The 72089-nt window shown below is 37.8% G+C and overlaps 1 protein-coding gene across 1 annotated transcript; it reads left to right on the plus strand.

The window, feature by feature from the left end:
• The first annotated feature begins 9168 nt into the window (after positions 1–9168).
• On the plus strand, positions 9169–10103 carry LOC128561933 (taste receptor type 2 member 13-like). Its single transcript, XM_053556590.1, is given in 2 exon segments — positions 9169–10048; positions 10051–10103. Coding segments are annotated over 2 exon segments (933 nt in total).
• The last annotated feature ends 61986 nt before the right edge of the window (positions 10104–72089 follow it).

Raw genomic sequence — 72089 nt, forward strand, 5'->3', positions numbered from 1 at the left:
AATTTACTTCTTTGTTTAACTGTGAGACTAATTTTTTAATGTATGTTATCATTATCATATTTTATTATTTCAGAAATTGTTCTTTTCTGTTTTCATATATATGTTTAAATATATATCTGGTAATTAATTAAAAAAAAGAGGTTTATTTAGTTCATGATTGTACAGGCTGGGAAGATCAAGAAACGTGGAACCAGCATCAGCTTGGCTTCTAGCAAAGGCTTTTCTGCTTTGTCACACATGGTAGAAGATCAAAGGGGAAGAGAATAAGGGTGAAGACCAGCTGAGGGATGCCCTGGCTTCACAACAATCCACTCTCCTGGAAACATTCTCATGAGAATTTTGGTGCAACCTCATCACAGCAAGCACTCACTCACTATTGGGAAAGAATGGCACTAAGCCCATTTATGAAGAATCTGCCCCTTTGACCAAAACACCTCCTTCTGGGCACCACCTCACAGCACCACCATGTTGTGGATACAATTTCAACATGAGTTTTGGTAGGTACAAACTGGAACCATATCATTCTCCCCATTTGCCCCCAGAACTCATGTTTTTTTCCACATACAAAATATACCTATTCCATCGTAATGGTCCCCAAAGACTTAACTTGTTCCAGCACCAACTTAAAGGTTCAAAGTGTCATCTGAGATTCACAAGGCAAGTTCCTTCCACCTTTGAGCCTATAAAATAAAAGACAAGTTATTTACTTCCAGTATACAATGTTGAACAGATATTTGGTAGATATCCCATTCCAAAAGGGAGAAATAGGGCAAAGGAAAGGAATGACAGATCCTACACAAGTCTGAAACTCAGAAGGGCAAGCACTGAATATTAAAGTTCCAGAATAATCTTTTTTAACTCCATGTCCCACATCCTGGACACAGTGGTGTGAGGAGTGAACACCCAACTATGTGGACAGCCCACTACAGTGGCTTGTTTTGTCTCACCCATGTGGGATCTCTCAGCTGGAGCTGAGTGCCTGTGACTTTTCCAGGCTGGGCTTGCATGCTGCCAGTGGCTGTGTATCTCTAGGGTTTCAGCAGCAGCATTGCCCCTGTGCCCCTTGCCCCACTGCCATGGTGGAGAATGTCTCCATCAGCTGTGTTCCCACATTTCTTCATGGCATTGTCCTAACAGGAGATCTCTGTGATGGCTCCACCTCTTCCCAAGTCTCTGCCTGGGCCTGCAGGCTTTTCCATACATCCTTTGAAATCTCAGTGGAGGAAGCCATGCTTCCTTGTCTCTTGTGACAAGTAGGCCTACAGTATTAACACCCCAAGTGATACCAGGTCTGCCCCTCACTCCCTGCTCAGAGCAGGACATGAACTTCCATTTTCCACGCCTTAGAAACCAAATTCTCTGGGCCTAAGCAGGTCTAAAAGCCAGTCTGACCAGTCCTAAGTCACAGAACATGTCCTAAAGGAGACCACGTTTCCACACAAGGGAAGTTTTAAAATTAACTTCGGCTTTTAAGCCCCTGGTATCAAACAATGGCGACATTTTATCTCCCCCAAAATGCCCTGCCCACAGGGTGAGAAAAGTGGTATATAAACCCCTAGAAAGAGGGACCATATGGGCTACCTGCCTGGGAATCTCCCTTGGGAGTGCTGAAGGCTCTGATTTTTTTCTTCTCTTATCTATCAATAAAGCTGTTCTTTTGCTTACTTGCATGGTATGTGGATTCATTCTTCAAATCTCTGAGGGCAAAGATTTGGCAGAGGACAGATTCTGACTACATATGTCTTACCATTTGTGCTCTCTTCTTAATACATTCATCTGAAATGTTATGTATATCTGATTCTCAAAAATGTCCAAAGCAATAAAACAAATATTCATGGTTTTTATTTTTGTCTTTTGGCCCATTAATTCAGAAATGTCCTGTCAATTTTATTCTTCAATCTCCTGTTATTTCATCTTTCATTCTCCTGAGGACTGTAATGTGTTTATAATTGCATTTAAGGGTGAACCAGTGAAAACTGAGAGAAAAACTGTCCAGATTTGTATCTGAGAATACTAGACTCCATTGTTTGGGTATTCTTTTGAATATGAAAATTATCACCTGTGCTACTTATATAAGAAATAAAATATGTGTTAGTATGGAAATTGCTAGGTAAATCATTTGAATACTGTTAGTTATGATTTTATAAAGACCAATATGGCCCTATTATTCAGTAGAACTGATTTTCTAATGGCATTAGAAGAAATAGTAACAGAGAGGTATTGAAACAATATTATCAATCCCTTAATTATATGAAACCCCTAATTAAAAATGAGAAGTTATTATAAAATATTGACTTTTTCTGTTTGAAGAAAAGCTTATTATGGAGGAGGGCATTTTCATGATAGTATTAACTATGGAATTCACCATTATCTTGATTGGGGTCACCTGCCTCAGTTTTTTTTCTTTCTTGATTATGGCCCTTTCTTTCCACTGGTCCTTATCATGGCTAGCATAGGCTTTATATAGTTGACACTGTTCTCTTTCTATGGTCCTCTACCTATGGCAGAGCTCCTTGAGAGCCTGAGATAGTTGAAGATGCCCTGTGGGGGAGGAATAAAGTATGTCTCAAGAAGAGATGTGACTTTAGAACAAGGAAAAAAATGAAGTGATATTTTCAGGAGATCCTCACATCTTCTGTGGTTTCCCTTTTGTCTTCATAATATGGTAAACCATATCTCTTGAATAGGGTATAAGCTCAGTATATATTAAAAAGGTAAACCAAGGCACACTAAAAATTTATTTAAAAGAGTATATATGAGGAGATGATATTCATAATTTGAGCAGTTTCAAGCCACAAGTAGTTCAGTAGCTCTACTGAAAGAAGGCAAAGGGGCCGCTTTTATAGGAGATATACAGAAACAAAGCAAAGAAATATTTGATTGGCTTCTTTTGGAAAGACAAGTTTGTTGGCTGCTTCTGATGGGCTGAGATTAAGTTCTGTTTTTCTTTAAAATAGGTGTTTATAAGAAATAGCTTAAGTTAAATTTTCCTTATGCTCGTAAATCAACCAATGTTGAGGTCATTAATGAGGTCTAACTGGCTTTGTCTGCTCAGGAGGGATTCTTCAGACCTGGTATCCATTGTAATTTACTTTGACACATGAATCTTACTTAGTTTTGGCTGAAAGTTTTTTCAGAAGTACAACTTTTCAAAAACTATTTGATTCCAATCAGTTTTATATGCCAGGGGATGACTCACAGTTCTTTTCTAGTCATCCTTATATTTGCTTTCTTTTCATTGCTTTTTCACTTCTGCATCTTTCTCTCTAGACCTAATGTCAGATACTTTGAATATTCTGAGCCTTTATCAGGAAAACCAGGTATTCAACCTCTGTGCCTTGAGTTATTTTGTCAGACTTAAAGGATAATAACTACTCTTTTAGCGTTTAAATGTATATGAAATCCAACCAGAAGTTTTAACATGGGTATAACAACCATCCTCTTGCGATGATCTGTGCCTGAAGGTTGAATTTTAACCAGGCTTTAAAACTCGAATACTGTTGTTGTTGAGAAGCCATCACCCCTTCCATCCCTGCAGGATCCCAAGCATCTAGACTCTGGTAATTTTTGTTCCTACTTGTAAGGTAGTGTAAAAGTTGTCAGGATCAAAATGGAGTCACTTGTGTTAACGTCCTGACAAATAGAGCCTGGGAAGGCCATGAAAAGGGGGTTCTAATGCACGTATGACTGATGGATCATAAGAGCTATTACAAAAAATTCTACACAAACCTCAGCATTGCACAAAGGCCACCTGTAACCTTTTATAAAAAAAAAAAAAAAAAAAAAAAAAAAAAACCTTCTGCAAGGGCTTCTGCCCAGTAGCTACTTGTCTGACCTTGCACTGGCATCACCCTTATTATTGATCCTTGTAGTTGAGGATAATTATCTCAAAATAATTATGTAATCCTCATCACTTTTTCTTTAGAAACTCTTATCTTCCTTTATCTCTATGAATACACACCTAGTTTACTATGGCACACTTATTCCCATTGAAATTCTACTCCCAAATAAATAGCACTTGCTTTTAGAAAGTTTCCCTTTCTTGCTATTTAGTTTGATAGCAGGCAATTATATTCTAAGACCAGTTAAAAATATGTTGTCAAATGTACCATTAATGGTATTTGATTTTAGTCTTCTTTGCCTAAAGTTACAAAATCATCAAATATGTTATCTTCCTTCCAAGTGAAAATAGGTGACAGTTCATCAAACGTTTTGATAGTCCCTAACTTGCTTCTCAGTGATTAATAATGTTTTTCCTGCCACTAACTTCTAACAAATCAAATATTAAGCCAATGTCACATATATTGTGTGTTTTGCTTCAGTAGAACACCATTTCAAGAGGCCAAATAGGTTAGACTATGTTGAACTAACAAGATTCCAGCTCTGGGACTTCCCATAGGAAAGTTTTTGTTGTTTTTAGTTTCCATCACATGTCTGGTGCTCATAGTAGTCACATAGGCATCCAGGCTGAAAGATGTGTTCTTGACCCTTGTTTGAGTGACAAAACAAGAAAATGGAGTCTTTGCAGTGTCTTGAACTATAGAACAAATCACTCACTCAGAAGCAACATGTTATTTCCAAAATATTTTATTGACCAAAAAGTTCACATGACAATATTTAACTACAAGAGGGAGAGGGACTCCTACAAGAGTACATTCTTATTATCCTACAAGAAATGGAATGTTAGCACATAGTCCCAGTTTGTTTTTTACTACTTCTTTTCTACTTATAAGATATATATCAAAATTCTGGTAATAAAGTAAAGTTAAAAGTAAAATTTGGAAAAATCACATCATGAAACCCTAAAAGAAATGTTAGTATAATTATTTTAGTACATACAAGATATATTTTAAGGAAAAAAATTAAAGTAGATAACGTCACTTTGTATGGCTGAAGGCTAAATTTCCTATGAAGATACTACAGTTCTAATGTTATGTGCACCAACTAACATGGCATCAAAATATATGAAGTAAAAGCTGACAGGATTTCAAAGAGAAATAGATGTATGTATACTCATGGTAATATAGTTTGACATTAAGTTTCAAAAAATAATAGTTCAAGAACAAAACTCAGAAAGAATAAATAGGATTTAAATGACATGATCAATATAGATTTGGTGTATGCATGAAACACTGTGACCCAAACTACAGAATACACATTACTTTCAGCAAACAAAACATGTAGCAAAATTGACCACATACATAACCAAAAGTTTAGCAGATATCACAAGTTGTCAGCATACAGAGTATTACCTGTGACTTTCATTCAACTTTCAAGAAATAGATAAAAAAATGAAAAATTATGTACGAATGAAAATTTAAATATACATTTAAAAAACAGTCCATGGCTGAAGAAAAATCACAATAAAATTAGAAAACATTTAAATTTAAGTGTAATGAACAATAGAAACCCCTTATGAGAAACTTTTAAAGATTCTCACAGAAATACCTTTAGAATAAATATGTTAGAAAAGGAGAAAAGATGAAAATTAATCTTCAAAGTATCCATTTTAGAAAATTAAAAAAACAGCAAACATATCCAAGGGAAGTAAAAAAAAGTAGTATATGTAAGACAAGAAATTAATGAATAATAATATATTTGATAAGGTCAAACAAGACAGATTTGGTTATTTGAATAGATTGAAAAAATTAAAAACTTCTGGTGACATAAATCATGAAGGAAGAGCAAGTAACAATATGAAAAATTGAAAGTTGTATGGAAATGTCTCAAAGAATGAAAGTGGACCTACCATCTGATTCAGCAATCCCACTATTGGGTATTTACCCTAAGCAACAAAGGTCATTTCATCAAAAAAACATGTGCACTGGAATGTTTACAGAAGCACAATTCACAATCACAAACATGTGGCAATAACACAAGTGCCTATTAATACACAAATGGGCCAATAAAGTTTGGTACATGTATAACACGGAATACTATTCAGCCATAAAAAATGGTGATCTAGTTTCTCCACCTGGATAGAATTGTACACCATTCTCCTAAGTGAATAGAGAGAAAAAACCACACCAATGTACGTAATTCTTTTTGCACAAGAATGAAAAAACAAACACCAACATACTCAATTCTAAATTGTAACTAGTTGATCAAAACCTATGTGCTCCATGGAAACAAAACTCAATGAAATTCAAGGTGGGAGGGAAAAAAGGGAGAGGCAAATTCACAACTAATGGGCACATTGCACAGGTTTGTCATGTACTTTCTAGGTGAAGGGCACACTTATAACTATGACTAACTATGTAACTAAAATGGGTATAGCCCATTATGTTCTGAAATAAAAAAATTAATAAAAAAGAACTGAAAGGAGATATTCTGCAGATATGCAGCATATAATAGAATAACCAAATGTACATAATAATGTAAATAACTAAAATTGACAAATGTCTAGAAAACTAACTCTCAAACCAAGATTAGGAGGAACAGGTAAGGGAATAATCTAGATCAAGACCATAGAAATGTATGCTCATGTGCTCAAGATTAAGTTACATGTTAAAGAATGTTCATAGCATCATGATCATTGTAGTTTCCAAACTCAAAACAGTCCAATTATGTGTTTCAATTAGAATAGATACATTGTGAATGCTTATTCCATTAATACTATTTAACAATAAAATAAATGATCTGTCTCCATATGCAAGATGATTTTAAAACCATACTATTGGTCAAAATTAGATAAATGCAAAAAAGAGTATGTGCAATATTATTCCCTTCATATGCAATTCAAAACCAGGCAAAACTAAGCCAGTGTTTAGGAATACATATTCAAATATATTTAAGAAAAGTAAAATAAGACAATGACTTCAATTTCAGGATAGTTATTATTTCTGGGACAAAGAGAAAAGTTATTAGAAAGGAGCATCCAAGGTGTTTCCTCCTTCTCCCATAGAAAGGGGAGACCATTTTTCTTTAATACAATTTTTCTTTTTAATGATTTCTTTTATGGAAACATATCACAAACATGAAGCTCAAAATCACTACTCTGGTATCTGTTCATTCCCTTTTTCTCTCATGTATAATATCATAAGTTCTGAAAGACTGTTTTTTCTTTATGTCCCTCAATTGACTTACTTATGCAAATTAACAAGTTGTGGCCAGCATCCTCAAACTCTTTCCTCTAGATAGATTGGAAGACCATCTGTTTGCTCTTAAAATGAAAAAGTACATGGGATTTTTCATCAGGTCTGGGTCAAGAGTGCAAATGAAACTCCACATGCCTCATATCCAAATATTTAGTTGTCATAAATATATAAAGCACTCAAACTTAAAGAAAATATGCCATATTCTGCTTTTACATATATACCATTAGAGCAACAAAATATTAACTTAGTTTTTTTTTTTGACAGCGCCTCACTTTGTTGCCCTTGGTAGAGTGCCATGGCACCATAGCTCACAGCAACCTCAATCTCTTGGGCTCAAGTGATTTTCTTGCCTCAGCCTCCTGAGTAGCTGGGACTATAGGTGCCTGCCACAACACCTGGCTATTTTTAGAGATGAGGTCTCCCTCTGACTCAGGCTGGTCTTGAACCTCTGAGCTCAGGCAATCCACCCGCCTTGGCCTCCCAGAGTGCTAGGATTACAGGCGTGAGCCACCCCCACTAGTCTAACATAGCTACTCTATAATTGAAATTTGTAAATCATTAGAGATGATGCAATTAAATTATTTTGTGAATATCTGAGTGTTCTTTAGATCACCCAGCAAAGTTTGCATTAGTAATATAATACAAACATTTATAATTCATAAACTATATATATCTTAAATAGCTTTTTTCTTCATTTGGGAAAATAACCATTTATTGGGCTATACACAAGATTAAAAGAGTGTTTTATTTACATTAATATTGAATTAGACAATCTTTCTGGAGTTTCCACATTTTCATAATTTTGCTACTTCACTTTCCTTTGTATTGAGAGGGTGGAGTAGGATGAGGAACCTTGACATTTCACAGTGGATTCAGCAGAGCTACCTTGTCTACAGTTTTGAGTTCTGTGGTTTCAGTTACATGAGGTCAACCAGGGTTTGAAAATAGGTGAGTACAATAAGATATTGAGAGAGAGAGAGAGATCATATTCACGTAATTTTATTACAATTAATAAATTGTAATACAGCTTACAATAAAGCTTTAATAAAGCTTATTATAATTGCTTAATTTCATTATCAGTTATTGTCATTAACCTTTTACGGTGCCTAATTTATAAGTTAAACTTTATCATAGGAATGTATATTAGTAAAAACATAGTGTGCATAGAGTTTGGTATTCCATGATTTCGGGTATCCATTGAGGCTTTTGGAATATATCTTCCATAAATAAGGAAGAACTATCTCCTGTGGATAAGGGAAGATTCCTGGTATCTGTTTCTTTGCTTGGCTGTTGGTTTTGAAATTTATGTCATAATGTAGTATTGCTTTCTTTGATAGCTATTACTATGTTTTTAAATTTATTTTTTGTTCACTTTTAAGTTTGGAAAAGAAATATGAAGGGGTAAGTGGATAAAAGCACAAGGCATTTGGTGTCTATGGGCAGAGGATGGTAGCACGATTGCAAGGTGAAGAGGCCAGGAGTAAGAAAGACTGATGCCTTGTCAATGAGCCTCTCTTCTTTCATAGTGTTGACGAGATCTGGCTTTAGCTCCACAGGAAATTGAGGACTCTTTTGAAATAATACAGATCTGTCTTTGCGTGTTTTATAAATCCTCAGTGGCAATGCTGCATTTACCTTCATATTTATGAATTGTGTTTTTATAATCTTTGTAACTCAGAACTCAAGTTGGTGGAACCGAATACAGAGGAGACGAGGAAAAAAGTATAAAACAATGAAAGAGAATATGTCTTTATTTGCATGGTTGCAAATGTGAATTCAGTTTTGCTTCATAATCATTTACGAAGTATTTTACCTGTGGTGGGGACATAAATATCTCAGCTAGGGCTCATAAAAGAAATTGAAGAAAAATAAAGATTTCACAGGAACAGCTATACGCACATTAACAAACCTTGGAGATTTCTGAGTTGATATTGGACCAACGATTAAAGAAGGTTTAGAGGGCAGAGAAGGAGGATGAAGAATTTAACTGTGTGTTCCAGGATATGTGTAGTATTTTTTTAGATCACCAAATAGCTGGCAGTGGTATATTTTCAGCTTGCTCTCTTCAGATATGGAAAGCACCCTGAAGCCCATCTTCACTCTTGTCATAATTGCAGAGTTCATACTTGGGAATTTGAGCAATGGATTCATAGTGATGATAAACTGCATTGACTGGGTCAACAAAAGAAAGTTGTTCTTAGTCGATCAAATTCTTATTATGTTGGCCTTCTCCAGAATTGGTCTGATCTGGGAAATATTAGTAAGTTGGTTGGTAACTCTATATTTTCCAGCCCTCATTGTGGATGAAAAAGAATTGAGACTTATTTCTTCTACCTGGACAGTTGTCAATCACTTCAGTCTCTGGCTGGCTACAGTTCTCAGCATCTTTTATTTGCTCAAAATAGCCACCTTCTCCAGCCCTACTTTTCTCTATCTTCAGTGGAGAGTAAAAAAAGTGATTCTGATGATACTGCTTGGAAGCTTTATTTTCTTGTTTTTAAATCTGATACTAATAAACATACATATTAACTACTGGATGGATAAAATTGTGCCTCAAAGTAATACAACTTGGAATTTCAACATTAGTGCCTCTTCATTTTCAGGGCTGATGGTCTTCACTACAGCTATATTCACTCTAATACCATTTACAATGGCCTTGATCTCATTTCTCCTGTTAATTTCCTCCCTGTGGAAACATCTCCAGAAGATGCAGCTCTCTTCCAAAGGCTGTAGAGACTCCAAGACCAGGGCCCACAGAAATGCCTTGAAAACTGTGATCTTGTTCCTCCTACTCTATGCTACTTTCTTTCTGTCTGTTATCTTATTATGGCTTTTTGAGATAAAGCAGGTCAAAGCAGTCCAAATATTTTGTCAGATTATTGGATCCATCTATCCTTCAATCCACTCCTTTATCCTGATTCAGGGAAACTCTAAGTTAAGGCAGGCCTATCTTAGTTGGCAGCTAAGGTGTGGATTAAAAGATGCAAAGCTCACAATTCCAGATAAAAATAGGAGTCTATGAGGAGTTCAGAGACATTTTATACTTCCCCCAGTTTCCTCCATTGTGAAGGTCATTGTAAATTTTTCAAGTGAATATCTATGATAACATCTTACCTGTGAATATTACATATTTATGATGTGTGTTTATATCATCAGGTATTTGATACTTATTTGAGGAAATCATTGGTTGATTCCATTTTAATTTAAAAATGTGTACCATGATACACTCAGATATTAATTATGAAGTCTCCAATCTTATGGCTGGCAATGGCCCTTCAATTCTAAATCACTCATTGAGTATGGATGTTTTAGGTACCAGAAGTACCTAAATTGAGGTGAATTGAGGACAAGTAGTTATTTGGAACAAAAGAACTGAAAGTTTGGCGTTGTGACTTTTGCTAGTACTGTTGGGATGAGAGCATTGAGAGGATTCATAAGCTTAGCATGAATAACTGCCATGTAAAACAATGACCTGCCTTTTTTAATAGTTGTGCATATACATATATGCATATTTTGTAAACATTATTGAAGTATAATTTATATATAATAAAATTAAACATTTTTAGTGCACAATTCAGTTAGAATTTTGACAATGTATATTCCTGTGTGACTACAATTATCAATGTTTTTGCAGTCCAACTTCTCCCTCACTATTCCTTCCACCAAGGCAGCTACTAAGTTTGCTTTTGGTAAGTATAAGATAGTTTTTTGATTTCTAGAATATTTTAAATATGTGGTCATAGAGTTTGTACTGCTATAGCTAAGGTTTCTTCAACTCAGCATAATGCTTTTGAAGTTCACTTATCTTGTTGTATAGAGATCAATAATTTGTTCCTGAGTAGTATCCTTGAATAGTATTCCTGAATAGTATTGCATATATTTTTTAAAAAGTTCTCTTAACTATTGATGAACATTTGAATGTTTCCCACTTGTTGGTCATTATAAATAAAAGTGGCACCAACATTGTTATCTGTGTCTTTTTCTGGATATACAATTCCATTACTCTTGGGTAAATACCTAGGAGTATATCACATTCTAGTACGTGTACATTTAGCTGTTTAAAAACTACCAAAGTGTTCTCTAAAGTGGTGTATCATTTTGTATTTCAGCCAGCAGTTTTGTATTTCAGTTTTGATTTCTCCACATCCTGGCAAATAGTTGGTACTCTGTTCTGTTTTTTTTAGCCATTCTAGTCTCTTGTTTAATGGCTTCTTACTGTGGTTTTAATTCATATCATCCTGATGACTAGTGATACTAAGCATTTTTATTGACATTTGGTCATTCATGGAAATTATTTTGTGAAATGTGTTTTTAAACCTTTTGCCCCTTATTTAATTTGGCTCATTTTTTTTTTTTTTGAGACAGAGTCTCACTGTGTTGCCCTCTATAGAGTGCTGTGCTGTCACAGCTCACAGCATGGCTTGTCTTTTTATCATAGAGTTGTAAAAATTCTTATGTAGACCAGATGGAGTTTTTTTAATCAGACATGATTTATAAATATTTTCTCCCAGCTGGTGACTTGTCATTTCTTTTTCTTTTTCTTTTTTTAGAGACAGAGTTTCAATTTATTGTCCTCAGTAGAGTGATGTGGTGTCACAGCTCACAGCAACCTCCACCTCTCAGGCTTAGGTGATTCTCTTGCCTCAGCCTCCTGGGTATCTGGGGCTACAGCCACTGGCTACAATGCCTGACTGTTTTTTTGTTTCAGTTTGGCCAGGGCCGAGTTCAAACCCACCACCCTTGGTATATGGGGCCTGAGCCCTACCCACTGAGCCACAGGTGCCGCCTATGTCATTTCATTTTCTTTCTTTTTATTTTTTTAATTAAATCATAGCTGTGTACATTAATGCGATCATGGGGCACCATACACTGGTTTTATAGACCATTTGACATATTTTCATCACACTGGTTAACATAGCCTTCCTGGCATTTTCTTAGTTATTGTGTTAAGACATTTATATTCTACATTTAGTAAGTTTCACATGTACCCTTGTAAGATGCACTGTAGGTATAATCTCACCAATCACTCTCCCTCCACCTATCCTCTCCCCTCCCTCCCCTCCCTCTCCCTCGTCCCCATATTTTTAGGTCATAACTGGGTTATAGCTTTCATATGAAAGCCATAAATTAGTTTCATAGTAGGGCTGAGTACATTGAATTCTTTTTATAATAAATTGTGGTATATGTACACTATGGAATATTATGCAGCCTTAAAGAAAGATGGAGATTTTACCTCTTTCATGTTTACATGGATGGAGCTGGACCATATTGTTCTTAGTAAAGTATCTCAAGAATGGAAGAAAAAGTATCCAATTTCATTTTCTTTATAGAACCTTTCAAGGAGAATTCATTAAAAATTTTTTTAATGAAGTTCAATAATCAATCTGTTTTTATGCTGGATTTTTGTGTTCTATTTAAGAAGTCAGGCATACTCCAGCATTATGGAGATAATCTCTTACGGTTGCTTTTAGAAATTTTGTCATTTCAGGGTTTATGGTTAAGTCTGTGTCCCATTTAAAATTGTATTTGTGGTATGAGGTTAGAATTGGATTTATTTTTAAAATATAGAACCATGTTTCTTTCAGTGCCATTCATTAAAAAAGAAGAGAGACAGAAGAAGGTAAAAATGTGAAAAACAAAATACTATTACTATTCATCTGCCAAATACAATAGAACATCCATAGTTGATCACCTCCCTACATTAACCTCCTCTTAAGTTGACTTAGTTTTCATAGACGGGGCATGTACCACATGTACCTCTCAGTACAGTAGGCCTAGTCCTTTATGTTGACCACCTCCATCTGTTGAACAGCTTGTTATAATCCCTTGGGTAGTCAACTTATGCAGGTTCTACTGTAATTCTATTGTGATAATTTGTTGTTGCATGATAAAATCATTCCAAAACTTCATGCTGAAAAACAACCACCATTTTTTAATGCTTACAGATTCCGTATGTCAGAACTTTGGATAGTTTATACCAGGGATGGATTCTTTTTGTTCCACAACGTCTAAGGCTTTAGACAGAAAGACTTGAATAAATTCACATGGCTGGGGGCTGAACTTGTCTATAGCAGAGCTGAGAAATAGATCATTTGTCAATGATGGAAATGCTGGCTGTACAATAGCTGATAGCTACCCATGGCTATTGAACATCTGTAATGTGGCTGGTGACATTGAGAAACTACACTTATAGTCTTATTTAATATTAATTAATCTGAATTTTAAAAGTCTTAAGTAAATATGGCTAGTGGCTATTATATTGAACAGTACAAATATAAAGTCTTCTTGGCTTATAAGTTTGATACCTGGGGTAAAGAGTCTTAAAAGCTGAGCTCGGAAGGAACTGTTGAACAGAAGACCCACCTGTGGCCTCTTTATGAGGTTGGACGCTGTGGCCTGAGAGTAGCCAGACTACCTGTATACGGTTTAGGGTGCCAAGAGTAAATGTTCTAGTGATTAAGAACCAAACGGTTTGGTTCTTTTATGACTTAGTTTCAGAATTCCTGTGACATACTTTCTGCCATTTTTAATGAGTTAATTTAGTCAGAAACCTTCCTAGATTCAAGTAGAAGAAGCACAGTCTCTGGATATCGATAGAGGAGTGTCAAAGAATTTGTGGCATATTTTACAATTTCCACCGAAGCTAAAAGATTTTGGTATTATGTCAGAGAGTAGATAGTCTCTGTTTTCTTAAATTCTGAGTATTTCATAAACAATCTGCTTTGATGAGATTGGTGAGAAAGAACTTTGTTGATCACAAACTCTGGATATATATCTTAGATTTTTTAGATTGGGGCTTACAGTTCCTGTGTCAGGATGATGAATGAAATAAATGCAAACATTGTCAAAATGAATAGATTTTAAGGAAAGGACGACATTATAAAATTATAAAATAAAATCTATCTCAATTTTGGATTTTAACAAATAGAAACTCAAATTTTAATGCAAAGCTTTACATGTAAAGTATAAACAAATTCCAATACCAGCATGGAATACAATATATGTCTTGAAATTCATTAGCAAGATCCTTGAGAAAAATAGGTATAGATTTTGCAGTTTAATTGGGACCAAATTATGGAGCATGCCTTGGGGATTTCCAGACTCCATCAATAGCCATCAATAAAATGGAAAAATGACACTTATCGGACATCAGAGCTTTGGATACATAAACCTAAAGCAGTGCACCTAGGAACTGCCAACGCTGTGCATTGAAGGAAGAGACTCTCTATGAACAGACATGTCAGGCACTCCTGAGATCTTGTTTATAATCATTTATGTTGTAGAATTCATTATAAGGATTTTGGGAAATGGATTCATTGTATTGGTAGACAGCATTAACTGGATCAGGAGAGGGAAAGTTTCCCCGATTGATTTTATTTTCATCTGCTTGGCCATCTCCAGGAAATGTTTCCTGTGGGTAACAATTTTAGCTATATCTTTAAATATAGTCTATGAGAAAATATTTTACTCCAAGAACCTAGTGATGAGCTTTAACATCCTCTGGACAGGATCCAACTATTTTTCCACAGCCTGTGCCACCTGCCTGAGTATCTTCTATTTCCTCAAGATAGCCAACTTCTCCAATCCCATTTTCTTGTGGATAAAACAGAGAATATACAAGGTACTTCTCTTAATTATATTGATTACAGTGTTCTTTTTCTGTATAAATCTCACTTTGATAGAAATATTAGCTAATAGCTTGATCTGAGAATGGGTAAAAATGGAAAGAAACTTGACATCTGGTTATACGGAGATTTTACATGATTTTGTAAATTTTGTAAATCTTCAAATGGTGTTTGCCATCCCCTTTGTAATGTCACTGGCCTCCTCACTCCTCTTAATCCTCTCCTTGTGGAACCATATCAGACGTATGAAGGTACAGGGCATGCATTCTAGGAATTCTAGCACAGAGACCCACATTAGAGCCATGAAAGTTATAACTTCATTTTTAATCGCCATTTTTATACATTATTTCAGCAATGTATTGCTAACATCAACCTATTCTGCTATAGACAGTGATGTGGCGAAAGTTATTTCTGGTATACTGTTATTTTTCCATCCTTCTGGCCATCCACTTCTTTTGATTTTATGGGACAGAAAACTGAAACAGGCTTTTCTTTGTGTCCTGAGGAAGCTGAAGTGTGCCAGGGAGGAGATAACTTCTCATTCTTAAAAATGTGCTTGATATGAGTGAAGAGGTTCTGAGGAAGAAGAAAAGGAAATCTCGACATCTGACATCTTCCCCTTCCTCATACCTCTCTTCTTCTCTCATCTCTGTGATGTATTCAGCATTATTGAAAATACTTGGGGATTGGGCGGTGCCTATGGCTCAGTGAGTAGGGCGCCAGCCCCATATGCCGAGGGTGGCGAGTTCAAACCCAGCCCCGGCCAAACTGCAACAAAAAAATAGCCGGGCGTTGTGGCGGGCGCCTGTAGTCCCAGCTACTCGGGAGGCTGAGGCAAGAAAATCGCGTAAGCCCAAGAGTTAGAGGTTGCTGTGAGCTGTGTGACGCCACGGCACTCTACCCGAGGGTGGTACAGTGAGACTCTGGCTCTACAAAAAAAAAAAAAAATACTTGGGGATTTATATTAAAAGGAAAAGATTGCTCCATGTTTGTGCTAGATATGTTGATTATGTATTTTAATAGCAAAGTTATAATATATTGATAATGTATTTTATATTTGGCACTACTCCATTTTTAAATTTTGTTAATCCGTTGCATAAACATTAGAACTACTTGAAGAACTACAATATACATTTATGTTTACCTAGTGTATATTCAAAAGAATTTGCATGTAGAAACATGTAGTGATTTAGTTTCTATCCTAAAAATAATCAATTGATCATTTAAAGCTGAGATGGAAAATACAAATAAGATCTATAGCTTAGAAATTAATTTGAGAATATAAAGATAAAGTCAAGTACGAGGGAGATATCCTGAAGAGTTATTTCCAGATATAAGCCCTGTTCTATAAATAGTTTCAGTAAAAAGGATTAAGCAACCTTGAGCATCAATAAATGTGATAACCAGCAGACTTAGACTCTAGAACCTGAATCTTTGGAGCAAAAGTTAAATTTTAATCAATTGGTTAACTATAAAAGGAAGGCAATGACATATCTATATCAGAAGATCAGTAAGATTCTAAGAGATGATAGTAGCAAATACATTTGATAAAAGTTGCTATATAAACAAGTAAACAAAATTTAATCTTTCAAAGGAAAAAACAAATCAGAAACAACAACTCAGATTGCAGAATTAAATTTAATAAGAACAGCTCCTATTAAAAATACCATCAGGAAGCATTTAAGAAATATCAGGTCAAAGAAAAACAAAAATTGGTAAATTTAAGAGAAATATTAATATATTTTAAAATGAAATAATTGGGAGATAAAAATGGTATTTTTTCTAAGAAAGAAACAGGATATTACAAGAAAACAGTATAGTTCTCAGCAATAAAGTCAAAGACAAATTTTCAACATTGCAGAAAGCTATTTATTTATTTTTTGTTGTTGCATATGATGGTTTTATTAATAACATCAAGGGTATGTTATTACCCTTATAAACATATTGAGTAAGTTTCTAAGAGATGATGGATTAGGGCAGCTGGAATATATGGAAAATAGAATTTGATTTTTTCTAAATTTCATATATTAAGTGGGTACAAATGTTTTGGGTTACATGGATCACTTTTTTATTTCAAATTAATATGAGGGTTCAAATTTTTAGGTTACATTGTTGTCACTTCCAAGGCAAAGTTCTAAGTTGTAGAAGAGCCCCTCAGCTGGAGCATGCTGAATACCCTTGTACTGTGTACATTAAGTGAGATCCGCCAAATGCCTTCCCTCTTCCTGCCAATCACCCTTTCCCCTCCCTACTCTCTCCTTGCCCTGCCCCCTTGCTAGACTATATATGTGTTTTATCATTCCTATGAGCATGTAATTATTTATATAATTGGTTTTACATTAGCATTGAATACATTGGATACTTCCCCCTGCCCCCCTCATTCTTGAGATAGTTTACTAAGAAGAATGTGTTTCAACTCCATTTGGGTAAACATAAAATATGTAAAGCCTCCATATTTTTTATGGCTGAATAGTATTCCATGGTATACACACACCACCATTTGTTAATCCATTTATGGGTTGATGGGTATTTGGATTGCTTCCACAACTTAGCAATGATGATTTGAGCTGCAACAAACATTTTGGTGCAAATGTCTTTATGATAAAATGATTTTTTAATTTTAGGTTCTTCTGGGTAGATACCCAGTAATGGGATTGCTGTATCAAATGGAAGGTCGACTTTTAGTTCTTTGAGGATTCTCCATACTTCTTTCCTTAAAGGTTGAATTAGTTTGCGGTCCCACCAGCAGTATAGAAGTGTTACTGTAGAAAGTAATTTTAAAAAGTCAGTTGTATAGTAGAGTGAAAGATAAAGCCTAAAAAATTACCTAGATATTTCAGGCCTAAAATAGATTTTAAGTGGGTGAGTAAAAATAAAATATCTAAAGATAGATTGACTGTGAGATTCCCATGTATAAAGGACATAATCCCTTCAGGACAGTGAGTGATTGTCAGCACAGGTTAATTTTGCCCCCTACAGGACATTTAATAATATCTCGAGACATTTTTAGTTGTCAAAGTTGGAGAGATACCACTGACATCCAGTGTAGATTTAGAACCAGATTTAGCAAGGAAAAACACAGAAGGCCCAGTTAATTTTGAATTTCAGATTAAAAAACCAAGAAATAATAAATATTTCTATGTCTTGTGCTAATCATCATGTAAGTATACCAAAATACAAGTATGCTATTGAACATCAATTTTTTTAGACCTAAAAACCTTGATAATTGGATAGACAAAAACATCTACTTGTTGCTTATCTGAAATTGAACTGACACCCTGTGTTTTATCTGGTATGTGCGAGAGGACAACATTGCTGCTAAATATCGTATAATGCACAGCACAGCCACCACAGCAAAGAATTATTTGGCATAAAATGTCAGTGGTGCTAACGCTGAAAACCCCTGCTTTAGGAAGATATCAGAGTGAAAAGCATAGAATCAATAATGGTGGCCACAACTGGGAAAAATAAAATAAAATTTTTATATAAGACTGAGCACCTTCCTTCCTCATCTTGGAATTTTACAACTTAGCATCTTAAGGCTTTAAAAAAAATTTAAAGTATATAAATCCTTAAAGCTGTATTTCTCTTTACTGGTTCTCTGAATTTCTACATCTCTATAATTTTGTAGATAGCTTGTTCTTAGCAGTGTTCTCCTAGGAACAGAAACCTCATTTGAAATCTCATGCATTGCCTCTCTGATGCTCTCAGCCTGAATTTCCAAGTATTTTATTTATTACCATAATGATTTTATATTTTGCCCTTCTTCCTTCCTACTAAAATGATATGGGGATATTCTGATAATTCATTTTGGCTTTTTTGTTAAATGATAAGCAGAAAAATAATAAAGACTTTATAAAAGAAGATTAATCACTCTCCTTGCAATCCTTTGTAACTGTTCTAGGGCATTCCGTGACACCACTGTTCTCCTAATGTCTCACCTCTGTGGCCTCATCTCTTAGTCTAAATTCAAGAGATTTTAACGCAAGAAAAGGAAACTTTTTGAAAGCTACTTCTGAAACATTTAGCTAACTCCAGAAAGAAAAGCTACATATGATTTTTCCTGCCTACTTTTAACCATTACTAAAGTTTGGGATAGGATGGGTTGTAGGATTTGCATGGGCATGCTTTGATAATTCAATCCCACATGTTAACATACACTGATTGATCAAGGGCAACAGTTGCATTGTCTTTTGGAGCCATAAATCATAACCACGAAGGCACTTTTAGGCAAGAACAAAAGGAGAAATGAAAAAGAAACATAGTAATAATTTAATGCTGGGATGAAAACTTCCTCATCCTTGATATAGAGTGGCTAAAGCTTTGTTGTAATTGTAAAAACAGATTTTGGAAGAAGTAGATTTAGAACCTAGATAATTGGATATGCAGTGGAATGAAGAAGGAAAGTTAACCAAAAATACTATTCCTAAACCTATAATTAGTAGCCCTGGGGAAAACTAGAATTCTGAAGGAGGAAACCAAAATATTGGAAGAGAAAGACATTTTTTGAGTTACCAGAAAGCTTCCCATTCCTTTTGATCATCTGGGCATAGTTTATGCTTACTCTTAAAGTGACTCACTTATGAGCATTGACTGCCTAAAGACTTATCTAGGTAATAAGAGCCAGTGGCCAGGTGACCTTGGAATTCAGAGGCTAATCTAATAAAGAGCTGTGATGGTTTATAGAGAAGTCAGCAGAAGCTGCATAAATTCCTTCCAGGCATGAATTATCAGAATAAATAATCTCTAATTCTAGATATTAAATGGAAAGATTAGGTTGACAACTGGTCCCCACTTTTTCCACAGGTGCAAAATTTTGTGAGCGGTCTCACCTGAACTTGTAAACAAGCAATTTAATGCAACATGTAAAGGTAGAGTTACACAGAATTTTCCTGAAAGGAGTAATTGTCTCCTCTCCTCTCCAAATAGCAAATCTAATACTCCTTCCATAGCAGAAATATTATGGGTGCAGGCAACCCTAGATTGACTGTAGGGAAGATAAGGCAGATACATGTAAGTTCATGTCATCGCCACAGACCATAACAGATACTATGTTACAGAAGACATCACAGTCTTTGGAACCTGTGTAACCTTGCTCTTCGGAGTGGGTGTTGGGAAAAATTCTCTCTATTGCATGGTCATGGTCTTGACTTCTGAGCAAAGAGCATATTTGATTAGCTAACAGCAGAACCTGCAAGAAGGTCAGGCAAGCAAGCACCTGGGGTATAAATTTTGAGGAGTAATTTTGTTTCAAGGCCCTCAGCTGGCTGAGTACCTTCTTAAATTTCATGCTGTAGGGGTCTCACTCACCTCACTCAAGGCCAGACCATGGCAAAGAGCCTTGAAATTTAGAAATGATAAAATTCTCCTGGGCCAGAGGACATTTGTTTAAAGACAGAGCTTCTTCTCTCCAGAGATGTATATTTTCTTACATCTCAGTGAAAAGATAAGGTCTTAAGACATACAGATCACTCACAGAGATCACAATTTATAATACCAAAAGTTTCCAGATTTGGGCATTCCTCTTCCTGTGATGCACCCCACTGCATGCACACATGATTCTGGCCCTAACCTTATCTCTGTGAGAGGACTGAAGCTTGGGGAACCAGTGCTATAATATTTCTCTGGCTAGTGCTGCTTCTGCTGTGTATAGAACACAGTCTTCTGTAAGTGTAACAAGTGGCAGGCTAAATTGTTAGCTTTGAACAATTTTGGCAACAGGGATGGGGAGTTGCCCAAAAACATGGCCTTCTGAAAAGAAAGTCAAGGGTCCTGTAGGCTGATTAATGGGACTAAAGCAAAGTCAATGGGAATTGCTAGCCGGCATGTTGACCAACATGTATGGTCAACTGGTCAATAAATAGCCCTTCATTATGTTGCTCATTAATGAGTAGAATTTGGAAGTGATTGAAAACTGAGTACAGGAGGTAGAACTGAATTAGGCTTCCCAGATGGCACTTTTAGTTTTTGCTCTGTACTCCAAATAACAGAAAGTAGAAGGGTTAAAGAGTCCCCAACGCTAGTATGGCCTTTTGGGTAGACCCAAACACCAGATGTCTCTTCAGCTGAGCCAGAAGCAGTGGCCACACTGCTTGAATTTGAAATTGAACATGTCTTAATTACTGGCATGGACACACTTCATCCACATCCCCCTCATCACTTCTTCATCTGTACTCTAATCTCAGTTGCTTTAAGGATTTGGGCTAGGTATGAGATTTCCCTGACCCAAGGAGGACCAAAGTTCCTACACACCATGCAAACATATCGCAAAAGTCAAAGGACTCAAATTTTGATAGCTTTGCTAGATACATGGGGTAAAATAACCATTTTACTTGGTAATGTTGGGGAAAAGGGGTACTTAGGTACATGGGATGGGGCTGTCGTGGCATGTGAAGGGGCACAAAAGAAGACATCCTAAGCCTGTGGACACCCCAAACACTGGGATTAAACTAGAAAGGAGATAGATCATGGGGCAAGAAGCCGAGAAGAAAACAAAAAACAAAAAGCCTATAGCTTCATTTTCCTTCATTCTGTAAATCCCCAGCCAGAAGGTGGCACCACCACCTCACCACCTGGTTACTGTGACAGCTCTCACAGCAGTGCTACATTCTGGGGTTCCTATAGGAAGGAAAGAAAAAGAGGTGCCTGAGTTCAACTAATGAGGTTTAAACAAATACTGCACAAAAGGAAAAATGTTAGAAGGACTTTATGAAGAGGGTTTTTAAAAAATAAATTTTTATTATGGGATAATGTTAGAGTTATAGAAAATTAAGAGAATGCCCAGATATATTTTAACCAAATTCCCCAATGTTATTACCTTGTTATTACCTTGCATTACTGTAATGTGTTAAAACTAATAAATTAACATTGATACAATATTACTAACTGAATGCTTGACTTTATTCAGATCTCCCCAGATAGGGTTTTGTAGACCCATTCAATGCACTTTTTTTGTTTTGTTTTTATATCTGCATGTATTTACAATAAATAGTGATAATTTTATTTCATAAGTGTCAAAGAGAATCATCCAAGGGAAAACCCGAAGTAGAACAATGTATTGGTAGGAAAAACTTCCCAGCACAGTAGACAGGTCATGATTTAGCATGAGTGCCTCTACCCTCTAATGTCCAAACCTTTCCTCACTGAACTTTTTCTGTACTGCAAATAGAAAGACGTCCCTGTGTCCAGGATGAAATAGACAAGAACTCAGTATATTTAAACAAAACCCCAGGAAAAATTGATCAGTTCTTAAGAAATGGAACAATCAAGAGGTAAAAACCCTGAAATGAATTTAATATTGAAATGATCAGAGTTTAAAGAGGCTATTATGGACTTTTTAAAATGAGACAAATAGGGACAGTCTCAAAATTAATGGAAAGAAAAAAACTTCTCAGCAGAAAAATTTTATATAAAAGAATAAAATAGAAATTTTAGAGCTGAAAATATTATGTCAAAAATTAAAAATGAACTTACTGGGCATAACCAATAGCAGAAAGGAAATAAGGAAGAAAACAGTGTTCTTGAAGTTGTAGCAATAGAAATTGTATAGTCTGAAGGACACAGGATAAAATAATAAAAAAAATTATACAGAGTATTAGGGGCAGGATGGACTATAACAAGTGATCTAGTATTCATACCATCTGAGTTTCAGAAGGAGGGCAAAAAGAAATGTTGAAACAGTATTCAAAGATATACTGGCTGACCTTGGGTATGTGACTTAATTTTTTTAGGATATAATTCTTTATCCTCCCTCCTTATCCTTGTGCCTAAAGTAAGATATTTACACACTTCCTAGCTATTCATTTTACTGCATGAAGAAATCAGTTAGCAGCTTTCCAAAAAGCCAAGAGTGAGATGAGTTGCTAAAACTAGTACCTCCTGATTCAGATACTCCAGCCTTTGGAGTTTTCAATGGAACGAATTACATGTTCAATTCATCAGGAAGCCTAATGATTTTTCTTTAGGCTCTCCCTTACATAAGATTCCATGAACTGGATTAAAATCCACATCCTAGAAAAACAGAATGAAGGAATTTTTAAAAACTCAAGGGACAGGCCTTCTTAATTCTATGCCTATTTAGTTACTGAAAATTCAGTCAATTGGGCTTTGAAGATAAACATCGGGCAGGAAAGAGATCGTCTTTAACCCACATATTAGATTTTGTAGCTGATAACAGTATCTGGGAAGTTTTAACTTTGAAATCCTTTTCCAGTGAATTAAACCAGAATTTAACATAATATAAAATCCCTAGTAAGATATCAGGGGTAAGAGAGAAGGAAGTTAAAAACATGCACTAAAATATGCTCATTGCTTCCAGTGGTGGTGCTACGCTGGTCTGCAATTGAGTAAAGAAATTATTTCATTCATTTCTAGTAAGTATCACTCACCATGTGTCTAGTATTCTAATAACTGCCTCTACTAGTGTTAGTAAATAGAGGATCCTTCTAAGTCTGTGACACAAGGCTTCCTTTCTCCAAATCCCTAAGGCACTCTGCCAGGGCTGAAATCCTTCCAGTGGAAATGAAATACAAATACATTCCCCAAGAAGTATTTGTTTAAAAGCCTTATCTCCATTCATACTCACAAGTCCCTAAGAGTAGCAGGTGAACTGACCTATCTTCACGTGCTGGCATCATACTCTTTCTTCTCCCAAGAGTGGATCTAGCTAAGAAAATACCATGTCAGGTAAGAAGAGTAAGAATGGGGACATAGTACCAGAGGCTACTTGTTGAGTCTGTCCTGAAGTCCTTCTTAAGAACAATCATTCAAAGACCAAAAATAAATAAAAATATGAAAATCTATAGCCTTAGCTGGTGTTCTGATCATGTGTTCTTGAGAATAAACAGTAGTGACCTCTACTAGAAATAAGAGAATAAATTTCTTCATTTAAAAGATAAAAGCTCTAAGGAAATGCCTCTTCCTACTAAAACCCACAGAACTTTGGGTTGTTAATAATGGCAACAAACCATTTCTTGATAGGAAGGAATGGAAACATTTCTTTAACAGAAATGACTAGATGGATCTGGCCCAGGAGACTACCTCTTGCTCTAAGTGAAACACAAACTTTTCCCTGATGCCCCACAGGTTAGAAAGGAAGAAAGACAAACTCGTAGGTAACTTTGACTTCCGTAACATCCTGTGCCATTGGAACACTACAAATACTGATAGTGAGCACAGTTCTGCATGGGAGGTATATTCTGCCAAGGAGACAATGAAAGGCAGAAACAAGAATTTAAACGCACACAGCCAACTCTATTTCAATAGGCCTTTCAGCCTCTACTAAAATACAATATCTAGATTTTTCTAATTACTATCTGCAATTCCCTTTGAACAAAGGATGATCCATTTCTTTATTTCTTTTTTTTAATGTATTCAATTTTCTTTACAAGAAGACTGTCATCTATTATCTACACTCCTAATTTTAACAGAAGAATCCACACAGTCTTATCTTTACTGGTTTCATTAACTATAGCATGACCATGAATTCAGAATGACATGACTATTTTTCACAAGGTCAATGAGTAAACTCAACCTAGTTTTGCAACCCTAGGAACAAAGAACTCAAGCAAATCAGCAAGAAACAACTGAGCAACCCCATTAAAAGATGAGCAAAAGACATGAATAGAAACTTTGTAAATGAAGATATGCTAGTGGCCAACAAACTCATGAAAAAAATGTTCAATGTCTCTCTAATCATTAGGGATATACAAATCAAAATCACAACAAGATAGTACCTAACTCCTATGAGAATGGCTTGCATTAAAATCCCAAAATGACAAATGCTGCCATGGATACAAAGAGAAAAGAACTCTTATATATTGTTGGTGGAACTGCAAACTAGTATGGCCTCCATAGAAAGTTATATGGAAATACCCGAAAGAACTTACAGTAGACCTACCATTTGATCCAGAAATCTCATTGCTGGGTATATACCCCAAGGAAAAAAAGGTCACTTTATAAAAAGGACACTTGCACTCAAATGTTTATAGCAGCATAATTCAGAATCACAAAGACTTGGAAACAACCCAAATGCGCACCAATATATGAGTGGGTTAATAAGATGTGGTATATGTGTACCATGGAGTACTACTCGGCCATAAAGAAAAATAGGGATCTATTATCTTTTGTGACAACCTGGATGGATCTGGAAACCATTCCAAGTGAAACAACACAACAATGGAAAAACAACCACCTGTGCTCAATACCAGGTTGGAACTGATGGATCATTACTTAAGTGCACATATGGAAGTAAATCTTAATGAAAATTAAGCTGAGAGAGGCAGAAGGGGGATCTTTATTTGCAAATTCACACCCGTTGTGTACAGTACACACTATGGGGGGGGGCACATTTATAACTTTGACTCAATTTGTGAAAAAACTAAGTATGTAAACAAAACATGTGTACCCTCTAATACTCTGACATTTTAAAAATGAAGTAATGTATCCTTTTAATCTAACGATACTGGAATGCATGTTGCATTGAACATACATAATTGTTTCTGCTTTTTCCCAATATCCCAACTTTTTCAAGAAAAAATAAAAAGGGAATTAGTATCCAAGGGACAAGAAGAATGGGAGGGGGATGACAGCAAACAGCAACGGTGAACACACAATCATGGATGTGGAATGATGAGGTGAAAAAGAACAGTTTGTGGATTAGGAAAAGCTGAAAGGAGACACAGAAGAGTGGATAGCAGTACCATCAATTTACTCCAGAATATGGAGATATGAAATGAACTCACTATTTAGAAGTTCATGTTACTGCCAACGTTCCTAGGCAAGAGGGCCAGAAACTGTGTTCTTTTTTTTTTTTTTTTTTTTTTTGTGGTTTTTGGCCAGGGCTGGGTTTGAACTCGCCACCTGCGGCATATGGGACCAGCGCCCTACTCCTTGAGCCACAGGCGCCGCCCCAGAAACTGTGTTCTAAAGGAAAGGTACATGTTCACCTTGGAGAAGAGTAAGTCATTCATTAATTAAATGAACAAAATCCTTTTAGGGCATCTGTTTTGGGGAAATTTTCATAAAAGTTGGAGGGGGACATGTATTGCTGTGAATCACCTATGAAGAAGTTATTGTATCTCTGTAAAGTAAGAGGAAGTGTCACTGAAAGTTTCAGAACAGCTGCTGACTTTGCTAAACCAGTGATGGGCTGAGGCTATGACACTTGTCCATGGTACTGGTGAGACATTCCTCCTCCTACAGCCCCAGACAATGGAGGAATAACACCAGTTCTGGGGCTGGGACATGGAAGATGCTCTCAGGCAGGGCACATACAGGGATATGGAAATTTATCCTTTGATAAACAATTCTCTAACCAGTCTGCTCTTTGCCTTTCTGAAATTTTAGATTCATTGTGATTGGAGGAATCAAAGCTTAGTGCACTAAAAAGGCACCTGCAAATTAAGCCAATGCTAATATGCCTGCCCATAAAAAATGCACATAAAAAGAAGTACATACATGACGTCACATTGCCAAGATTTCTGAATGAATAACAAAAAAGGACTTAATATCTACATGAAGGTGAACGAAAAAATAGGATATTAGAAGTCTGTGTAAATGTGCTCATGATTTAAAACAAACTTATTTACTCAGGAAAAAAATTTTATCTACATCTCACCTGTTATAATAAAAATATTCTGAAAAGTTTAACTGTAATAATATCCTGATAAAAATACTTGTATTTGTTTTCTGGACCTCATTCCCTCTCATTTTGTAGAAAATAAATGAAGAAATAAATAGCAAGAAAGCAATGGCAAGAAATTGTGCTTAGAGAACTGAATGACTTCTATGCCACTCACTATATAATAACCTTACTATGTCCCTTAGTCAACTAAGGCATAAAATAATAATAATTATATCTCCTAATAAGATAATTGTGATGTGTAAGTGCTTAGAAATGTTTCCTACTCAGTTTTAGGTGGGGTAGGTTGAAAGAATATAAATTCACTGATTCTGAAATATATGTGTTTAAACACATTATTATTTTATTTTATTTTTTAATTTTAGAATATTACAAAGGTAGATATAGAAGTAAATTTCAATGAAAACCTAGCCGGGGATGGGGAAGAGAGGATGGGTGAATTCACACTTATTGGGTACAGTGCACACTATCTGGGTGAAGGGCACATTTATAATTTTGGCTCAGTCTATGCAAAAGCAAAGTATATAAACAAAACATGTGTACCCCCTAATATTTTGAAATTTAAAAGAAATAATGCTTAACAAAACTGGCATAGATGGGACATACCTCAAAAGTATAAACACTGTATATAAAAAGCCTTTGTACAGCTAACATATACATCCAACATCATACTGAATTGGGAAAAATTGAAAGCATTCCTGCTTAGAACTGGAACAAGGCCAGGTTGCCCACTCTCACCCCTTTTATCCTGGAAGTCTGTCAGAGCAACCAGACCAGAGAAGGAAATCAAGAGGATCCAAATGGGAAAAGAAGATCTTAAATTATTGGTCTTTGCCGATGATATGATCATATATCTAGAAAACTCCAAAGATTCAATCAAGAGACTCCTGAAATTGATAAATAAATTCAACGAAATCTCAGGTTTCAAAACCAATGTACACAAATCAATAGTTTTCACGAAATACATATTTATGAAGAGTCAATATCAAATTAAATTATATAGACCAGCACAAAAATGCTTTTAGGAAAATCTTAGCAATGTTAAATTCTCAGAGACAGGTGTGTTTCTATGCTCACTATATATCATCAGAAGGCTTAGTTGACTCAGTGGGCAAAATAGTTCTCCCAATTTACTCCTTCAGACCACAGATACCCAAGGCAATCCACTTAGAAAAGTGACAGGACCTAATTTCGGTATTTAAAAGATAGCCCTGTCTGTTGTGAGGAGAATTGTATGGGGTGTTGTGGCAGCGAGAATGTTGGCAAAATAACTGGAGGCTGTTAAAAGTCCTTCAAGGGGGAGAATCCTGGCCAGACCCAGGGCCTTCTAGCAGAGAACACAGAAGTAGTCACATTGAGGATGCATTTTAAATATAGAAATAACTTGGTTTTCAATGGGCAGAACCTGGGAGGAGTGAGAATTTCTGAACAAGTGAATGAAACACTTGTTATTAAATGAGAAAAGATTGGGAATGCTATAGGCTAAATTGTGTTTCCCACAAATTCATAAATTGAAGCCCTAAATCTAGTAGCTCAGATTCTGACTATAGTAAGAGACAAGGCCTTTAAAAAGATGACTAAGTTAAAATGAGTCTATTAGTGTGGCCCTAGTCCTTGTGTCCTTATAAGAAGAGGACACTTGGACACACGGAGAGTCTCTAGAGAGCAGGTACATAGAAGAAACCCCATGTGAGGACACAAGTGATCTGCTTGAAGCCAAGGAGAGAGGGCTTGGAAGACACCACAATCGCTCGCACTTTGAGTTGGACTTAGAGCCCACAAACTGGGAGAAAATTAATGTCTATTGTTTAAGTCACTCAGTTTGTGGTATTTTGTTAGGGTACCTGTGAAAATTTATATGCAGAAGAGCAGTTTTTAGGACGTGGGATTCAAGAATCCTGTTGGGGACATGTTAATTTTAACATCCTCACTAGCAGGCAGTGAGTGGTTAAGGGCTCCAACTCTCTAAAGGAACCTCAGCTCCTGCTGCAGTCCTGCTCCTCGCTCCCGCCCCACCTGCCTCACTGACAATGCCTCTTTCAGCTCTTCCAAAACCTCTGTTTTGGTTTGTGTCTGTTGAGTTCAGAGCTGATATTTACTTTTTCCTGATACTCTTTCTTTCCACTCATGTGGCCCTTGAAGAATGTCAGGGAATGGAGAAGGTCAGGGAAATAGCCTGAACTGAGTGACATTTGGAGCATCACCTGCTTTCCTCCTGCAGTCATCACGCCCAGGCAAGCCTGCCTCCACCAGGACTGAGGCCTCTGCCCCTGCCCACACAGTGGGATGCCACTGCCTGGCACTGCCCTCTGCTGTTTCTCCCTGACCTTGCTTTCCCACCTGACCATAAGCCATCTAGGTGGGATTGCTCATCTCCAGTTATCATTTAAAATAGTGTCCAGAGAAAATAGAGATGGTAATCCTGATAACATAGTGGCATTTGATAGGCCCAAGAACTACTCTCTGGGCTCGGCGCCTGTAGCTCAGCTGTTAGGGTGCCAGACACATATACCAGGGCTGGCAGGTTTGAACCCAGCCTGGGCCTGCTAAGCAACAAGGACCACTACAACAACAACAATAACAAAAACAGCCAGGCATTGTGGCAGGCACCTGTAGTCCCAGCTACTTGGGAGGCTGAGGCAAGAGAATTGCTTAAGCCTAAGAGTTTGAGGTTGCTGTGAGCTGTGATGCCATGGCACTCTACCCAAGGGTAGTTAGACTTTGTCTCAAAAACAAACAAACAAACAAAAAAACAAAAGAACTACAATCTGTCTACCATAACATCATGAAGCCCAGCGATTACTATTCTGCTTCCTACACAGCCAGAAAATTGACAACTGGTAAATATACTGCCCTTTCAAACACAGCCATAAGTATGTCAGAGAAGATACTAGTCTGTGTGAGGACCTTGCAAGAGTAGTTATCTGTAACCAACCCCATTGTATTAGGAAGCCTTACTGTCATGTTACCTGCAACCCTTGGGAAGGGCCAGACCGTGAGTCCAGATCATGAATAATGGAAATGGTTGATAATAAAAGCAAGTGTGCACACACCCTCAGAGGAGCAGCAGTGTGGATGATAGAGTACCCATCTCCTCTCACAGACTGAAAATGAAATGATTCATTCCAATATCTGTGCTGATTGCTTGCACAGAATTTATTCAAAAACTTCACCCAAGTTACAATTTGTACTTTTTACAAATGAGACACTAACAAAGACGCTGCCTCATCTTTCATGGCTAAAATTCTAAGAAGTAAAAGTGGATGCAGTTGACCTATTGTGAACAAAGGAAGACCTAATCTTTGAGGTACTGAGGTCCACCCAGGTGGGAACTCAAAGGCACCATTTTTCTGCTTCTCTTCCCAAAGGGAGCTGCCCCATTTCTCCCAGCATGGAGTTGGAAGCAAACCCCACCTCCAAGATGTTGCTGACCCTGCTCTCCATGGCCTTTCTGGACCCGACTTCAGCTCAGAGCGTCAATGAAGGTAAAACAAAGGGGAGAGAAGGTGCTTGACTCTGTGTGGGGCTTAAGAGATTACCCTGCAGAGGACGAGGAAACTGAGAGGGCAGAATGATGGCAAGAAAGAGGGGGCTGCAGAGCCATGAGAAGGAAATGACAGATTACATCTTCATTTCATGCCAAGGCTTATGCTGCATTTAGAATACATTATAATCCCAAAATATATTTGGATGAGAGGAATTAGAAGGTAAGATTTGCATTATTAGAAAACTCACTCTGTGAAGCATGCTGTGGAAGGTGGCAAGACTGACCCAGAGAAGTCTAGTCATGAAGCTCTCATAGTAATCTGAGTAGGCAGTGATGACAGTAACCTTGCTGGACACTGGATGCAGTGTCTCCTTTATTGGTAAAGGAGATAAACACACATCTGAGCTATTTCAGAGATAGACATTCAAATATCAAATTTGTCTCTCTAGAATTACTGAAATATAGGGCCAATATTCTCTTTTTTACCTACTCATATTTAACATTTTCATGTGATGTGAGCAGTGTGTGGAAGATTGTATATCTAAATATTTACTGCCTGTTGCTTTGTGGAGAAAGCATTTCAACATAAACCAAGTAATTAGAGAAGAAGGCGTGCAGGAGAATCCGAACATATTACATTGAAATATCCAGAGCACATACCCTTACTTAGCATTAATATTTGAGAGATCATAAGTAAGACTAAAAGAGCTTTTCTCAGGTGAGTCGTGGTCAATACTCTACATAGTAACAACCCTGCCTCCTCCTTGTGTCTTATCCCCATTCCAGAAGTAACCCAGATGTGGACAATGTCATAACTTAGGGGTTATACAGGGTGTGGCTGGAAGTAGAACCCTTGCTAATTGACATTTAGGCTGGTATCAATTTTTCAATATTTCAGGTACAAGTTACAGTGATCATCTTTGCAATTATATCCTTGAACATTTCCAACAGCAACCAAAAGATAAACAACCTAAAGATAATCTTTTAAGCAAGTATTTAGATGGTGCATAGAAGGAGTGAACAAAAACAAAAGAAAATGTTAATGCTTGAGGTGATAGTTATCCCAGTGGCCCCAATTTGATCACCACATATTGTAAACATGCATTGTAATAACACATGTATGGACAAGTATTATGTATCATTTTAAAAAGTAAAAAAAAAAAAAAATGAGTGAACAACAAGAAATTAGGAAGGAAAAGGAGTGGAAGAAGTGAGAGAGGAAGAGAAGGTGGCTCTCACTTACCTCCCTGCAGTAATACCAGCAAAGGATGAGATACTTCCTACCATGTAGTGTGTTGTCTAGAAGCTACCTTGTTTGTTTCAGAGAGTGCATAAGAAGATAATGTTCTCAGAAAGCCATGACACTGAAATCATATGGTGCTAACTCTCTTTTTGATATACTAATAAAATAGCTACCATCCAATTTCTCATTGCCTCCTTTCTTTCTTGGTATTTGTGTGTCTGCAATTTGTGAGCCATGAACATAAAGTAAGAACATCCAGGACTCTTTTCATTGATGCTTTCAGCATCTTCCCACCTTGTTAATCCACAAGCCAGCTGCCATGAGTTCCCTTGTTTCTTCTCATTCCTGGATTCTATAGTATAAATGCAAAACTTTAAAATATTGTTTTCAGATCTTTTAATGGTGGTCTTGTAATTTGTAATGATAGTCTTCAAATGTGGAATATATAACAAATGAGAGGAATTTGCAGAGGCTAAAGAATCCTTAAAATTTCCAAAATAATTGACCCCGGTTTATAGGGAAATTAATGTGGTTTTATGCTTAGAACTAGTGTTCTATGATAGTATATGGTTCCCTATTTTAACACTGCTTATGTTTCTTACACCATTTCTCATCAAAACCTGAAGTGGTTTTGTAAAGGGAGCAGCATAATATAGTATTTTAAGTGGCAAAACTATATTCTGACTATAAAAGTAAAAAAAAAAATGTATTATTATAAGATAATGTAAATTATTAAATTTGACTCAAGAAACTATAGAAAAGTTAAATAGAAAATAACCCTGAGATAAATGAAAGAAGTTGAGAAGAAATTGTCTCCATTACTTCTCCCCATCACCTCCAATGTCCATGGACAGCAAATTTTAATATGTTATTTTTATAGTATTAAATAACACATAAATCTTAAAATATTTAAATTTTCTAAAATGTAGAAAACATCACCAACTTCATTCATTCTGTGATATTCATTAAACAAAATATATAGGACAGCAAAGGTTCCATTAGGAAAAATCCTCTACAGTATACTTCAAGTCCTAACGCTGTGTTCTTTTTTTCCCATGACATCTTTCCAATAATGAATTATCAAAAAAAAAAAAAATAGATGATTTGATAAATATCTGCTGTCTTCAATCCAGGAAGCATTTAAAATGAAGCAGAAAGTCCATCTGTTATACCCGAGAATCGGGGTCCCCAATGACCACACGAGAGAGCCATACACGGATGCAATCACATAAGGGCATTGGCGTTTATTGAAGCTCGAGCCTGGGCTGTCGGCACCCCCAGAGGCAGCTAGGACTGAGAGCCCCGTGCTCGCTGCGTGCAGGTTTTTGATGAGGGAGGTATGGGGTGAGAGGGGTAGGAAGCAAAGCTGATAGGGTCCCACCAATCTTAATGGTGGGGGTGGGGTGGCGGGGCTGTTCTGACGCACTCCGGGAGATAGGGACACATCCTGGGAGATAGGGAGGGGTGTAGTTTGTTAAGAAACAGAAACTAGGAGCTTTCAGGTTTTCTCCAAATGGAGGATGAAAGCCTAAAAGCCCAAAATGGTGTCACTGCGTTGCTGGGTCCTTCACATCTAAAAGGAATGATGATAAATGATGCATTGTTGCATATCATCAAGGTGGCTGGCGAATGCGGATAATATGTGAGTCTTCTGCATTTAAGTTCCAAAGATTCTGCACCTTAAAAAATAAGACTTAGCCTATTCTCTGCACACAGATCTCTAGGAAAATTGGTATTCAGGTGTTTTAATTTTGAAAATAAAGCCCAGTCCCTTCAAGAGACAGAGAGACATTAGACAGAAAATTGCCTACTGCTTCCTTATATAAAGTTAAAAAAATTATGCTTCCAGAAAGATAGAATATATGTAGTTTGCCCTATTCCTTCTACTGAATACAACTTAAAAACTCCGGATATTATAGATTAAAAAAAAAAAATAAGAGGACTCTGAAAGCAGGAGAGAACAAGGCAAGTATACTAGGGACTCATGAAAGGGCATCGTGTTGAGTTTACTACATTTTCTTTTTTGCTTTATAAATCACAGTTGTCACTGAAAAAGCTACTAACCCAGAAATACTCATGGGCAGAGATGAAAAACATCACCCCACCAAAGCCAAAGAACCAGGAAACATACATTCTAGAAAGGCAAAAAACATATAGATAATAGCCACTTTACTACAGCCAAATTCCACAGAAAAAAACTATAACTTTGTGAGGAGCTTAGACCTCCACACACGCCAGGCCATTAACAAGGTGCCTGAACTTCTACCTGAGGAGGGTGAACAAGGAGTAGAAACTGAAAATTTCATCCCTACTTAGAAATAATGGTGCCCTCATTCTCTCCCCACCCCATGATGTTGTTGGAGAGGGAACCTGTATGTTCTCCCCACTGAGCAGCAAAGAAGCATCCCTTCTTTCCACACTGAATGGTGTCTGTGAGGGCCACATGGGAAGCAGTAACAAGGCACTCCTGTCCCTCCCAGACAGGCTGCTATCAGTGGAGGGCTAGCTGGGAGTCAGGAGGCATCCCTCCCTCAGCAACTGTGAAGACCCTGCCTCTGTGTGGGTATCAACAGAGGTTGAAGGGAAACCTGTACTTCTACTCTTATTTGGTGGTAATGCAGTGTCCCCCAGTACCTTCCCCTCAGGAGTGGTGACAGACAAAGCCAGCATAGACAGAAGGTGTAGCTGAGATCTAGAGCTTCATAATACTTCACATGTACTGGTTTAACTGAACATCACTTATTATACCAAGAATCAGGAAAATCTTATCTTGAATGAGAAAGACAATCAGTAGATTCCAGAACAAAAGTGACAGTGATGTTAGAATTACCTGACAAGGATTTTAAAACAATCTTCATAAATATGCTTCAATAAGTACAATAATCACAAACATATATGAAACAAACAAACAAACAAACAAAAAGTCCCAGTAAAGAAACGGAAATGTATAAAAGAACGTAAAAGGAAATTTTAGAACTAATAACCAAATAAGAAACTCAGTTGATGGGCTAAAAGGAGGAAAAAAGTCTGTGAAACTCAAGGTAGAGCAATATAAATTGCCCAATCTGAATAACAGAGAGAAAGTAGGAAAAAAAAAAAAAAGATACTGAGAAAGCCTCAGGGGACTTTTGAGTCCAAGAAGGAAAGGAAAAATAAATTGGGCTTGAAAGAGACCTCAAAGAAATAATGACTTCCTAAATTTGGCAAAAGATATAATCTACCAATTCCAAAAGTCATATAAACCCCACTTATTTTAGTCAGTTTGGACTGCTTTAACAGAATGCCACAGACTTGGTGGCTTGTAAACAAAAGGAATTTATTTCACACTTCTCTGGAGGGTGGAAGGCTATGATTAGAAGCCAGCATGGTCAAGTTCTGAGAAAGACTTTCTTCATGTGATAGAAAGTTTTCTAGGATCTCCATAGTTGTGCTAATACGCATTTCCACCAAAAGAATATAAGTGTTCCTTTCCACTGTATCCACACTGGCATTTTTTTTAACTTCGCAATAAGAGTGAGACAGTATCTCAGAGTGATGTTAGCTTGCATTTTCCTGATCAGTAATGTTGAACATTTTTTCATAAATTTATTGGCCACTTGGATATCTACTTTTGAAAAATGCCTGTTCATGTAATTTGCCCACATTTTAATGGGATTTTTTTTTTCTTTTCTTTCTTTTTTTTTATTAAATCATAGCTGTGTACATTAATGCAATCATAGGGTACAATGTGCTGGTTTTATATACATTGAAATATTTTCATCAAACTGGTTAATGTAGCCTTCACAGCATTTGGGAGTTTTTTTCTTACAGAGTTGTTTCAGTTTCTTGTAGATTCTTAATGTTAGTCTTTTGCTGGGTGTAGATTGTGAATGTTTTCTCCCATTTGGTAGATTGTCCACTTAGTCTTTTGATTATTTCTTTTGCTGTGCAGAAGACTTTAAGTTTAATACATTCCTTATATTATTCATTATATTATTATATTTAGGTCAAACATATTACCACCTAACAATTCTTCTCTGGTGTGTGAGAAGTAAAACAGTTGTGAGTAGGATTTGTGTACTTTCAGGGAGGCAGACTGTAATTGCTTGACAATAGCAGGGATTCTGATGTTTTGGAGATGACTATCTGATTTCTCCAGACAGTACTTGGGAAGGGAAACTGGAGAAGAGAAGTCCTGACTGGGGGGTTGGTGGGAGGCCTCGAGGTGGGAAAGGAAGGTTCGAGAGAAGGAACAGAGGCGAGTACCAGGGGGATGTGCCTCATTGTCAGGAAAGCTGCAGAACTGGAGGAAGTCCAGGAAGACAGCAGGTGTTGTGAGTACAGGAAGAGAACAGGTGATACTTCAAATATCACTCAGCTCAGACCATTTCCCTGACCTTCTCCAATATCCACAATGAGGGTAAAGAGATTAGAGTATCAGGAAAGAGTAAATACCAACTATGAACTCATCTGACTCAGCAAAGACAAAGGTTATAGAAGAGCTGAAAGAGATACTGCGAATGAGGCAGATTGGATGGGAGCGAGGAGTGGGATTGCAGCAGGAGCTGAGGCTCCTTTAGGTGAGTTAGAGCCCTTATGGCATCCGCTGCCTGCTAATGTGGATGTTAAATTTAATATATCCCAATAATATATTTGCAAAAGAAGATTGACAGATGGCCAAAAAACACTTGAAAAATATTCAACACCACTAATCATTACGGAAATGCAAATTAAAACCAGAATGAGATAACACCTCACCCTTTCAAAATTGCCATTATTAAGATATCAAAAACCAATAGCTGTTGGCCTGGAACCAGTGAAAAAGTAATGTTTATAAGCTGTTGTTGGAACTGTAACAGGATGGCATAACCTGTTCAGAAAAGTGTGGTCATTCCTCAACGAACTCAAAATAGACCTACCATTCTATCCAGCATTCCCACTACTTAGTATCTACCCAAAGGAAGAAATTATCATATCAAAAAATACCTACATCTGAATGTTTATCACAGTGGCAATTAACAAATGCATAAATGTGGAGTGAACATAAGCATCTAGCAATTTCTGAGTAGACAAAGTATATGTGGTATAGAACATCATGGAGTATTAACTAGCCATGAAAAGGAATAAAGTAAAACTTTTTGCAGCAATTGGGATGGAATAAAAGAATATTCCCAGTATCTAAGGAATGAAAAAACAAACACCACCTGTTCTCATTAAAAAGTGAGAGATAAACATGAGTACACAAGGTCATAAAGGCCATTGAGAACTAAGAGGGGAGGAGGGGAGGAGTGGAGTGAGGGTAAAAACATACCTACCAGGTACTACGCACACTATTCTGGTGGGAGGCTCTCTGGTGCAGAGCCCTGTCTTCAGCATTATTCAATTCATTTATGTAACAAAAACATGTGCAGTCCCTTAATATTTTGAAACTTAAAAAAAAAAGATTCTTGATTTCCACTTCCTAAAACTTATTTTGCCCCAAATCAGTATGCTTATAGGTGCTTTAACAAAATGCCATAGATTGGGTGGCTTAATTATCAGAAATTTAATGTGTCAGGTCTGGAGGTCCATGTCCATGATCAAGGTATCAGCAAGTTAAGTTTTTCTGAGCCTTCTCTTGTTGGCTTCCAGTTGTCCACCTTCTTTCTGTGTCCTTACATAGGTCTTCCTCTGTGCACCCTCATCCCTTGTGCCTCTCTGTGTGTCCTTAATTTCCTCTTATTATAAGCACATTCCTCAGCTGGGAGGATAGCCACCCTAACAGCCTCATTTTAACATAATCACTGCTGTATTTTGGCCTGTCTCCAAACACAGTCACGTTTTGAGGTCCTTGGGATAGTTTCACACATGAATTTGAGGGGACACAATTCAGCCCATTGTGCCTCCCAATCCTTTCTCAGTTAATGACAGTTACTTCATCCAGTTGATGAAAAATTTATAAGAGTCACTTTTGACCCCCCCACTCCCCTGAGGTCTTCCTTATTAGAAAAGCTGCTTGAGTCCAGCTCAGTATACATCCCAGACATGACCACTTGCATAATGTCTTCTACAGGGCCTTGGTTCAGGCCATAATCATCTCCCCTGAAGGACTTTAATAGACTCTGACTCTTTTTGAAAAACATTGTCCAACCACATCCCTTATCAGTTCTCCTTACAATAGCCAGAATGATCTTTTAAAAATAGAAATTAGATCATATCACTTTCTTGCTTAAAATCTCCCCTGCACTTATAGTAAGATCTAAATTTCATACTTCAGCTCTTTCAACAACCCATACCCCTCCCTTCCTTTCTGGAAGACAAGGAAGTTCTATGAATGGGACAGAGAGCAGAATTTCTATCTACTGTACTAGCACTAGTTTGCTTCAAACATTAAAAGGGCATTAATCACTGACAGGGTGCGAAGCTTTACTTAAGAGTGAGTAAATTGTACTGGGTTCCTAGGAGAAGTTCATGTGAATTGAAAGAATTGTTGTGAACATCATATTAGCCAAGCATTCTCAGGAGTTTGTTAGCAAATGAACACAATTTTCTCTTTCTTTGCTTAGGTTTGTCCAACAATTCTGGCTACCCTGTTATGATGCTGGTCTATATAGTAGGCTGTCTTGATGCCACCATTCACTATTCTTGGTAGATAGTAGCCATTGATCTTGTCCTGTTGTCAGAACTCCTGCCGGTGCCTGGGGAAACTAACAGGGTAGCATCTGCATAATTATTTATGCAGTAGTGACCATGTCTCTCTTCCTTACTGCTGTGTCTGGAGGTCTTACATAATGCTTGGATCACAAATGGCAAACACTCCTTATGTAAGTTTTTCTTAGGGATGTCTGGAAATGCATAGTGTTTTTATACTATCTGTACAAAATTTAACTTTCTCATGAATTCATAATCATTTTCCACAGGAAACTCATCCTATTTTTGAAACCACAGGAACAATTTTAAGTGAATAAAACCTGTTTTCTCCTCAAATAGTGTGACAAATATAGCCTGTTATAACAAATGTGCACACTTTCAAGTGTACCAGTTAGTTGTCTAATGATTGTCTAAAATAAACTTCACAATATAATGAAAGTTTTGGGCCCACTTTGGGAACAGGCATAGAAAGAAACTCAGGTTAATAACAAGATACGTAAACAGTGTGTATTTATCTTAAATTTTCACTAACATTTTTTGCTCCATACAAACCCAGTTTACACTCATGGTTTACTTTTGCTGCCGTTGTTATCTATAATACATTCTTTTACAGTCTTGTGAAATAAATGTGGGCTTATTTAAATTAAGATCCAAACATATTAACATGTTTCTTTTAGTCATATTTGAATTTTCTCTGATGTTTGTAAAGCCAAAGTTTTTCCCTGATGCTCAGAAAAATAGGAGCTCTGATCATCCAAATCCCTATTCAGATTGATCAAAAGAAAAGGACTTACAAGCTTAATTAATTAAACAATGGTCCTATTTCTGCACTCTCTGACTCTCAAGACTCCACCTTTTTTTGATTTCTGTCTTTTGTATTTTTATGTCCACTCCCAAAGTCTTAAGATTTCTATGCATTCTCTGCAAACCCCAGCAGGTTGAGAGAGCTGTGGGACTTTTAATCAAATCTATTTCATGGAGTATAAATACATTTCACACTCGCTGATAGGATTTAACCTCTGGCAAAGTTCCTGGTCAGAACCAGGAATATTTTAGTAGAAAGACTCATTGAATTCCTACATTTACTATCGGTACTGGATGTTGTTAACAGAATTCCATACACATGTTGAATGATACTTACTGGAAGTGAATAAACATTATTTCTTTACTTAATTGTAAACCAACTTATCTCCACAGAAAGCAAAGAGTCCATATCAGTCATTGTTTACAGTTTCTAATCTCTTGCTACTGACATCTTACAAGAGAGTTAGTACAAGATTCAGTAATGGTTTTCATCCACTAGAAAAATATTCCATACGTAACACTTTCCAAATGCTACATTCATGTGTAAAATCTAAAAAAAGAGGTTAGAGATGATTCCTTTCTTTCCATAACTAATAGTCGCAATTTTTAGTAACCAAATAAGTATAGATTATACAAGGCATCTGACTTGGGATTTTCAAAATTCTTTCCTTTCTGTCTCTCTAGGATGTGAATTCCAGTCAAGTCCATGGAAATTTATCTAGGAATAGGCTGAAAAAAACCCATCTGGTTTTCTGATGCATAGAACATTTGATTCAGTTAATAACTCCCAAGCTCATGGGCTTTGCACAAGGGAATCAGGTTTTAATACTTCACCTCATGGTTGGCTTACTTGAAAGCCCCTAAAGTGGTCCTTTGTGCAATAAAAGAGAATACCTGGAGAGTGGGTATGGATCTCAGATAAGGAATGAGGGGATGGAGAGAAGAGAGTGAAGTGCAGCTATAGAGAACAAGTCGCATGCCCAAGGTCATGGTGGTAAATGAGAAAATACAGGGCTGACCATTTGTTCTCTTCTTCCTCCTGGTAATTCCCATTTCTCTATCTCTCTTTTCCCCTCCCTCCTTTCCTTCCTTCTCTTTCTCTCTCTTTCTTGGTTTCTTTTCTTTCTCCAGCTCCTCCTCTCCTCCTCCTTCTTCCTCTTCCTCCTCCTCCTCTCTCTCTCTTAGTAAATGAAGAAAATATGTCATTAGCTGTATTCCATAGCTTTCTAAGAAAATTCTGAGTTCAGAACCAGATTAAAGTGTAGATTCCTGTCTAACTATAGGGAACTAGTGATCCAAGCATGGCATTTCCAGCTGAGGAGAAACAGCGGGTGTGCACAGTGTGGCAGGGACATTGTTTAACAATATCAGGTTTAGTAGGGCCCAATAAACGTCCATTTGGACTGATATTTGAGACTGTGGTTTTTTTTTTTTTCACCAGAGAACTTATTTCTTAGTTTCCTTGGGTTATCTTCAATAATAATTCTCTTCCTCTACCATAGCCTTCTTACAAACAGCTAGCAATACTTGATAAGTTCCACAGAAAAGCACTAATTGAACATATGCACAGTGCATTTTTCTATTACTGCTGTGATGAATTAACACATAGTAGCTTAAAACAACACAAATTATTGTGTTGTTAGAACTTATTATCGTTAAGTCCTATAGTTCAGAACTCAAAAAATGGGTCTTACTCAACTAAAAGTTACTGTCACATGTAGAGGCTCCAAGGAACACCTTTTCCAGTGCCTAGATGTCACTCACACTCCTTGGCTTGTAGCCCCTCCCATATTAACCATCAGCACTGGCTGATCTTTCTTATGTCATTCCCCATAGACACTCATGTTTCTGCCTCCTTCTGCCATGTTTTAGGACCCTTGCGATTATATTGGCACAACCTGGACAACCCAGGATAATCTCTCTATTTTGCCATGAAGTGATTTGAAATTTGAATGCCTCTTTTCAATATAACATATGCCTATGTCCTGGGAATTGGGTCATCTTTGGGAAGCCATTGTCTTCCTACTACAGACAGGATAGGAAATCTTACTCCCCACATCTTGTTTGTTCACTGGGGGATTTTATATATATATATGCAGTATATCCCTTGCTGTTGTGTGAGCTTATATCAGCGGCCATCAGATTTTAAGATTCTTTTCACTGGCTCTATCAGGCCCCTTATCCCAAAGCCTTTACAGTATGTAGAAAAAAATTTCAAGGCCTGTATCTTCTTTAAGACAAACACTTTTGTTTTGTTTTGCTGGTCACTATTTTCTCAATTTGTTTTCCAATTTTCTTTTTTTTTTTAATTTTAGTTTCAAACATATTTCATGGTGGATTTTTATTATAAACCATTAGGATTATTTATAAAATGTGCCCATAAAAATAGTATATTCTAATTAGTCATTCATTACTATCCATCCAGAATGGATAGAAGTTCCATTGCAAACTCAAACTGATCAATTAGTAGTGCATATAAAAAGATTTATAGTGTTTGCCTTCAAATACAATTCACAATTGTAAAGATGTAGAATCAACCCAAGTGCCCACTAATTTATGAGTAGATTAAAAACATGGTATATGAACATCACAGAATACTACTCAGCCATGAAGAAAAATGAATTAATGCCTTTTGGATCAATTTGGATGGAACTGGGGGTCATTGGAAAAACATACACCACACATACTCACTATTAAATTGGAACTAACCAATGAGCACACATGTGCACAGAGGGAAGTAAAACTCAGTGGAAATCAAGCAGAGGAAAGTAGGAAGGTAGGGATGGGCTAAACTTACCTAACAGGTACAGTGAATACTATCTGGGTGTTATGCACACTAGTAAGTCTTATAACTCAAGCATTAAAAATGTGATCCAGGTAACCAAAACATTTGTACCTATAATATTTTGAAATAAAAATGAACAAAATAACAAAAATTAAAAAAATAAAGTAATAGTTGGTGCCTAACCCAAGAGCTGAGGTATCTGCCATGCAAATAGCTGCTCCTGGTGTGGGAGGCCATTGAAGCCCTGTTGTTAGAAGAGGTCTCTCAGGAATAATGAGGGTATCAGGAGGAGTGAGGCCCCTGAGACAGCCCTGGGGAACTTGACACAGAGCCAGCAAATAACATAGACCCTAGTCTGTGACTGTGCTCACAATAGCAGTTGCCAGTAAAGGCTTCCCTGTGTCAGGCATGAGCTGAGCTCAGAGCTGATGATGTGTACGTATTTTGTATAACATTATAAGTTGAAAAAAATAATTAATGTATATAAAAAATTTATTATATAAAATATTAATCAAACAACATAAAATATGTACGAGTCATATAAAATATAAATACTGGGTAGAGCTTGATAATGCTGTAGGATATCATGTTTCTATAATCCAGAGAAGCCTCAATTTTCTACTCTTTGGTTTACGTTATTTCAGTTTAATGTAATTTTTCATAAATTGGGTGATAAACCTGCCATTTTACCCTATGATTGTTGCTTATTTCATTTTTTCCTTGGTTTCTATAGCTTGCCTTCCTATATGCTACTTAAGTATTTTTATTTATATTTCCATTTTAGCTTATCTATTCTATTACTGAGTGTTTCTTTTTGTACAGATAATTGAATTGGATGCAAAAGGAGTTCCAGGGCAAATATACAAGGAATCATAGTCTAATGGTGTCAACATTTTGATAATTTAAGTAATGTATAAACCTTATCTTCTGTATGTCCCTTTGACTTCCTCTGCTTATAACACAATTATCTTAAATAGTATTTGCTTACATGCACATAACAGCAGTTCTCAACCTGTGGGTTGCGACCCACAGGAACTGTATTAAAGGCTCGCAGCATTAGGAAGGTTGAGAACTACTGACTCAGAACTGTATCAGGTTGTGTTGTGATTTTTCCTCAACTGTCAATCATAATTGAGAAACTCAAAATGGAAGTATGACATATTACATTTGTCCATGCATTTCCCCTTCCATTGTTCTTTCTTCCTTCTTGGAGTTGCATGTTTCTTTACTATTTCTTCTCTGTTTAGAGAGTATTTTTTTTTTTTCGTAATTCTTTTAAGTGGGTCTACTGGTGGAAAATTTCCATAGGTTTCCTTCATCCAATACTTATAACACTTATATGCCTTTTATTCCTGAAGATAAATTCACTAGATACAGAAATTGGGAATGACAATTATTTGTTTCAGTACTTTAAAAATATTATGTCACTCATTTATGGCTTTCACATTTTTTGATGATCTTTTCTGCTTTCATTTGTAGTGTTTCACTTCTATAGAGATTCTATTGTCTCTAACTTCAAGGACTTTTTGTCTTTGTTGTGGGATTTTTAACTATGATGTGTCTTGGCGTTGATTTCATTGTGTTTATTTAGGTTAGTTATAGACTGAATGCTTGTGCAACCCCCAAAAACACACAATGAAATCAAACTCCCAATATGGTAGTATTGGAAGTGGAGTTTGGATAAGTATTAATAATTAGGCTTAGATAAGTTTGTTCTGGTGAGAATCTCATGTTGGAATCACTGGCCTAATAAAAGGAAGAGGAGACATGGATCTCTCTCTGCTCTCTGCCATAATACCAAATTTGGATTTTGCTTTTTTGAAATAAAAGTTATGGCACTACACAAAAAAATCTTTGAATAGAAGGTTAATATAATTAATCTTTATATATATCTTTATTAATATAATTAATGGTTGTTGTGGGGAAGTGACTGTACAAGAGTGGAATCACTGTTGGACTAAAGTAGAAATCATGCTCATTCTCATGGGTTAATAGTGGAAACAGTGATGAGAAATGGCTGTGTTATGGGTGTATCTTGAAATAGAATTTCAAAATTCTGGTATGCTGCTATTTGATCTGATGTAACAGGAAGAGAAGCATCAAGAATCAGTCCTAGTCGGCTTAATGAAAGAGATGCATATAGGTGCAATTTACAGATGGAACAGAGCTGGGGGAGGAAAAGTTTATAAGTGTAGGAGGGAAGCAAGGGATGTAAGGGAAAACTAGGAAAGAGTGTGAGGTTCCTAGAGGTGATGATAAAGTCTTACAAAAGGAAGGGTGTAACTAATGATGTCAAAGTTGAGTAGAGGTCAAGTGAGATGGAGGACTGATCATTGACCCTTGAATTGGGTGATCTGAATCATAGATGACCATGACAGGGTGGAGTGGAAAACATCAAAGTCACCATAATGTGTGGAACAAAAAAATGGCAAGTGAAGGTGAAGGAAGCAATAACTACAGACATATTTTAAAATAACTTTTTCAATAGGATGGCAGAAAAATGGTAGATGGAAAGTCATTAAGAGTCTTAAGAAAACCTTGTAAAAGTGGGAGATAGTTCTGTATGTTTGCTTATTAAATTTCTCTTATAGAAAAAAAAGTTAAGGTTGGTGGGATAATAGGGTCACAAACAGAAGAGAAATCTTTGATTAAGAAATGGGTATGAGATCCAGTATAAGTATAAAAGAAAAGAGCAGGAAGGCTTCACCTACCTTACAGGGACAGAAGCCAGAGTTTAAGCTGAAGTTCCATGTGGGGTGGTCAACTTGGTGGTGATTATAAGGAAATTACTTTTTACTGAAACTTTGGATTACTCAGTGAAATCTCTGAGGTCATAATGGTGTGGGGGGTGGAATTTACTAATATTGAACCATTCTTGCAATCTTCTATCAGCATATAGCATATGCTTGTAACATGGTATTAATGTTCAAAATTACTATTTCAGATTTTTAAAAAATGAAAAAACTTTGTAGGGCTATATATTTTGATATAGAAACTCATAGAATGAATTTACAAACTTGTAAATCTTTTCTGTAATTTACAAAAATTAAAATAATTGAGTGTCAGTTGGAAATGGTTTCCTACCAAATATTTCCATTTCTTTTATGTAAAAATGTATTCAGCTTTCCTAACTATCTTGTTTTATTTGAAAATATTAATTTAGGGTGTACAAGCATTTGAATTATATGGATATTTCATATAACACTTAGGTCAGGGCTTTTGGTATGGTACGACTTTAGTAGTGTTTGCTATACCCCATAGATAAGTTGTCTCATACCTCCCCTTCCTCTCTCTCCCTTTCTTGGTTTCTCATGTCTTTCACTTTGCTTTTTGCCATTGTGTATCCATGTATTATCTCCTACTTATTAGTGAGAACATACAGTATTTGGTTTTCCATTCCTGAAATTCTTTTTTTTTTTTTTTTGCAGTTTTTGGCTGGGCCTGGGCTTGAACCCGCCACCTCTGGCATATGGGGCCAGACCCCTACTTCTTTGAGCCACAGGCGCCGCCCGCATTCCTGAGATTCTTAACTTACAATAATGGTCTTCTGTTGCATTCAACTTTCTCCAAATGACATTATTTTGTTGTGTTTTGTGGCTGAGTAGTACTCTGTGGCATATATACACCACATTTTCTTTTTCCACTCATAAATTGAAGGACATTTCAGTTGATTCCACATCTGTGAAATTGTGAATTATGCTGCAATAAACATTAAAGTACAGGAGAGGAGTCTTTTTGATAAAATAGCTTCATTTCCTTTGGATAGATACCAAGCAGTGGGCAGCTGGATCAAATGGTAGGTCTCCATTTATGTATCTGGAGGATTTTCATAATTTTTTCCATACAGGTTGTACTAATCCGCAGTCTCACCAACAATGTATTGCTTTCTCTCTGCAGTCACACCAGCACCTACTGTTATTTTTGACATTTGAATAATGGCTATCCTAATAGGATTAAGATAATAATATTTCATTGTGGTTTCAATATGCATATGCCTGATGGTTAGTGATGTTGAGCGTTCTTTTATTTGTTTCTTAGATGTCTATCTTCTTTTGCAAAGACTTTACTGGGACATGTTAAGTTTAGGGTTCACATTAGCAGGCAGTGGATGGCCTGAGGGTTCCAACTCACCTAAAAGAGACTCAGCTCCTGCTGTAGTCCTGCTTCTCACTCCCACCCCACCTGCCTCTCTGACAGCGTCTCTTTCAGCACTTTCACAAACTCTGTTTTGGTTCTATTTGGTGAGTTCATAGCTGATATTTATTCTTTCCTGACACTCTAATCTTTTTCCCACTCATTGTGTACATTGGAGAAGGTCAGGTAAATGGCCTGAGCTGAATGATATTTGGACGTATGACTCCTATCTTCCTGTACTCACCAAGCCAAGAAGAAGCCTACCTCCACCAGAAATGCCACTCTGCCACCACCTACAGAATGAGACATGCTTCCCTGGCAATCCCTTCTGTTCCTTCTCTCTGACCCTCCTTTCCCACATGAAGGTCTCCCATGAACCCCCTAAAAACAGGACTGTTCTCCAGTTTCTCTTCAAAGTAATGTCTTGAAAAATCATAGATAGTTACCCCCAGTACATCAGGGGCCCAAGCAACTTATTTCTGTCTCTTTCAAAGCACATAAATTCTAGCTACAACTGTTTTGCTCCCCACATATTAAACAAAACAAAACAAAAAACTGTCAAGTGCCAATGTATTTCCCTTTCAGAAAAAAAAAGTCTTCTACATTGAGGGGGAAAAATAATCTGACTGGTCAGCTAGCAGTGGCAGTTATCTGTAGCCAACACCCTTCTATTTGGAAGCCTTCTGTAATGTGAGGGGTTCTTCAAAGTATTTATGTAAAATGTATATATGGAAAAAATGTATACATTAAATTCAAAAATTTATTTTTCCAAAAGTTGTTATAATTTATTTCATAGTAAGTTGTTATAGCATGTATGCACAGGGTACAGCTTCAGCTACTAAGAAGGATAACGCACCAAGAGGCTGTATCAGAATAAGATGTATTCTGCTAAAATTGAAGCACAATCATCAAATTTATGGTGAAGCTTGGGATGACAAATAGTGAAATCATTTATCATTTACACAGAGTTTATGGGAACAAAAACTCAAAGGTATCAACAGTTCAAAAATGGGTAACTCATTTTAAAAAGGATGAGATAATGTTGGAAATGAAGACTGAGGTCAGAGAGTATCCACATTGATTTACAAGGAAAAAAATAATCTCATTTGTGCCCTTATTTAAGAGGACTGATGATTAATGGAAGAAACAATAGCCAACATCATAGCCAGCTCAATCAGTTCATCTTCCACAATTCTGAATGAAATACTAAGGCTCGGAAAACCATCCACTCTATGGGTGCCAAAAATATCATGCCCAGTTGAACTGCAGGCAAGAGCAGATCTTTCAATTTAAAGTTTTAAGCAGATCCTGAAGATGTCTTTCAAGAATTGTAGCCGACCATGCGTGGCTTTACAGTGTGCTCCTGGTGACAAAGGAATGGATGCTGGTCCATGCACAAGCTCCAATCTGAGCAAAAGTAAACTGGTCAACAGCAAAGGTCACGGCAAATTTGGGGGAAATGCTCAAAGAATTTTACTCATTGGCAGTCAGGAGGGCCAAAGAATGATAGCATATGCTTATTATGAGAGGGTTTTTAGAAAATTACCCAAGGCTTTGGCTGTAAAAAGTTCATGAAAGGCTCACTAAAGATTCCTTCCCCACCATGACAGTTGTCCTTCCCCTACCTCTCATAAAACAAAGACAATTCTTTTGAATTGATTGTTTTGAAGAGAAATCATTAAGCACCCAAGTTACAGTCCTAATTTGGCTCCTTAGAACTTATTTTTGTCTCCTAATTGTAAAAAAAATCTTTAAAGGGAACAGACTTTTCTTAAGTTAATAATGTAACTATGACTGCACTGATGTGATTAAGTTCCTAAGGCCCTTAATTCTTTATGAATGGACTAAATAGCATTTATGTCAAATATTTTTAATTCGATGGAGTTGATGTTGAAAGATAAGCTTATATTTTATTTTAATTCTCTAATTTTACTGTTTAAGTGATTTTTTGAAGTTCCCTCATGCTACCCAAAACCCTTGGGTAGGACCAGAGAAGATCAGGATCCCCTTATTTTTCTGGTCAAGGATCCCCTTTTCAGGATTTCCAGTCACATGGCTCTGCCTGCCATACCTCCAACCAGGCTATCCTCAAACTGTTAGTAGCACTGCCTAAAACCAATCCATACCACAGGACCTATACCAGGTCTGAAATTATAGGTGTTAGCCAGTGATACAAAAAGACCAATATTCCATGAGAAAGATAAAAGCATAAACAGGGAATTTCCTGATACAACAGAAAGATCAGGGGCTAAAAAGAGAGTTACCAATGTAAACACTCTGGAAGGACATTTGGAAACACTGGATCTTGACTTCAAATTTTAACATCAAAAGTTTAAAAGGAAACAAGTAATGTCATAGACCCTTATTTAGAAAACTAAGTAAAGACATTTCCTCAAAATGCATGAAAAAAGAAACCAAATATCAGAAAAAACTAAACACAGGGAGGACAGACTTTAGAAAATAAAATAGCAGACAATTTTCAGAAGGAGAGTGGAGGAGAAGTTGTCTTTAAAATATTTCAGTAAAAAATGCTCTGTGTTGAAGAACAAACTAAGAAACAGATAACAAGGAAATTGCCTAAAGCATAGAAGATGCCTGCAATGCATTTGAGGCCTTAACGGGGCTATTACACTGTCTTTTTTAAGTACACAGTTGTGGCCACTCAATTATCAGTGGGAATAATTAAAAATATTTCCTAGAAGAAAAAGTGAAAAATGAAATAATGAACAACCTTCTCCCAAAGGGGCAGAACATAAATATTTAAAGATGTGAAATAAAATGGTCCATTCAAGGAAATATGTATTCATTTTGTGCAGCTCTAAAAATCTTATGATGGTTTATCTGCTGATTTTTCTTCATTAACCCCCTCAGCAGCATTGATAAGAAAAGAGTGGGCAAAGTCACCTATGCTCTACAACATGAGGACTTTTCTGACTAGAGCCAGGGGCAGAGAATCCTGTATAATCTTTGTGGGCCTAAGTAGGCTCAGGGTCAACCTTCTGTCATTCTTTTATGCCCAAGGGTGCATTGTCCTCGTATATCACAAACTTTCACATAAATGATTTCTATGTCATCAAAAATTTAAGAGAATCCCATATGCATACATATACAAACATCATGAGTGATGAAATTTGGGCCATAAGAATAGCCAGAGATTTTGACAATCTTCACTTTAGGCTATATGATCACTTCGGAAACACGTATGCACATCAGTGTGCACATACCCTCACAGGAACAACAGGGAAGAAAGATAAGTAACTGCCTCCTCATACAGACTGAAAATGAAATTATTCATTCCAATATCTGTGCTGATTGCTAGCACAGAGTTTATTCAAAAACTTTGCCAGGTTACAATTTGTACCTTTTGGAAATGCGACACTAACAATATCCTAGCTGCCCCATCCTTCATGGCTAAAATTCCAAAGAGTAAAGAGGGATGCAGTTGACCTATTGTGAACAAAGCAAGACTTATTCTTTGAGGTGGTGAGGTCCATGAAGGAGAGAGCTCAAAGGCACCATTGTTCTGGTCATCTTCATAAAGGGAGCTGCCTCATTTCTCTCAGCACGGAGTTGGGAGCAAACCGTGAGCTTCCTCCACGATGCTGCTGATCTTGCTCTCTGTGGCCTTTCTGGCCCTGACCTCAGCTCAGAGCCAAAGCGAAGGTAAAACTAAGGGGAGAGAAAGTTCTTAACTCTTCTTGGGGCTTAGGAGATCACTGTGCAGAGGGGGGAAGGTGAGAGGGCAAGGGATGGGTCTGTGGAGCCATGACAAGGAAATAAACAGTTATGTCTTCATTTCCTGCTATGGCCTAATATTGTATTTAACATAGATTGATATCCAAAAAGCATTTTGACCAAAGGGTTGAGAGGTAAGATTTGCATTTCTAGTAAGGTCTCTCTGACAGTTCTGAGAAGGGTTTAAAGATTCATCAGGGAACCACTGTTATGAAGTTACTGTACTAATAGAGGTTGACATTGAAAAAGGGACCTTGTTGTATACTGGATGGAGTGCTGATGAAGCAGATGAACACAAATGTAAGCTACTTCAAAGACAGACATTCAAAAAATAAATTTGTCTCTCCATACACAGAGATCCATAAATAACAGGGCCTTATACTGTCAAATTTTCTCCTGCACACATTTAATAATTCAGTTTGTTGTGAGATGTTTGTGCCTCCTGGTTTGTATTCCTGGCTCTTCTTTTTGAGGAAGCATGTTAATATATTCGCTTCATTTAGAGAAGAAGGAAGACATTAGGACACTAAAATAGAACACTGAAATGGCCAAAGCCCTTACCATAATTAGCATAAAAGTTTGAGGGATCCCAGGAGGACAAAAGGAACTTCTCTATTTGAGTTGCTGGTTGATGTTATGCACAGTAACAATCCTTTCTCCTCCTTGCAACTTCCTTTCTTTCCACCAACACCACAGAAAGAAGGAGGGAGTTATTTTAGGGGGTGCTCGGAGTGTGGACAAAAGTACCCTTTCCTTGTAGAACACTGGAGAGCCCTGATAGATGTCACATTAATTGCGTCTTGTTTTTTTTTCTCTTAGATGTGAAATTTGAAGAGTCTCCTCTTGTAATATCAGGTAAACTCCCATATCCTCACTCAATTTTCTATTCCTAAGCTTCCTTGAAATTATTCAGCTCTTCAGGGTCATCTGACCAACATTTCCTCATCAGGGGTGGATTACTGTTAGTGGTCTTATACACATAGGTAAACCTGAGCCAACTCTGACTTTGGGAACCATAAGCAGGGCCACCACCTTGAATGACAGACACCTCTAGCTGAGATAACAACAGGTGCAGTTGCCTGATGTACTGGGCCAGGAATGTCTGCTCAGAGTATCAAAGAAGTGTCCTCATTGTGACTCCTCCATCCCACTGAGAGTCCTCAGATGATTCCTTCTTCCCCAGTGTTGCTCTCATAGTTACATGGTTTTGGGGAGCCAGGCAGGAAAATTGGTGTCTGGATCTTTTTTCTCTGTGTTCCTTTACTCAAATCTGTCCCCGTAGTTGATGAAAATGTGGCAGAATTCCTCAGTGAATCCTAAGTGGCGCCTTCCCATTGTCTTTCTCTTTCTATTGGTAATTCTCTTTCTCTACTCAGGGCTCTAAGCCTGAGAGCCAGCACTTGTTTCCACACAGAGTTAAGATCACAGATTTAGAATCATGATAGCAAATCACTAGAGCAGCCACTATGTGACTGGAGACATCACTGATACTAATAATCATTTTCCTTTCCTTTTGTCCTTGAACACATCCCCTGTAAATTCTGAGATATAGAAGATCTTTGTTCTTATCAATTTGAAGGGCACATACTTGTCCCAGAATCTATGAAATTAGGAAATCAACAGGGTAGAGATAAAGAGGAGATCTGCCCAAGGAAGCTGTGGGCCGCGGGGAGCATGTCAGTGGGAGGACAACTCTGTGAGATGAGATGAGAGAGGTAAAGAGGGAGGAGTGTCCTGCACAACTAAGCTCATCTACTCTTGTGCCTATTCATGAAGATGGAAGATATTCTAATGAGGATCTAGATCAGGAACCCCAGGAACCACTTTTGGAAGAAAGTTCTGATGATAATGATCACAGCCAAGAGGACAGCTCAGAGAACAGACCACCCCAACATGGAGGCCACCACCACCACCACCCCCAACATCATCCTGGACACCAACAAGGACCACCTAAACCCGAAGGCCCTCAGCACCGTCCACCATCTCATCCTGGACACCAGCAAGGACCACACCAACCAGAAGGCCATCCACAGGGTCCTCCCCCACATTTTCCTGGAAAACCTGAGGGACCACAAGGACCTCCCCAAGGTGGCAGACCACAAGGACCCCCTCATGGTCACCAACCACAAGGACCTCCTCATGGTCACCGACCACAAGTACCTCCCCAAGGGGACCGACCACAAGGACCTCCCCAAGGGGACCAACCACAAGGACCTCCCCAAGGGGACCAACCACAAGGACCTCCCCAAGGGGACCGACCACAAGGACCCCCTCATGGTCACCGACCACAAGGACCCCCTCATGGTCACCGACCACAAGGACCTCCCCAAGGGGACCGACCACAAGGACCTCCCCAAGGGGACCGACCACAAGGACCTCCCCAAGGGGACCGACCACAAGGACCCCCTCATGGTCACCGACCACAAGGACCCCCTCATGGTCACCGACCACAAGGACCTCCCCAAGGGGACCGACCACAAGGACCTCCCCAAGGGGACCGACCACAAGGACCTCCCGAAGGTGGCCAACAACAAGGACCTCCCCAAGGTGGCCAACAACAAGGACCTCCCCAGTAATCTTCAATTCAAGGATAGGTATGATTCAAATTGATTCTCTATCAAAGGCCCTCACTGGTCCACTTCTCAGAGTTTATTATGTCAATGAATTGACTATAGACATGTTGAGATTTCATCATGTTGAGGGGTAGGTTCCTGTACTATTAATGAACTCTTTCAAGTAATTCTGATGAGGAGAAACACTCTCTTTGAACTTCCCTTTCCCAGCTTACCTGTCTTACACTGGGCAGTAATGAGAGCCCTCTTGTCCCTTTGGCTCCCTGAGGCTGATGCTGAGCCTCACGACTTTCTATCTCAGGTTTCCACCTGAGCACTCTACTCACTTCTGACTCCCACACCGTGCTCTTCAGCTAACTGACACTTCCCATGCTTCTGCTACATATTGTGTAGTTTTAAAAATACTTTTTAGTTCATTCAACCTAACTTAAAAGAAATGTGAGAAGCTAAATATCAAGGACAAATATCTTTCTATCTCCCCACCCCCATCTCCAAAAGACACCACTGCTATTTCTTTTGGACACTGCCTTGAAAATATTTATGGACATATGTAACTTTCCCCCCACAAATAATGTCCTTTAATGGGCAGGGGAACCTACATTCTGGCAGCCACATGTGCATCCTTTTGCATGAAGCCAAATTTTACAGAGCAAATCCTTTTATTAAAAGGGGTGCAGTAGAGAAGTATGAAGCTTTCTCACTTCCTTTGGTGCTTACAAATCAACAACCTTGAAACCAGAAGGCCACGGGTTCCCCCATACCTTAATTTCTTTAATATCAATTGATATTTAAGCTGGTATAAGTTTTTTGCTATTATAGGCTATGTTGTAGGGTAAATATATCATTAAAGTTTTTCATTAGCAATAAAAACACAAACAACCTGAAATATCTCTGTTCTGGGTGTATAGAAATAGTAAATAAAAAGAAATTAGGAAGGAAAGAGGGATGGGAGAAAAGAGAGAATGAAAGAAGTTGGACTCTCACCTACCTCTCATGGTAATGTTAGTAAGAGTTTTGACACTTCCTGCCATGTCATAATTTTTCTTGTCTGTTTCATTTGTTTAGAGAGTGAAGAAGAAAGAAGAGTCTTTGAAAATGCCACGATGTGGGAATAATGCAGTCGTAGCTACCACTTCCATATACCAATAAAGTAATCAGCATGCAATTCCTGATGGTTCTGTTTCTTTCTGGGTATTTGTGAGTTTGGAATTTCAGGGCCATGAACACAATTCAAGGGCCTGTAGGAACGCTTGTCACTGATACATTCAGCAAGCTTCTCTCTTCTTTACCCTAATCAAGCCATCTGCCACATGAAAGTGTTCTAGCCTTCCTGCCCAATAGGATTCTATAGGCCCAATTCAAAGCTTTTTTGAAAACTTACTTTCAGATCTTCATTCCTGCAAGTTAAAAAAAAATTACTGAGTGTAATGTGGAGAGGATAAGAAATCCATAAAAATTCTAGAATAATTGAGCATGGTTTTTAGATAAATAAGTGTTATATGCATAGAATTAGTGTCCTAGGAAACAAGTAGAACGTGGTTGTCTTTAGATTCACTAAACTCTTCTTATTTTTCATTGCTGTATTCTCCAATTCCCTCTATCCATCACTGTTCTTTAAAAGAAAAAAACGGAAAGGAATTTCAAAAATATCCATCCTGTTGTACTTTAAGGGGCAAAGGTTTAGAGTAAAACTTTATTTTGCTTGTAATAATTTCAGAATAATAGACATAATTTTATGATAGAAATTACCATCTTTGACTAAAGATGCTAAGGAAAGATGTATATAAAGTAATCCTTTGAGAGATGGAAGAAGTTGACAGAAACCTATCTATCCATTTCTCAATATCACATTCAATTTCAATGGAAAAAGTATATTTTAATATTTACATACATAGTCTTACATACATAGTCTTATATATTTATTTTTTTAATATTTAGGAAACAATAACCCAATCTGTGAATTCATTGTGTTATTATTATTAAATAAAGTATCTAGGACTGCAAAGACATTCTATTAGGAAGGACACTGAATAGTACGTGAACAAGTTGGCACTGGACTAAAAATAATATACCATATTGAAAAAGGATAGCAAAGATGGTTTAAAATAAAAAACTGGCCAACCCCTAAGAAAGTCCACAAAAATTTCGGTGAAACAATGCAAGAATTCAAAAAAGAATGATTTCATCAATAAAATCAGCAAGTAGGCGGACTTAGATGTACCTGCATCCAGTTCTCCGGCTTATCTCCTGTTATCCAGGTGAAGCCTCCTCTCTCCTATCACTGCTGCACTATATTCCATATAACATCTAGCCTAATAAATAAGTTTACTTCTGCAATTACGCCCCTTTTCGCCTCTGCATCTTTACCTCGTTCCTCTTTATGACACTGAAAAAACAAGCAAAACCTGTAATAATATCTCCCATTTTTAACCAAGCTTTCCCTACATCCTGATACTTTTCCACCTACAATGCTATTTATCTGCCATCCTTATTGCAAATATTCTTGAAAAATGGTCTATCTTTATCACCTTCACCTCCTTCCCTGTGATTTTCTTTTCCACATATACCATAGAGGTTTCTTTACTCCCCACTCCACTTCTGTCAAGGTCATCTACGACTCCATTCCACTTGCTTCAAGATTCAATTATTGCTCCTGCATCTCATTTTACCTCTCAGAAATATGACACCATTGATCATACTCTTCTTTTGTGAAGACTTTAACAATACATCTTGGGATTTCACATTCTCTCTTTAGTTTCACAAACTTTCCTACTTCCGTCTTGCAATCACAACCTTATATTGTTAAAGATGCAGAGGAGTTTTGTTGAGTCTCGGTCCAGCTGCTTGTGGCACAATGATCCAATTATGGAGACAAGGTAAATTGCCAGAGAGAAAAGGAATTTTTAATATGACAGACATCTCACCAGTAGAATGGGAGATGTTGTTTCAAATCTGTGTCTCTGCCTAACATAGATCATGGCCTTTTAATGGTAGGGCCATGTGCCTTGGAGAAAGGTCACTGTGTAACAAACAAGAGGCTCTATGCATTGAGAGCAGTTTGTGGGGGATGGTGAATCTTGTCAGGAAGTCTGCCCAGAAGCCCTTAGTCCAGCAGTTCTCAACCCCTTTGTAACAATGAAAATACATCCTACATATCAGATATTTATATTACGATTCATAACAGTAGCAAAGTTACAGTTATGAAGTAGCAATGAAAATAATTTTATGGTTGGGGTCACCACAACATGATGAACTGTATTAAAGGGTCGCAGCATTAGGACGCATTAGGAAGTTTGAGAACCACCGCCTTAGTCTCTCAGCTCTTTGTCTTGAAGAAAAGCCACCATTTCTGGGAAACAAATAGGAAGGTTAAGAAGCTAATAAAGGGAGAAAATACAGCTCATTGTCAGTTTGTCACTGGGTGGCCCCTTACAACTCACCCATTCTTTTTCCCTTCAATCCTCACACTTAGGGAGTTGGAATGTTAGTTAACTGGCTGCTTTCGCTGAAATGGGATGTAGTTTGCTTATGAGGAAGAAAAACCATGTTGGGCTTGTAACTGTAACATTTTAGTAGATGTTGCTGGGTTGGTATCCTGTCTGCACCAAGATAATAAATTACATCCAAAGAAGTACTCACAATCTATCTGGACCTCCTCCCAGGAAATTCTGGCCTGTGCTTCCCAGGTGGAGTCTCCATCCTGAAATTCCCTAGTTCTTTATGAAAACAGTTTTAGGGAGGTGATCTAGCAGTGAGACAGGCGAGTGGAAGAGGCAACAGATTGAGAGATCTTAACCAATGTGATGTCTTACTGAGCAAATAAAAATCCCCAGAGGATAAACAGGGGGCAGGTTTGTGCCTCAGTTACCTTTTGTGCCTCAGTAACCACAGCATGCCCAGCTTGGCATTGTCCCTGTTTTGTAATGTTGCTTTCATCCATAAAGAGCTCCTTACCTCGGTGCAATGGAGGCTGAGCCACCAAATGCTCGAGATTAAAATACACTTGGGCAATGATCTGAATATAATCATTGAAAGGGGAACAAGAGTTCTTAGGCAGCAAGGTGGCTGGATTTAAGGTGGAAACCAGCTTCAGCATTAAATTAGAATTATCTAAAATATATATATCTTGATATTTACTTACCCAGTCATTCACTGATAACCAAAAGCTTCCCTTTGTTTTAGTAGAGGTAATAGCTAATGCCTGGTGTGAACAATCACCAGGGCCCAATGTAGACACATGAAAACCTATTTTCTTAGTTAGTTGGGGGTTGTACAACAGAATGCCACAGACTGGATGGCATATAAACAATGATAATTTGTTTCTCACATATCTAGAGTCTTGATATCCAATATCAGGATGCTGCCCTGGTCAGGTACTGATGAGGACCCCTCTTTGGATTTCAGAAGGATGTCTTCTCATCACATCTTCTAAGACAGACAGATGGATCCCATGTCTTGTCCCCTTTTTATTAAGTCACTCATCTTAACATGATGCTCTTACCTACATGATGTAATGCAAGCCTAATTACTTAGCCAAATCTCTAACTCCAAATACTATCATATTGTGGAGAAAATTTCAATAGATGATTTGGGAGAGCAAGTAAGGTCAACATACTAAAACAGACATTAAGATACAGCATTGCCAACTATCTGCCAACAAAGACAAATGAAAATAAAAGGGACAATAGCTGAAGAGAAATAGTTTATTTGTAAGGGAAGCATGATCTAAATGACAGAAGGAAATGCAACCTGAAACATGTGAAGGACATAAGGAAGTGGTAATATATTTTGTATGTTCAGATACAAGAAATGTCATTCACTATTTTTGTATCTGTTGAATTAATCTTTCAGGAATGTAAGAAATGTAAAGACATTGGATTAGGTAGCTTGGTGACAAGTTCTTTTAATTAATAATTAAGAGGCTCGGCGCCTGTGGCTCAAGAGGCTAAGGCACCAGCCACATACACCTGAAACGGCACGTTCGAATCCAGCCCGGGCCGCCAAACAATGATGGCTGCAACCTAAAAAAAAAAAAAAAAAAAATAGCTGGGCATTGTGGTGGGTGCCTATAGTCCCAGCTACTTGGGAGACAGAGGCAGGAGAATCGCTTGAGCCCAGGAGTTGGAGGTTGCTATGAGCAGTGATGTCACAGCACTCTATCCAGGGCAACAGGATCTACAGAAAACTCAAACTAGCCAACAAGAAAAGAGCAAACAACCCCATTTATAAGTGGGCAAGAGACTTGAACAGAAGCTTTTCTGAAGATGACAGTGAATGGCCAACAAACATATGAAAAAATGCTCATTGTCTTTAATCATCAGAGAAATGCAAATCAAAACCACTCTGAGATATCACCTAACTCCAGTGACATTAGCCTGCATCAGAATGTCCTTAATCTGCAGATGCTGACATGGATGTAGAGAAAAGAGAATGGTTATGCTTTGCTGGTGGGATTGCAAACTAATACAACCTTTATGGGAAGATAGATGTATGGAGAATTCTTAAAGAACTGAAAATTGACCTTCCAGTTGATTCTGCAATTCCATTACTAGGTATCTACCCAGAAGAATAAAAAAGGCTGAACTGAACTGCAACCAAAAAATAGCCGGGCGTTGTGGCGGGCGCCTATAGTCCCAGCTGATCGGGAGGCTGAGGCAGGAGAATCGTGAAAGCCCAAGAGCTGGAGGTTGCTGTGAGTGGTAAAGTGAGACTCTGTCTCTACACACACACACAAAATCATTTTACCATAAGGACATTTGCATCAGAATGTTTATTACAGCTCATTTTATAATTGCCAAGTCGTGGAAGCAACCCAAATGCCCATCCACCCATGAATGGATCAATGAACTGTGATATACGTATACCATGGAGTACTATTCAGCCATCAGAAAAGATAGAGACTTTGGTATTTTGATGTTTACTTGGATGGAGCTAAAATACATTCTTTTTAGTACAGTATCTCAAGAATGGAAAAAAATCCAATTTACTCAATATTATTATGAAAACAATAAATAAACAACTACATGCCCACAACATGATAAAACATAAATACAATCTAGCAAGAGGGAGAAAAGAAGAGGAAGGAGGGAACAGGGAGAGTGATTGGCAGGATCTACCTAATGTGCACAATGTGAGGGTATTCAGCATATACCCTTTTGAAGGTCTCAACTACAACTTGAACTTTATCTTAGAATTGAAAATTATGTGGCCAGGCGTGGTGGCTCACTCCTGTAATACTAGCACTCTGGGAGGCCAAGGCAGGTGGATTGCCTAAGCTGAGCAGTTTGAGACCAGTCTGAGTAAAAGCGAGACCTCGTCTCTACGAAAAATAGAAAAAAACTGAGGCAAGAGGATTCCTTGAGTCAAAGAGTTGGAGGTTGTTGTGAGCTATGACCCCATGGCACTCTACCCAGGGGGGCAGTTTGAGACTATAACTTAAAAAGAAAAAAAAAAATAATTGAAAATAATGTAACCTAAAATTTTGTACCATCATATTAATTTGAAATTTAAAAAAGTACTAAAGGGAAAAATGATAAAGACCATAGAACTACATGAAATGGAGATTTTAAAAAATACCTGAAAGAATAGTTGGATTTTTGATCAAATAAATAAAAATGATACAATGCTAGTAAGACAAATCACCAAAAAAGATAGACTCCTCAAACAAATGAAATCAGTAATGGAAAAGGGACATTACAGCTAATACCACAAAAATACAATTCATGTTCAGAAACTGTTATAAATAGTTACATTATTTACTTATTATTATATTACTATTATTGTTTACTTATTTATAAATAGTTACATTATTATTATTTAATAATACATTAAAAACTGAAAAAAATTATAGGAAAAGAATTAATTGCAGGACACATGCAAACTATCAAGACTCAGCACAAAAGAAATACAAAACCTGGAAAGCCTAATAGTAGGCAACAATATTGAATCAGTTACACCACGTTTCCCAGCAAGGAAAAGCTAAGGACTGCATTGTTTCACTGAAGAATTCCATCAAACATATAATAAAGGACTAACACCAATTCTCCTCAAACAATTACAAAAAATTAAGAGGAAGGAATTATCTGTGTTTACTCTACTAGTACTGCCAGTATTCTTAGACAGAGGAACAAAATCTTTATTTGCTGGAAAAACTATGTGACCTTCAAGAAAAGTGAGCCAGTCTACAACCACATGAACAAAACCTCTCTTCACAGAATATTGTTTTGCCAATTCATTCATGACTTAAAACAATAAAAAGGAGCTATATGTCATTTTGTGTTCCATAACAGGGAAGTTGTAATTATATTTCTCTGTGAACTAAGAGCAAGAGTAATCGATAGCTTCTCAACACCTCTTGATGGGCTACAACAGTGATGTGCTGAGGGTACAGACACATGACTATTGGGCTATTGGACAAAGCTTTCTGCATTCCCAGTCACTGAGGAAATAACAGCAGCTCTGGGGCCAGGACATGCCACATGCTCTCAGAAGAGGACTGAAAGCTAAGAGAGTACATACCTACTTATTCCTTCAGACATATCACTCTAAACGCATTCCATATTGGCCTTGGAAAACTTTAGATTTCTTGTGCTAAGAAAATTACCACTCCTTTTCAACATAATGCTGCATGTCCTAGTCAGAGCAATTAGAAAATAGAAAGAAATAAAAGTCACCCAAATTAAAGAGAAAGTCAAATTATCTGTTTATTGATGACATTATCTTATACCTCCAAAACTTTCAAGACATGACTGAAAAACTCAGATTTGACAGATGAATTCAGTAAAGCTTAAAGATACAAAACTACCATGCCAAAAATCAGTAGCATTTCTATTCATCAATAACAATCAAGCTGAGAACTAATTTAACACTGTAGATGACACAAACAAATGGAAAAATATCTCACACTCACGGATCAGAAGATTTAATATCATTACAATGACCATACTGTCCAATACAATCCAAAGATTATTCAGTGCTCTCAATATGAAAATATCAATGCCATTTTTCACAAAACTAGAAAAAACAATCTTATAATTCATATAAATCAAAAAGGGAGCCCACATGGTCATAGCACTGTTGAGAAAAGAACAAAGCCAGAGGCAGAACACTACCTGCTTTCGAATTATGTTGCAGCCTACTGTAAACAAAAATACATGATAGTGGAATAAAAATAGATGCATTAAACAATGAAGCAGAATGCTAATCCCAGAAAAAGGCCACATATGTACAGCCCAATGACTTTGACAAAGTTGACAAGAGTGAAAATTGGAAAAAGTACACCCTTTTCAATAAGTGGTGCAGGGAACATTGGATTGCTTGCTGTGCGCAGAGTAAGAAATCTGAATGACACTCTCCCAGCATCTGCAAAAATCAACTCAGGATGGATTAAAGACTTAAATGTAAGACCTCACGCTATAAAAATACTACATGAAAACACAGGAAAAACATTTGTGCACATTGACCTATGTAGAGAATACATGACTAAGAACTCAAAAGCATAAGCAACAAATACAAAAATAGACAAATGGGACTCAATTAACCTAAACAGATTCTATAGAAGAAGAGAAATAATCAACAGATTAAACACAGAATGGGAGAAAGTATTTGCAAAATTTCACCTAACAGAGACTGATGTGGCGAATTTATAAGGAAACCAACAACTCAACAACAAACATAAATGTCATTATGACTAGAAACAAACATTTTTACTGAACAAAGTGTTTTTTCTCACCTCACAGAACTTCAAGGAATGGTTCACCTTAATAATTTCCTAATTCAGGTTTCTAAGGTTTATCTCTGGACCTCATTTCTACTCATTTTCTTGGAAATGAATGAATATCGAAGGAAATCACATCGCAAGGAAGCAGTGGAACACAGTTGGCAGGAACTCAGGTTCTGGAGATTGACAGCCTTCCATCTATAAAACCGAGATAGGAATAAAAATCATCCCTATCGAATGAGATGGTTCTGTAGATTATATGATGTAAAGTAAATGCCTAATAAATATATCCTAATATAATCAGTCATAGCCAGAAATGTTTGAGAAATATAAATACACTAAAGCAATTGTGAAATTTTTGTTTATGAAGATAAAACATCAGATTTAGATACATGGAGCAGCTCATAAGAGTGTAGCCAGAATTTGGGGGCAAAATCTGAACTTAGTTTAATTCTCAAAGACAATTATGTTTATTTGCTAACTATGACATCAGAATAGTGAATGCAATATTGACAGCAATTCTTTGAATTCACATGAACTTCTCCCAGACCACAGGGACAGTGCAATTCTTTCATTCTCAGGACCAGTTTCACACCCTATCAATGTTCCTCTTTTCTGATATCCCCTATATCCCTTTAATGTTCTAGGCAAAATAGTGCTTGGTATAGTGGATGGAAATTCTGCTCTCTGTCCCATTCAGACAACTTCCCAGACTTCAGAAAGAGAGGGAGGGACATGGGATGCTGAAAGAGCTGAAGTATGAAATGTAGGTCTTACTACAAGTGCAGTGGGGAAATCTTGCAGGATTTTAAGCAAGAAAGGAATATGACTTAATTTCTAGCATTACAAGATCATTCTGGCTATTGTTAAGAGAACTCATAATGAAGTAGTGGGACCAGAAGGTTACCAAGAACAGTCAGAAGCTGTGAAAATCTTCTGAGGGAGCAGATCATGGCCTGAACCAGGGTCTTGTAGTACAGATTATCCCAGGAGTCATTTGTGGGATATATTTTCTGGTGGATTCAAGTAGTTGAATCCCCCTGCTAATGGTCAGGGCCTTGGAGAGTAACAGGTCAAAAATGACTTCTATATTTTTGAACAACTTGGTGAAGCAACTGTCATTGGCTAAGAAAGGATTGGGAGGTGTATTGGGCTGAATTGTATCCCCTCAAATTCATATATTGAGTCTGTATCCCCAGTACCTCAGAACATAAATGGATTTGTAGACAGGCCAAAATAGAGAGGTGATTAATTTAAAAGTGAGGCTGTTAGGGTGGCTATCTGATGGGTGTGCTTATAACAAGAAGAAATTAGGACACACAGAAAGACACCAGGAATTCATGTGCACGGAGAAATCCCCAAGTAGGACGCATAAAGAAGATGGACATCTGGAGGCCAAGAAGAGAAGGATCAGAAAAAGTGGACTACTTTTCAGTTCTGTAAACAGCTGAGCACTGGCTGACATCTTGATGTTGGGCTTGGAGCTCCAGCACTGATAAATTAAACTTCTGATCTTTAAATCACCCAGTCTATGGTATTTTGCTAGAAAAACTATAGCAAACTAATTTATGGCATAGTAGATTTTAGCAAGTGGAAGTCAATAATTATTTTCTTTAAATCTCAAAATATTAAGGGGCCACATATTTTTTTTTTACATGGATGAACTGAATTATACTGAAGTCACTGATTTGAATATGCCCATAAGCAGAGTACTGTACCATATACCCAATAGGTACATTTTTATCCATCATCCCAGTTCCACCCTCTCCTTTCCTAGTTTCTAGTGTCCTCTATAGCACTATATGACTATGTATACCCATTATTTAGTGCTGGCATATTAGTGAAAACATGTGGTTTTTGTTTTCCTATTCTCCGTATCACTTAGGATATGAGTCTCTGTTTCCATCCTTGTTGCTGCAAACGACATTACTTTATTTCTTGTTTTGGCTTCATGGTTCTCCATGGTGTTGGGCTGTGTGTGTGTGCGTGTGTGTATGTGTATGTGTGTATACACATACATATATATGCCAATATGTTATATATTCTTCTTGTTGCCCCATTTTTTCTTCATTCGCTCCCTGATTGAGAGGCAATTAGGCTGGTTCCATAGCTATGCAATTGTTAATTGGGATGTGATAAAATTTGGATGCAAGTTTGTATTTTATTTATTTATTTCCTTTGGGTGGGATTGCTGAATAGAGTAGAAGGACTACTTTTATTTCATTGAGAGATCACCATACTGTTTTCTGAAAAGGTCGTACTCTTGCAGTCCCATCAACAGCATATAATTCAAAAGCTTCATCCAGTTCAAAGCTATTGGTTTTTGACATCTTAACACTGATCATTTTGATAGGGGTAAGGTGGTATCTCATTCTGGTTTTAAGTTGCATTTCCATGATGATTAGTGGTGTTGAATATTTTTCAAGTGTTTGTTGGCCATTTGTCGAACTTCTTTTGCATATACTTTTTTTGGATATATTAAGTTTAACATCCACTTAGCAGGCTGTGGGTGCCATATGGGCTCCACCTCCCCAAAGACACCTCAGCTCCTGCTGCAGTCCTACTCCTCGCTCCCACTCCACCTGCCTTACTCACAGTGTCTCTTTCAGCTCTTCCATAGCCTCTCTCTTTTTTGTGTCTGGTGAGTTCATGCTGATATTAATTCTTTCCTGATACTTTAATCTCTTTACCCTCACTGTGAACATTGGAAAAGGTCAGGGAAATGGCCTGAGCTGAGTGATATTTGAAGTATCACCTGCTCTCTTCCTGTACTCCATAAGCCTGATGTCTCCCTGGACTGCCATCAAATTCCAGTTCTGCAGCCATCCCCACAATGAGGCAGATCTCCTTGGCACTCGCCTCTGTTCATTCTCTGGGACCTTTCTTTCCTACTCAAGGCCTCCCATCAACCACCTAAACACGGCTTCTCTTCTCCAGTTTCTCTTCCCAAGTTCTGTCTAGGGAAAGCATAGATAGCCATCTCCAAAACATCAGAGCACATACTAGACCCAAGTAACTACATTCTGCCCCTCCAAATTATATCAGTCCTAACTACCACTCTTTTGCTTCCTACATACCCAGAGAAGATGTGCCAGCTACCAATATATTTAACATTCAGAAATATGTTGTAACTATTTATACCCAGTGGGTAAAAAGCTATCTGCCTTGTCAGTGGGTGATGGCATTTATATGTAGCCAACCCCACTGTATTAGGATGCGTTCCTGTAATGTGAGGGATCTTCAAAGAGATCATAGAAAATGCATCTTTGGGAAAGAAGTATGCTTTAATCTTTAAAATTGTTTGCCCTAAAATAAATACATACTAACTTGTTATGACATGTATGAACAGGATTCACCATCAGGTTATTAGAAATATAAGGAACAAAGAGGACCAATCAGTGCAACTTAAATTCTGCAAAACTTGAAGCAAGAACAAACATCATATTTATGGTGAAGCTTGGTTGCAAAATGATCAAATCATTGATACTCGAGACAAAGTTTATGGGACAATTTCCTGGAGATATCAGCAGTTCATAAATGGAAAACTTGGCTCTCCTCCTACTTGAACACCTCCACTTTGCCATTATGGACACCAGCCGTGTGTGCAGCTAATTGAACTGGCCAGGGTCACCAAGGTGCTGGGCAGGACCGGTTCACAGGGACTGTACACTCAGTTGCCCATGGAATGTATGGACTACATGTGCTACTCTGACATTGACAACATGAAGGGCCCTGAGCTTAAGGGTGCTGTACTCACCCTGTTCCAGTCAGAGTGAGAAGCTCAGAGACTATGCTAAACGTGGCTCTGGCTCCTAGATGTCAAGGTTGCTACCACTTGGCTTAGCAGGGATAATCTGTAAGTGTTGAATGAAGCATTTATATTGTATGTAAAATAAATAAATAAAGCAAACAAAAAATAAATGAAAACTTGATCTGAGAATGGATAAGTTAACGTAGAAAATAAAGCCTGTAGCAGTTAATCTACATCGACTTACAAGGAAAAAATTAATTTCCTTCATGTCCTCATTGAAGAGGGCTGAAGATTAACAGCAGAAAGAATAGCCAATTCCACAGCCATTTTGAGAAGTTTATGGAGGACAATCGTAATGCAAAGATTAAAGTTGAGCACATTATTCACTCAATGGGAGTCAAAATAGTTGTGCCCTTTTCTTCTGCAGAAAAGAGATCGTCTTTCAATGGAAATTTTAAACAAGTGGAATCAAGATGCTGAAACATTACTCCTCCCCACCCCCCAGAAAACATGACTTTCCATGTAACCCTGAAGGCAAAGCACAGTCAAACCAATGGCCACCAAGAGGAGGACATGATCCAGTCAAAGCACAAGCCATCCAGTCAAGACCAAAGGCTAAGGCAACATTTTGGGGGAGGCTCAAAGCATTTTGCTTGTCGGCTTCTTGGACGGTTGAAGTATGATAGCATTTGCTTGTTATGAGAGTTTTTTGAGACAGATAGCCAATACTTTACTAGAAAAAATGGATAAGCAATTTCCCAGAGAGAAATGGGAAATGGTCTTCCTGACCATCACAACCGTCTACTCATTTGTTTCATTAAACAGGGGCAATTTCTAGACTGTCTCAAATGGGAATCATTACGCTTTCACCTTACAGTCTTAGTTTGGCTTCTTACAACTTCTTTTTGTTTTCTAGTCTTAAAAAACTCTTTAAGGGGAACCTATTTTTCATTAGTTATTAATGTAAGTAAGACAGCATTAACATGGTTAAGTTCCCAGGAACTTTGATGCCTCAGACAAAATTGCTTTTGGTCTAGTGTCTTTTTGATGAACTTTGGGAAATAAAGTGTGTATTTTTATTTGCATATTTAATTCCATTTTTGAATTAACATTTTGAAGTTCCCTCATGCTACCTACAACCCTGTAGGATGGACCTGAGGAGACACTCATAAGCAGAGCATAGGGCACTTCATTCATACTGGTCAGGGGTCCTACATTCAGTATCTTCAGTCTCTTGGCCCTGCCTACTGTACTATCAGCCAAGTAATCATCAAATTACCACTAGCTTTGGTCAAACTGAACAACAACAAAAGACCTACACAAGGTCTGAAGCCCTAAGTGGTAGTCAGGGATATGGACTCTGCTAGATTTTACATAAAAATGATAAAATATTCATGAGGGAACTTCCTGATGAGAGGAAAGAGAGTAACTAGTGGTGGCACTCTACAAAGACATGTTGGAAGCACAGGATCTGGAATTAAAATGTTAAAACCAAAAGTGAAACAAAGGTAGTAAGAAGACCCTTCCTGAGAAGACTGAATAAAGAACCTGTCTCAAAACACTCAAAAAAAGAAGCCAGGTATATGATGAAAACAGAAGTGACTAGGGTAGAGTCAAGGAGGGGAAAGGTCCATGAAAAGTATAAGAGGTGAGTCCAGGGATGGGAAAAGCTTTACTAGCAAAGAAAAAGAGAGAAAAAGAGCCAATGTGGAATCTGACCAAGAGTCAGTTCAGCGTTCATAGTTTCAAGAGGCTGTGATTATTCCTTTATCAGGAGGGGTAAAGGCAGAAGAGTGGTTCCCAGAGGGAGTCATCCCTTTTGCAGAGGGAATAATGTTTGCACTCAGGGAAAATCACTCAGGAATTACTCTCTTAACTGGCCATCAGCTCTAGGGCCAGAGTAAAAGCAACACTTCAGTTGTTTTCCCAGGAGCAAGAGCCTTGAAGCATTCCTGGGGTATGGAGAGGGGTTTGCTGTGATGATGGAGTTTGGCCTTTTTTCTCCCACCAGCTGTCTCCCAAGAAGGCTGTGCTCTTTGCAGGGCCATGATGATTTCTTTTCCACAAAACCTAAGCATGGTGAGGATACATTTCGAACATAAAATGTTGATCAATAGCTTTTAGAAGAGTGGTGAGAAATGAGTGTCATTATGTTGCAGAAAAGGATGCTTATATTGAAGAAAAATCTGAGAAGCAGAAAACAAAGAAACTGTCAAAGTAATAGAAGATCAAGGTGGGAAAGCAAAGAAATGCCAGCTACTGGAATTACGGAAACTTTTGATAGTGAGAGAGAGAGAGAGAGAGAGAGAGAGAGAGAGAGAGAGAGAGAGAGAGAGAGAGAACCCTCCCAAAAGGCCTCTAAATAGTGAGGAGAATTAATTCTGGGAATACTCATTTTTTCCAAAGTCTAAAAGAACAGACAACTAGTATTTATAAATAAAAATAGAAGATAATTTCAAGAAAAAAGATCATGCCAAATCTTATACGGAATAGAAAAATAAGAAATCCTTCAAATTCATTCACTACATCTGGATATACCTGTGTTCTATAATATCAGGACTTTTCTGAATATTGCCAGATGGAGATAGTCCTGGACAATCATTTCCCCTGAGCAGGCTAAGGGGAAAGCTTCTATAATCCATGGGTGCCCAAGTGTGCATTGTTAATGTACATCTCAAACTTTCATGGGAATGATTTATATGTAATCACAACAGAAGCAGAATATGATACACATACAAAGAAACGCATCAGGAGTGATGGAGTTTTGGCTTTAAGAATAGCCAGAGATTGTAACAATCTTCACTTTAAGCTATGTGACCATGTGGAAACGCATATATACCGCAGGGTGCACATACTCTCACAGGAACAACACAGAAGAAGGATAGAGTACCTGTCTCCAAACAGATTGAAAAGTGAAATGATTCATTCCAATATCTGCACTACTTGCTTGTTTTGAGGTTATTCAAAAATATTGCACAAGTTACAATTTGTACCTTTTGGAAATGACACACTGACAACATCCTAGCTGCCCCATCCTTCATGGCTAAACTTCCAAAGAGTCAAGAGGGATGCAGTTGACCTATTGTAAACAAAGCAAGACTTATTCTTTGAGGTCGTGAGGTCCATGCAGGAGGGAGCTCAAAGGCATCATTGTTCTGGTCATCTTCATAAAGGGAGCTGCCCCATTTCTCCCAGCACAGAGTTGGGAGCAAACCATGAGCCTCCTCCAGGATGCTGCGGATCCTGCTCTCTGTGGCCTTCCTGGCCCTGACCTTAGCTCAGAGCCTCAATAAAGATAAGACAAAGGGGAGAGAAGGTGCTTGACTCTTCTTAGGAGATCACTGTACAGAGGAGGGAAAGTGAGAGGGCAGGGGATGGAAAGACGGATGGGGCTGCAGAGTCAAGACAAGAAAAAGGACTATTATGTCTTCATTTCCTGCCCTGGCCTTATATTTATTTAACTGAGATTGGCATCCAAAAAGCATTTTGACCAATTTTTTTTTTTTCTGCCTTAAGTCAACTTTATTATACCATTTTAAAGTCTGGTGAAATTTTAAGTAGAGAGTATTCATTTACCCAAAACATTTTCATTAAGCATTTACAATGTGTCGGGAACAGTTCTAGGGGTTGGAGTCCAGTCTCCTCATTTTTGAGATAGTAAAAAGAGCCAGGGAAGAAAACTGCCAGATGAAGGTGTTGGGGCCCAAGACAAATGTAGATCTCTCTTCATTTCAAAGCAAGTTTTCTTTCTTTGCTGAGTGAGACACTGTGGCTGTCACTGCTCTTTTCCATGCTTCTCAGCACAGGCATGAAGAGAGTGAGGTCGGGAAGAGTTTGGCTTTAAGAATAGCCAGAGAGGGCGGTGCCTGTGGCTCAGTCGGTAGGGCGCCGGCCCCATATGCCGAGGGTGGCGGGTTCAGACCCGGCCCCGGCTGAACTGCAAACCAAAAGATAGCTGGGCATTGTGGCGGGCGCCTGTAGTCCCAGCTACTCGGGAGGCTGAGGCAAGAGAATCTCTTAAGCCCAGGAGTTGGACGTTGCTGTGAGCTGTGTGATGCCATGGCACTCTACTGAGGGTGATAAAGTGAGACTCTGTCTCTACAAAAAAAAAAAAAAAAGAATAGCCAGAGATTGTAACAATCTTCACTTTAAGCTATGTGACCATGTGGAAACACACATATAGCTCCTCCCCTAACACTAATTGCTCATGATAAAAGTTAGCATTTCTAGTAAGGTCTCTGTGACAATGCTGAGACTGGCATAAAGATTCATCGGGGAACCACCGTTGTGAAGTTACTGTAGTAATAGAGGTTGACGTTCATGAAAGGGACGTTGCTGTACACTGAATGGAGTGTTGATGAAGCAGATGAACATAAATGTAAGCTACTTCAGAGACAGACATTCAGAAAATAAATTTGTCTCTCCATACATAGACATTCATAAATATCCAGGGCCTTACACTGTTAATTTTCTCCTGCTCACATTTAATATTTCTAATATATTGTGAGATGTTTGTGTATCCTGGTGTGTACTCCTAGATCTTCCTTTTGAGGAAGCATGTTAATGTGCATACTTTATTCAGAGAAGTAGGACGACATTAGTAAACTAAAATAGAACCTTAAAATGACAGAGCACTTACCATAATTAGCATAAAAGTTTGAGGGATCCCAGGGAGGACAAAAGGATCTTTTCTCTTTTGAGTTGCTGCACAGTAACAATCCTGCCTCCTCCTTGTGATTTCTCCTCTGTCCACCAACACCACAGACAGAAGGAGGGAGATAATTTAGAGGACACTCAGAATGTGGACAAAAGTGCCCTTTCCTTGTAGAACACTGGAGAGCCCTGATAGATGTAACCTTAATTGCATCGTGTGTTTATTTTTCTAGAAGTGAACTCTGAAGAGTCTCCTCTTTTAATATCAGGTAAATTCCCATATCCTCACTCAATTTTCTATTCCTAATGTTCCTCCGGATTATTTAGTTCTTCAGGGTTGTCTCACCATCAGGGGTTGATTTCTGTAGTGCTCCTATATATGTAGATAAACTTCACCTAACCTTGACACTGGGAACCATGAGCAGGACCACCACCTTGAATGAAAGAAAACTATGACTGAGATTACAGCAGGTGAGATTGCCTGCTGCCCCAGGTCAAGAAGAGCAACCCAGAATGTTAAAGAAGAAGTGTCCTCATTGTGACTCCTCCATCCCATTGAGAGCCCTCAGATGCTTCCTTCATCCCCAGTGGTGCTCTTGCGGTTGCATGGCTTTGGGGAGCTGGGCAAGGAAATTGGTGTCTGAGTCTTTTTTCTCTGTGTTCCTTTACTCAAATCTGTCCCTGTAGTTGATGAAAATGTGGCAGAGCTCCCCAGTGAATCCTGAATGGGTTCTTCCCATTGTCTTTCTCTTTCTATTGGTAATTCTCCTTCTCTACTCAGGGCTCTGAGCCAGCATTTGTCTTCATGCAGGACTCAGATCATAGATTTAGAGTCATGGATAGCAAATTATTGGAGCATCCTCTGTGGAATTGGTAACATCACTGATACTAATAATCTTTTTCTTTTTCTCCTGTCTTTGGACACATCCCCTGTAAATTCTGAGATATAGAAGATCTTTGTTCTTATCAAGTTGAAGAGGGATCTGCTTGTTGCAGGAAAATTAGACTTTATCTAATGAAGATAGACTTTATAACCAGGGTAGTGATGAAAGGTATCTACACAAGGAATCTGTGGGCAGCAGGGAGGGTGTCAGTGGGAGAACAGCTCTGTGAGATAAGATGAGAGAGGTAAAGAGAGAGGAGTGTTCTGCAGTACTGAGCTTGTCTCCTCTTGTGCCCTATCCCTGAAGATGGCGGATACTCTAATCAGAATCCAGATGAGGAACCCCAGGGACCACTTTTGGAAGAATACCCTAATGATGATGCTGGAAGCCAAGAGGATAAACTACAGCAGGGACCACCCCCACAAGGAGACCAATAGCCCTATGGTCACCCACCTCATGCTGGACCCCAACAAGGACGACCTAGACCAGGAAGCGATCCACAAGGTCCTTCCCCACCTTTTCCTGGAAGGCCTCAGGGACCACCACGACCTCCACAAGGGAGCCCACCACAAGGACCTCCCCAAGGTGGCAGACCACAAGGACCTCCCCAAGGTGGCCAACCACAAGGACCTCCCCAAGGTGGTGGACTACAAGGACCTCCACAAGGTGGCAGACCACAAGGACCTCCCCAAGGTGGCAGACCACAAGGACACCCCCTCCCCCCATAATCTTCAATTCAAAGATAGGTATAATTCAAACTGATTCTCTATCAAAAGCACTCACTGGTCCAGTTCTCAGACTTTATTATGGCAATGAATTGACTATGGATATGTTGAGATTTCATAAGCCCTTTTCTTAATATTTATGTCCAAACATTGTGGGATAGCATTGCACATTCCTATATTGTTAGTGAGCTCTTATAGGCAATTCTGATTAGGACAAACACTCTCTTTGAACTTCCCTTTTCCTAAGGCTTACCTGTCTTATATTGGGTTGTAACGAGAGCCCTGTTCTCCCTTTGGCACCCTGAGACTGATGCTCAGGGTCACCAACTTGCTATCCCAGGTTTCCACCTGAGCACTCCATTCACATCTGCCTCCCATTAGGGCTCTTCAGTCAAATAACTAAGCTAAATGATAACTTCCCATGCTTCTGCTACATATTGTGTAGTTTTAAAAATACTTTTTAATACATTGAACCTCAAATGAGAAAAGCACACCTAACTTAAAAGAAGTGTGAAGAGCTAAATCTCAAGGGCATATATTTTTCTATCTCCCCACCCCATCTTCAAAAGACACCACTGTCATTTCCTTTGGAGACAGTCTTGAAAATATTTATGTGCATATGTAATTTTTCCCCACAAATTATGTCCTTTAATAGGTATGGGGAACTGGCAGTCTGGAAGTCACATTTGCATCCTTTTGCATGAAGCCGAATTTTAAATAGCAAATTCTTTTATTAAAAGAGGTGAGCAATCAATGTAACCTGATTCTTTGTACCCTCAATGAATCCCCAACAATAAAAAATATAAAAAATAAAAGGGGTGCAGCAGAGAAGCATGAAACTTTTCTCACCTCCTTTGGTGCTTACCAATGAACAATCTTAAAATCAGAAGGTCACAGTTTCTCCCACCTCTTAATTTCTTTAATATCAATTGATACTTAGGCTGTTATGTTTTTCACTATTACAGGCTATTGTGTAGGGAACATTTTGGTAAATATAACCTTTAAGATTCTCAATAATAATGAAAACACAAACAACCTAAAATAATCTTAACTCCTCATCTTCTAAGTCCCAATTTAGAGGATGCTATTTGCTGGGTGGATAGAAATAGTAAATAAAAAGAAATTAGGAAGGAAAGAGGCATGGGAGAAAAGACAGAGGGAAAGAAGTTGGGCTCTCACCTACCTCTCATTGTAACACTAGTAAGGAATTTGACCCTTCCTGCCACATCAGAATTGTCCTTGTCTGTTTGATTTGTTTAGAGAGTGAAGAAGAAAGAAGAGTCTTTGAAATGCCACGATGTGGGAATAACGCAGTCATAGCTATCACTTCCATATACCAATAAAGTAATCAGCATGCAATTTCTGATGGCTCTGTTTCTTTCTGGGTATGTGTGAGTTTGGAATTTCAGGGCCGTGAACACAACCTAAGGATGTTTAGGAACACTTGTCCCTGATACATTCAGCAAGCCTTTACCCTAATCAAGCCATCTGCCATGTGAAAGTGTTGCAGTATTCCTCACCAATTCTGGATTGTATAGTCCAATTCAAAGTTTGTATTTTTTAAATTATTTTCAGATATTTATTTTTGCACTTTAGGAAAATAAAAAAAATTGTAACAACTGAG

This window comes from Nycticebus coucang, chromosome 12, assembly GCF_027406575.1.
Source record: "Nycticebus coucang isolate mNycCou1 chromosome 12, mNycCou1.pri, whole genome shotgun sequence".
NCBI classification, from domain to species: Eukaryota; Metazoa; Chordata; class Mammalia; order Primates; family Lorisidae; genus Nycticebus; species Nycticebus coucang.